This window comes from Opisthocomus hoazin, chromosome 8 (assembly GCF_030867145.1).
Source record: "Opisthocomus hoazin isolate bOpiHoa1 chromosome 8, bOpiHoa1.hap1, whole genome shotgun sequence".
Classification (NCBI taxonomy): domain Eukaryota; kingdom Metazoa; phylum Chordata; class Aves; order Opisthocomiformes; family Opisthocomidae; genus Opisthocomus; species Opisthocomus hoazin.
The window spans coordinates 34,240,988-34,313,076 of NC_134421.1; the positions used below are offsets into that span (position 1 = coordinate 34,240,988).

Consider the following 72,089-nt stretch of genomic DNA (forward strand, 5'->3'; position numbering starts at 1 on the left):
TACAATGCAGTTCTGTGAGACCCAGAGTATTTTTGTCAGTTCACTACCTAATGACATGTTTCATAAAATAACACATTTAGTATGGAAAGTAATGCAGCCTCGCAGGGGATCCAGACCAGGATTCTATGTCATTCAAGGACTTGTTAGGAAGTCTTATTTGGGTGAGGCAAATTACAAAATACAAACCTTGCTAAGGCTGATGGCATTTCTGGGGCTACACATGCTCCTAAACACATACTCAATTGTAACACCTTATTCTTGTCTAACACACAGCTGCAGACCTTATCAGATGAACTGTATGCATTTTACCACTAGCAAAAGTGTTAAACAAAACAGCTATAGAAGTGAAGAGATTTCTTCTGAAGTCTAGGAAATCACTCTCTCTGTTTAACCTCTAAATGCCAAATCCCTGGCCAAATTCACAGGTATAAGTAGTTAGAATACAATCTAGGATTCATTGATGAATGGTTTAGAAAAGAAGATATTCCTACATCTTTCCTCCTCTAAGAAGAAATAAAAAAAATTATTTTGAGAAGAACTGTCCATTTATCTTCAATAAATTAACTCATGAGACCCAGATGTAAACATTTTTTGAGTATGAAGGATGAAGGCATGGAATTAAACATTCCCAAGATCCGGCCATTTTTCTTTGCTCGTGTTGAGAAAAGAGAAAGGGGAAATTTTCTAAACTAAAAACATTTTCTGTTTTTCTCAGGGCAACACGAATTGGAATATTTCAGAAAAACAGACTGAAAAATGGATCTTTGACTAGCTGACTTGAGGAAATGGTATGGTTGTTTCTGCAAGAACCAGTAAGGTTCTATGTTTTGTATGTGATAGAGTTAATTTTCTTCCTAGTAACTGGTATAGTGCTGTGTTTTGGATTTAGTATGAGAATAATGTTTATAATACACTGATATTTTTAACTGTTGCAAAGTAATGTGTATCCTAAGTCACGGGCTCTTCAGCTTCCCATGAACTGAACAACTAAAGCCCAGAGGGAGCACAGCCAGCACAGCTGACCCAGACTGGCCAAAGCGATATTCCATGCCATATGACATCATGCTCAGTATATAAACCAGGGAGTTGGCCAGCGGCAGGATCACCGCTTGGGGAAGGGCTGGTCAGTGGGTAGTGAGCAATTGCACTGTACATCACTCATTTTGTATATTCAATTATTATTATTTTTTTTCTCTTCCTTTATAGTCCTATTAAACTGTCTTTGTCTCAAGTTACGGGTTTTACTGGGTTTTTTTGCAATTCTTCTCCCCATTCCACTAGCAGGGGGAGGGCGATGAGCAAGCAGCTGTGTGGTGCTTAGTTGCTGGCTGGGATTAAACCACAACGGATCTTCAAAGCAAATTGTAGCCCTAGTCTCACATGGCTGAATGCAAAATGATATTGTTTTCCAAAAACTGCAAAACTGCACTGATTTAAGGTTTATTTTGTTCTGTAATTTTCTAAAAGAAGGTCACGTCTGACTCCTACAGCACATTTAAGGAGTGGTGATGATGTTCATTAAATGGATTAGCTCATCATGTATCTGGTCCTGCTCCAAAGAAGATAGAAAGAAAACCTCTGTTGACTTCAAAGTGTATGAGATCAGGCTTGTAGTTTGTGCATGTATTGAGTTACTTATACTACAAAGAAAAGATGGAAGATTTCAACACAGATGTTACGATGGGAGTGATATATTGAACTGCTACTATAAAAGTCTTATCCTAGAAAGTCCAACGTATTGACACTTACTTGGGAAGCAGAGGTTCCAAAATAAAATTTAGACACTGCTTGTCATTTCAGTGACCTTCTTTGGGTTTTTTTGGTTTAAAACTGCCCAGGCTTTGTCTTAGGTTAATACTTATCAAATTTGTCACTAAAATTTCTGGTTTGACAAACCTTTCTCCTTTTGTAGTTGTCCTTTAGAATGTGACTCCTGCCAGTCTTTAATAACTGAAGAAAATTCAGATTCTCTCTCTTTTTCATATTTTATTCCCCCCCCCAAAGAAAAAGATAACGGAGATTTTAGGTAGATAATCCCAGATTTAGGCATTATCAACTCTGATGCTCGTTTTTATTCTGGTAACTCAAGAATGGAGAATACTTGTTTGTCAAGCACAGCATTTGTCAAACAATATAATTATTTTATAGGCATTAACTTCTCAACTTCAACGCAGTGATCATTGCTCCTGCATGTAACAGAAGTTTCATTAAGTTTAGAAGAGCTTCTTGGTTTGATAGGACCATGTGTGTCTCAGAAAATGCAAGACAGTTACTTGCACATGAAATGTATGGTTTAACTGGACATGTGAGGTTGAAGCCTCCAAAACAGGGAGCTGCTCAGCCTTGGCATTGTGCTCTCATTTTTAATCTGTCCATGAGTCAGTTGTTACATGACTAAGACCTCTGCCCAGTGACTGGGAACACAAAACATATCAATGACCAAGACTCTGATCCTGCAACTTGGTAAAACACTACAAGTTTTCCTTGTTTTGATAATAGCCTTGTATGAGTCATCTGCCCTAGCTTTTGTGCTGGAAAGCTTGTTAGTGAAGTCTCAGGTGCTGCCCGCAGACCCCCGCAGAGCCCATCTATAGCTTCGTCAGTAGGAAGGATGCTAGGAAGATGAGGGGAGGTGTCCTCTGAGGGTCTGGCCCTTGTATCAGCCCCAGCTGATGAGCACAGACTCAGACATCCAACCTCCAGTGGCCTATGGTTGGGTGTGACAAGTCACAGGTGTGGACTTCAGGGCATTATGTTGCTCAAGGGTCAAGCTACTGGCAAGAGAAAGAACGAGAAACAAGCAGCTTTGTCTGTGCCATTTACTTTGGCAACCTTTTGACAGTAAGAATGTAAATTTAGATATTGTTTTTAATTTCTTAACTGTTTTCCATTGGTACTTTTTACTCTACTTGCAGTTATGAACTTCAGTTTATGTTGGTAACCCAGTGACATTGGAAATGAATAAATAAAGAAGAATGTGTTTTAGGTGAGATGAACACGTGAGGGTTCTCTGAAAATAGGAAGAAGGGAGCAACTCATCTTTTCTAGACTTCTGAAAAGTAAAACAGAGAATTTCTTAGAGCTGCAGTATGAAGTTTTGGCTGGGAGGATTCGATTTATGCAGTAACCTCATTATCAGAACCAAGATAAGAGAGAGGTTGCAGGTTGATAAATTATCTCCTGTTCTTTGCTGTGTGGTTAGAGGAGTGTATGATAAAAAAATGTTTGTTTTTCGGAAGTGACAGATTAGTAAAAATAAACCTCAGTATGTTCAGAGGCTTGGGCAAACAGTTCAGACCTGGGATATTTGCAGGGCTTGCCTGTCATTTTTGGAGCCGGCTGGCTGAATAACACGGCAACAAATCTGATTTTTGTGGAACTGCTAAGCTGAATGAAGGGAAATCTGCTAGAGAAATGCTGCTTCCGAGGAAAGGAATTCTCATGTGGAAAAATTTGTTTTCAGATAATCTAATCTAAACCTGGAAATGTGAGGAGACATGTTACTGTCCCTGAAGAACTTCTTTGGTGTCTGGTATTGGGTCAATAGTCACTAAAGTTTGCAGTCAGACAGATAAAAGCTTCTTTCCAAATCAGTACAAGTACTGAAAGATTTTATTACAAGTGGGAAAAAAGTCATTAAAATCAAGGCTGCCTTGTGATTTTCCCAGTCCACAGAGAGGGGTATAGATTTAAACTCTTTCTGCTGAAGTAACAAATGCAAATAATCAGAAGAGCGATGACAAAGGATTTTTTTTCTTTTTTTTTTTTTTTTAGCAAATTGTATCTCTGGAGCTTTAATTAAGACTGGAAGCCTTTTTCCATTGGATTTTTTTTTTTTTTTCTGCTGGTAGAAAACGGGTTTTGTGAAGAGATTAATGTCTTTGATGCTTTTCTACATTAGCAGTGATTTTCTCCTGGAAACTCAAAAACTGTAAAACCCAGTACTGGTATTAAATAGTGGAAAAAAAAGAAAAAGAAAAAAAAAGATTCCGTTGGTAGTTCACTGAAAACTACAGGTGCATAGTTTAAAAAGTGATGGATAGCTATTTTCATATGGAGATTATCAACACCTTTCTAATTAGTTTCACTTCAGTTCTACAAGCATATTAGATGATTTAAACTTCTGTCACAGTTACAAAATTGATCAGATGTATGAAAGTTTGTGAAGTCAATGCTCAGGTCTCTAATTGTACTTTTGCACCTAAGAATTCCCTAAAAACTTGACTAAATTGATGAATATTAAGAGATGGAATATTTCTGATTTGTTCAAGAAGCTCTCAAAGAAAGTGTTTCTTAAAACGTCTCTTCCAAGATTTAAAACATTGTGCATGTTTTTATGTATTGTGCTACAGACTAAGTAAAGAGTAAAGCTGAAAAATAGGCTAAAGAGTGAAACTTGACAACCAAGCTACATCCAAAATTAGAAGTAACCAGTATTTTATTTTTTCCTAAGTTTCTAAAATAAATTGCAAATACTGTAGGAAATGTGAACTTCATTATTATCTCCTTGGTCTCTAGATCTAACCACTATCACCATTAATACCTCCTGAATTAGATTTAGTTGTATTAATTACAATAAGCAATGCTACCTTTTAGATGGTAACACAAAGTTTCCCCATTGTTTTAACTGGAAAAAACCCTCAAAATTTCTGTGATCTGAAGTGAAAAATTCAATGCATTTTTCGACATGTGGCATCTGTTCTTTCTCTCTAAGTGCTACTTTTACTTTGTGATATTTTGTTTTTCTATGATTTTTAGGAGTCTTGGTAATACAATCTCTTCTTTAGAAATACTGCCAGCAAGAAACCCGGATTTTACTCCACCTACAGGTACTTCTCCAGTGCTCATATATGTGGCACATGCCACAGGATTTCACAAGCTTTGAAAAATGAACCTGTCATGAGTATTTTATTATTTGGCTCCTATATCTTTTCTAGCAAAAAGGTGCCAGATGTGATCATACCTGATGATTAAATAAGTAAATTTTCCACAAAAAATGCCCCTACTGATGAGATTCCTTGAAAGCACCACTTCACAAAGAAGACAGATACACACTGGGAAGCGGAGAAGCCTGGAGATATGAAGGGGTTGTTGAACAAAAGCTGGGGAGATGACACCATGGCAGCAATCTCTGACTGAAGGTCACATACATTTCAGGGCTTGAGGACTACTTCCAGAGGAAATGCAACTGAGGGAAGCACCTTTTTTACCAATATGTTTAAGTTCACTGGACGGTGAACAGCACGCAGCTGCCTCTGTCTGCTCAATTAATGTCTTAAACAATGTTCTTTTCCTACACCAAGAAATATTTCCAGGATGGAGGCTGTAGTTTATACAGCTTCACTATCTTCTAGCCCAGCTCCCAGTTGATGTTACTCATAGAGCTGTATGGACACTATTGCCAAGATGCTCAAGGATGTCCTGGGTTAAGAGAAGAGAGAGGGAAAATCCTTTAAAAATTAAATTTAAAAAGGGAAGCAAGCAAGAAGGGTAAGAAAAATCAGAGGGAGAAAGAAACCTGAAATATGGTGCACAAAGTTAGAAGGAAAGAGAAGCTTTTCAGTATAAGAGTGATACTGTGCAAACTGACCCACTTCTACCAGCCTAGCAGCTGTGGGCATCTTCCTCCCCCAGAACTGGGCCCGGGTTTCCATCCGGTTTGCTTTTTCCTGTCATAATTTTAGTACAGCCTTCTTATAAAGCCATGATGAAATTGCAAGAAAAAGCACGTCACAGATTCTTGAACACTCCTCTGTGTGGCATGAGAAAATGAAGAGTTTGGAATAGCTGCCTGCCTACGTGGGCGAGCTGAGCTGTCTGTTATTGCCAAGCACATCTGAACACTCTGCAATAATATCGCTGTACAGGGATTTCCTAGTGTGAGTCTGGTGGTGGCAGACGAATGTTTTCTAGAGAGTTTGGGGACTGAATCACCGTCGTTAAGCGAGATCACTTGACTGGTTGATGGGAATGATGTGAACATACTCAAACACTTTTTCGTATCTCTTTCTTTCATAATCTCTTTTCTCAAATACAAGACAACAAGAATGTGAACAATAAAAGCTATATACACAAAGGTTTTATGTCAAATTGAGTGACTTGTCTAGCCATGAAGTGATTACTGGTTTTTAGTTACACAGCTGGAGACCTTTGAAAGGCATCCTGAGGTATTCAGGGAGTGCTGAGCATTCTTTTAAAGCAGCTAATCGTTGTCCAGAAAAATTACTACTGCTTTGAAAACTTATATTATTGTCTATTTTCTGTGCACAGAGGCAAATTTTAGTTTTAGTACCTTGTTGATTTCAAACTAGACCCTGAATATACTCTGTATTCTGTATCTGAAAAGACTGAATGTGCTGAGACCTTCCTATCAGATGGCTGAAGTAAAACTAGCTTGACAGACCAGTTGGCCATCTGTAACCATACTGAAACACAGAACTAGGCAAGTAGTGCAGGGAGATCCAGCACATGAACCAGTCTGTGCCGTTTCTTGAAGAAGAGAGTAGATTAATAGTACTCTCTATAGCAATTCACATTTGCGGCTTACCCAAAAGATGTTACTCATAAAGTGCAAAGAGATGCAAATGCCCAGAGGAAATGTAATTGGGTTTGGGTTTTGGTTTTTTTATTTTTTGGTTTGGTTTGTCTTCTTCATCTAGGTTTGAGTCTGATCTCTGCTTTACTTAATGCCTTAAAATTTTTATGAATTTCATCTAAGATGTAGAGTGAAAAATTCTGAGTGTGCTGGATATGTGGCCCTAATGGTGGAGGGCTGCAGAGATAATTAAGGGACTAGAGCATCTTCCATCTGAGGAGAAGCTGTGAGAGCTGAGACTGTTCAACCTGGAGAAAAGCAGGGTCAGGGAGATCCTTTAATGTGTATAAATACCTTAGAGGAGGGGGGAAATAAAGAAGAGTGAGCCAGGCTCCTCTCAGTGGTGCCCCGTGACAGGGCAAGAAGCAACAGCCACAAATTAAAACATATGAAATTCCATCTGAAAACAATAAAACAGTATTTTACTGTGGGGGTGACCAAACATGGGCACAGGTTGCCCAGAGCAGTAGTGGAGTCCAATCTTTGGAGATAATCAAAACCTGGCGGGTGTCCTGGTGACGGAGGATGCGGAGAAGGCAGAGCTACTGAATGCCTTCTTTGCTTCAGTCTTCAGTGCTAAGACTGGCCCTCAGGAATCCCAGGCCCCGGAGGTAAGAGAAGAAGCCTACAAAGAGGAATACTTTCCCTTGGTTGAGGAGGACTGTGTGAGGGATCGCTTAAGTGATCTGGATGTCCACAATTCCATGGGCCCCGATGGAATGCACCCACGAGTGCTGAGGGAGCTGGCGGATGTCATTGCTGAGCCACTCTCCATCATCTTTGAGAGGTCCTGGAGGACAGGAGAGGTGCCCGAGGACTGGAGAAAGGCCAATGTCACTCCAATCTTCAAAAAGGGCAAGAAGGAGGACCCAGGGAACTACAGGCCGGTCAGCCTCACCTCCATCCCGGGAAAGGTGATGGAGCAGCTTATTCTGGAGGCCATCATGAAGCAAGTGGAAGAAAAGAAGGTTATCAGGAGTAGTCAGCATGGATTCACCAAGGGGAAATCATGCCTGACCAATCTGATAGCTTTCTACGATGACATGACTGGCTGGGTAGATGAAGGGAGAGCCGTGGATGTTGTCTACCTGGACTTCAGCAAGGCTTTCGACACGGTCTCCCATGATATCCTCCTGGGGAAGCTGAGGAAGTGTGGGCTGGATGAGTGGTCAGTGAAGTGGATAGAGAACTGGCTGAATGGCAGAACTCAGAGGGTTGTCATCAGCGGCGCTGAGTCTAGTTGGAGGCTGGTGACAAGTGGTGTCCCTCAGGGGTCAGTACTGGGCTCAGTCTTGTTTAACGTCTTCATCAACGACCTGGATGAAGAGTTAGAATGTACCCTCAGCAAGTTTGCTGACGACACCAAACTGGGAGGTGTGGTAGATACACCAGAAGGCTGTGCTGCCATTCAGTGTGACCTGGATAGGCTGGAAAGCTGGGCAGAGAGGAACCTGATGAGGTTCAACAAGGGCAAATGCAGGGTCCTGCACCTGGGGAGGAACAACCTCATGCACCAGTACAGGCTTGGGGTGGACCTGCTGGAGAGCAGCTCTGCGGAGAGGGACCTGGATGTCCTGGTGGACGACAGGTTAACCATGAGCCAGCAGTGTGCCCTGGCTGCCAAGAAAGCCAATGGGATCCTGGGGTGCATCAAGAAGAGTGTGGCCAGCAGGACGAGGGAGGTTCTCCTTCCCCTCTACACTGCCCTGGTGAGGCCTCATCTGGAGTACTGTGTCCAGTTCTGGGCTCCCCAGTTCAAGAAAGATGAAGAGCTACTGGAGAGAGTCCAGCGGAGGGCTACAAGGATGGTGAGGGGACTGGAGCATCTCCCCTACGAGGAAAGGTTGAGGGAACTGGGCTTGTTCAGCCTGAAGAAGAGAAGGCTGAGAGGGGACCTTATAAATGCCTACAAATATCTGAAGGGTGGGTGTCAGGAGGATGGGGCCAAGCTCTTTTCAGTGGTGCCCAGTGACAGGACAAGGGGCAATGGGCACAAACTGAGGCACAGGAAGTTCCGTCTGAACATGAGGAAGAACTTCTTCCCTCTGAGGGTGACGGAGCACTGGAACAGGCTGCCCAGGGACGTTGTGGAGTCTCCTTCTCTGGAGATATTCAAGACCCGCCTGGACAAGGTCCTGTGCAGCCTGCTGTAGATGACCCTGCTTCGGCAGGGGGGTTGGACTAGATGACCCACAGAGGTCCCTTCCAAGCCCTACTATTCTGTGATATTGTGTGATATTCTGTGATATTCTGACTGGAGATAACCCTGGGCAACTGGCTCTAGGTGATCCTGCTTGAGCAGGGAGGTTGCACAAGATGACTTCCGAAGGTGCCTTCCAACCTCAACCTTTGTTTCTTCTCAACAAATGCAGCTGAGAAGCACTGCTAAAGGCACCACACAGTGTGGGTGTGTGATGGGAACAAATGTAGTGATTTCCTAGATAGGGATGAGAAAAGCACCAGACTGACATCCCATCTTAGGCATCAAATATTTTTAGCCTTTTTTACACTGTCCACATTTCAGTTATGGAGGCATTTTTCCTATCCCAAGCAGTATATGTACAATATTTAAGCAGAAGCTGTTAGTACCATCTGTTCATGCTATTCTGTTGATTCCCTGCCTTTTATGACTGTTGAGGCTGGTGGCAGTGAATTGTCGGGTGCCTATGTGCTGGGTTTACATGGGTGATTTAGGTACACTTAGGTACCCATGTGTGAAAACTTCGCTTGTAATTGGTCAGTAATTGTACAAAATCTCTAGAAACTCCAAAGGTTCCTATTATAATAATAGAAGATTACAACAAACAGTGTTCAAACACTAGTGGGTATTTTGTGCTTACTTTTGTGCCTGTATTAATTACGACCATTCACATCAGTTCTGGATGCTCAGAGCTGCTCCACTCCAAACTTCTCTCTCAAATGGAGGCACTAGAGTATCTCAGTTTTTTGTGTCTTATACTAATATTGTCACCCTCAGTTTTTGGAAAATCTCACCAGACTTTGTTGTTACTCATAAAGTCATATTTCTGAGCACAAATACTGCAGCTCTTCATGTAGACCTATTATTTTTCAGAAACCAAAGTGAGTTAAACAGGGTAAGGGAACAAAAGATATAGTAACAAACAGTCTTAAGAGACAGCATAACATTAGCAGCAACCAAGCAAATATGAGCAACGTTTATAGGAAGTACACGACTAATTTAGTTCTAGTTGTACTAACAGGAAATAAAATAAACAGAAAATGTGAAAGGTGAGAAGATTCAGAAGTAAGAAACTAGATGAGGGTTTTTATGGATGGAGATCAGAAAATGAATGTTACCTTAAATAGACTAACGGAACTTTGCAGCAGTGGTAGATGTATCTGTTCATTTTACACAAATCAAGAGAATTTAATTTTAATAATATCTACTGAATTCATACTGATCAAAACAATTCCACGTTTCACAATACAGCGGTGAAGAAAGGATCTTATCCAGGCTAGTGGTCTCACGCATTTATGCAGAGCACAGGTCACACACAGCCTTCTTTGAAATTTAGTCCCTAGCCAAGATAAATCAGGAAAGATTTTTTTTTCTAATAGGTTTTTTCTTAATCTTTTTTCTTAGTTATTTTCTTTCTCTTTCATTCTCATGATCATAAAATTTACACATTTTGTATTAATGTAACACATTAGCTTTGCATGTGTTAGCAGTATTGTATTGTTCTTTAAGTATTCATTGATATTGTACATGTAAAATTTTCCATACTGAGAGAGCCCATTTTCTTTGGAGCAGACTCCTTGAACTCCTGTGGTTCCCAGCCTAGGTATGGAAGTCAACTTTCTTGATGGTGTTTGTTGTTGTTGTCCTCAGACTGGCTCTGGATATATCAGTTCCACTACTCCTACAAAGCTTTGCAGATCTTTGCTGTATTCATTGCTAAAAGGGCTGGAGTCCCTGACTTTGTTTCATCCTCTGCTTCATCTGACTTTAAAATACTGAATAATACTGGTTCTTTGGTATTGTATATTATTTACACCATAATTATGACTGAGCGTCAAACTGGCACTAAAATCCAGTGTACAAAGCGCTACACGAGACCCCAGAAGAAAGGACAATCTTTGTTCTGAACAAGGAACATATGAGAAAGTTAAAGAATATTGGCTATTCTCTGACTAGTAATTAAGTCAGAACATCAAAAAAGGTGGAAATGTTACCAATTTTACAGGATTGGATATTAAATGATACCCACCATCCTTCTATGACAGGAAAGATAAGAAAGCCCTATTTCCTTTTTATCTTATTTTTTTTTTAAGATGGTCACCATGTATCTGCATCCATCTACATCTTATTACACAACTCAGTTGAGAAGTTAGCCAATTCAGTAAGATGTTTGCTGATTCACGTGCGGAGGTCTCTAGAGCCCAACACAACGGTGTCGCTGCTACAGCCATCTAAGTTGATAGGAGCTCACAGAACAGACAAAATGAAACTTGTGGGCTCAAGGGTTTTCCAGCAACGTCGGAAGTTTCAGAGCTGTTGAAAATTATTGATTTTCTTGTGAAAAGGCATTACAGACAGGCTACATGACCCATTTATTCCATTTAGAGGAAAATCGTTGACCAGGGTGTACCACACCTTGGGGAACCCAAGGCAGTTTTGAATTCTGACTCTAGTCTTGCTATCACCCGAGATCCTCTTCTAGGAACAAACTAGGAGTAAGTGGCTAATATGCTGTCCTCGTACCTAGTATGCTGAGGTTTGGTGCACCTCATCTGGCAAGCCTGAGAGCATTTAGAGAGTTTAAGTACAGACCACAGTTCAAATGATCACTAAAATGCACATAGGGCCACAGGTCTCCGTTGTCTCCACTTTCCAAAAGTTTAAGCTCTCCTCCCCCTATTGGTCCTTTTTGTTACTGGACCCCATCAGCACTTCAGTGCTGGTGAACCTACTGGGGTGTGTGGATGGTCCTGTGATAAAATGCATTTCCCAGAGCTGTTATAGGCTGGATCCTTGCAGCTGGGTGTGAGTCCAGCTTGGCCTGGAGGCTGCATGCATGTTTGTTTGTGTAAATGGCCAGTGGGATCAAGGCTGGGTGAGTTTATTATCCAGCTCATCTCACCATTCTTCTTCGCGAAGCCAGCTCATGCGCCTGGCACAGGCATGTTAGTGGTGCCATAGAGGGTCATACAGCTCTGCCGCTGGTTCTGGCAACTCAAGGTCCTTTGGAGTGGTATTACCTGTAGTTTACATAATTTTCTCTGATCTGTTTAAGCCCTTCTGTGTTGCTCTTGGAACGTTAAAGGAGTAAAGAACTCTGTCCTGGGTGAACATTTCAAGAGCTTGCTTTTACTTCCAGCCAAAATGGTACCGCTGTAGGCTGAAGTATTGCTATGCTGGACCAAAAACTGCTTTCTCCCTCTTCTTGCATACACCACAGACAGTCCCAGGGGTCTTGACATTTGACTTACATCCTTCCTTGGCTTAACAACCTCACATTGTTGGTGTCACTTCAGCATTTCCAAGTTGGTGTGAAGTTCCTTGCATACCTGGAGTAGTACCTGAGAAACCCTCAGCATTCGACTGCCTCAGAAACAGGACAGAGACATTGACTGCGCAATCTCTGTTTGAGCAACTTTGTAGAAAAGTGACCATCCAACATTATGGTTTTGCGTTTACCACATCTGTGGTGGGTGTGCTTGGACCTCGCACATTATTTACCAGTGCTCATGGCTCTTGGTGGACTCATGAGGCAGCTTGATAGCCAGGTATGTCCCGGTCCTTGAACAGAGCCCTTGCTGGAGCCCTCCCTTTCACACTAAACAGCCAGCTGTTTCTACCAGGGCAAATCCTGCCCTGGCAAGAGACTAATTACAGACATTAAAATATGCAGCAAACCCCTTTGTTACTTGCTGCTGTACCCCCAAAAGAAAACAATTCTGGAAGACTGGACAGTGAAGTTTTAAAGGCAGTGCTGTCCAACTTCCTTATAGATGACTGATTTTCTAATGCTTCTAAGGGTAAATTAGTGAAGATTTTTTTCTCTCCAGACTGTTACCTTTCAGAAAAGTGCTGCCATAAGGTTTTGTGGAAAAATCAAAAAAATTTTTCACACTTTTGGTGTGCTTCGTTACGAAACCAAACTAACCAGCTCAACTACTTTTCTTCACTTGACCATCACTTAAATGAAAGAAGAATTCTCACAAGAGAGGGAAGTTCTTTCTTGGAAACCTTGACCCTGCTGCCAGTAAATATGGAGATATCATTTAGAAAAACGTCACAGATGATTGTGGTCAAATTTGTTGAAAGTGGAGCAAGATGTATAAAACGCGCAGCAACAATACTGATCAGCCAGCACACGAGCAATAGGTTATCTACGTGAGCATCTCAGTGCAGAAGCTGCTTTGAGGGTTAACAAAATTAGGTTAACCTCCGTCATCTAACCAGTCTTGCTGTATCACATACGCTGCTGTGACTGTAGAGGCACGAAGATTTGGGAGTGAAGATGAAAGTAGATCCTATTTTCAGATCTGGGCGTTTTTTAGTTCTGCTTTGTCTTTTCACTGTGGAAGGCAAAAAGTCACCTACAGGAAAGCATACCTGCCGAAAAGGACTCCTATCCCAAGTGACAGAGAACCTGTATATCAAGGCAACTAGTTTAAAATCATCTGTTCCTGTAAGTTGATCCCACTAGGTGAAAAGTTTGTTTTATTTGTATATGCTTCTTTACCAGCTTGATTACTGAGCACCTGGAAACTTTAACAAGCTGAATAATCTCTACGGTCCTGAGAGACAGGGCACGCTGCTACTCCTTTTGTAAAGACAGGAAAAAAGAAGATGCATAGAGAAGTGGGATGAGTTCGCCATGTAGTTTGCCATGGAAGAAATTTATAGCTAGGCTGTGATTGTAACACGGATTTGCTGAGTCCTCATCCTACATCTGAAGAAGATGATGATGATGATTGTCAAGTTTTGCACAAACCAGACTTAAAACTCTGCCTCCCTTCATCTGCTTAGGTTAATTAACACTTTATATTTTACAGAAGGATCTCATCAAGAACACAAGACTGCTTGAAAAGACAACAAAAATGCTGTTTATGGTAAGATTTATACTACTGGTTTTCCATTTCCTTACTTTGATTTTCCTTTGGTCAGTAGAGATAGGAATGCATGATCAAAAGGAATGACAGCCGACACAAAAATCACTTGTGTTTAGTTGGGAAGGACATCGTATTTATGAGAGCCATACGTTTAATGAAGTCCTCCACTAAGAGGAAGAGTGTTATCTCTGTCCCATAGAAAGAGATGTTCCTCTGCAACACGAGGGCAGTTGAGTGTGGTACAGGGAGAAAGAGGTGGATTTGGAAAGCCTGGCTGGAGGCGCTTCTCTGTAGGCAGTTGCAATAGTGCTCCCCCAGGAGAGTTGGGGTGAGGGCGTTTGCTGTGTCAGGGAGGAGTGTGCTTGTGGCAGCACTTGCTCACATGAGGGACAGGGCCACAGCCAGCGTCCTGGCAGCTGAGGCACCTTCTGTTGAGGGTGTGTGATACTGTGGACAGCCCAGGGATGCTGCAGAGCAGCCAGGACAGCCAAGGAGCTGCTTTGGGCTTTGACCTCTGCAGGTGCACTGGAAGAGAGGGGTCAGAGTTCCCCATTGTGATTCAACATGGCAGTGAGCCACTAAACTTGGGATGTCTGTTTGTAAGTGACTACAAGTGTGTGAGATATTTTAGCTTCCTTACCACAAAGATTAGTCAGTGGGGCCAAAGGAGTCAATTTGTCCTGAAGTAGAGACCTACTGGCCTTTGAACTCCCCTGGATCTCATTGATTACCTTGGAAGTGAAGGATCCTTGCTTGCCTGTGGGACCTACACATGGACACCTGTATTTTGGTGGTTTAATCTGCAGCTTCATTCCCTTCTTGGTGGGAATTTCACACCTGATACTTGGTTCCATTGCCTAAAAATAGGCATATAGCCATTTGAAATACCTTTGGCTATCGAAGAGATCACACAGGCCAGGCTGATACAGCACAGGGGGTACAGGATGACTGGTGTCTTCTGGAGCAGCAGCTGAGGATGGGTAGGATACCCTACAGCATCTCAAAAAGTATGGGAGACTGACGTGGAGGAATGGATCAATGACACCCACAATGACTCCTAAAATTTGGCCAAGATGGTCTGACTTAACTCCGCAGTTTATCTCGCTTTTATTCTTTGTGTGTTAAATAGATTTGTTAGTGTTACTTCTGTTCATGGTTGGTCTTATGAATGTTCCTTTGGCTGGCAGCACAGCATCCTCCTGCCTTTCCTTCAGAAATGACAGGGGTACATTGAGCTGTTTAAAAGGAAGCAATCCAATGTGATACCAAAATCTGTGAAAATGTTTTTATTGATTACACAGTTTCTAAACACATATTTTTATGAGGCTGAAGTTATAGGCTGAAGTTGACATGTGAGGTTGTCATTTGGCAACTCTTTACCTGCTTTGTTTTCAGACAAACTGCAGTGTTCGAGATCAGCTCCTCTCCTTCTATGTGAAAAATGTTTTCAGTCATCCTGGAGTAGGAAGTGACAAGCTGTACATTATTAGTGCCTTCCAGGTCCTGCAAGCGAACATGAACGCCTGTGTGAGTACATTCCTGAGAGCCAAACTAACTCTGTCTGGCTGGAAGGCTAGGGGAGGGCTCCGTCTCAGTTTTTCAGCAGACAGAGAGGGTGATTCAGAGTCATGGTGTGCCCCACATCTCAGAGGACCCAGCTTCCCAAGGGCTTCCTTGCTGGGGCCAGGGAAGTTGAACACCGCTCATTTCCTCCCAGAGTGAGCTTGCAGGGAGCGGGCAAGGTGGTAGAGATGCCATGGAGATAAGCCACTTCCCTGCTGATGATGTCACTTTGTGCTGCTCTCTCAGCACCAAAGCTGCAAAGAGACAGGGTAATTACAAGGAGAAATGTGTCTTCTCAGGTTTCCACAGTGTAACACCAGTTATGCTTTCCTTCTTCAACAGCGTACTCACTGGAGGTGTGTAATCTTTACTCACATGTCATCTCTGCTCCTTCATACTGAGTTTTGAAAGAGCTGGTGGTGTCTCACGAGTAAGCAGGGACTGCAAATATGCAGCACATTGAAGCAGTTTCCATGTGTCAGCTATGCCCACAGCCAGAGCTGTCAGGGAGTGGTGCTGCCCACAGGCAAAATGTCCCTGGAGTGGATCTGGGTGTCCCAGGGAAGAGGCCCTTTTGCAAACAGCATGTAATCATCCCACCCTGTAAACAACAACAGGACAGCAGTTAAAGCTGACTTTTGCCCATGCTAATGTGCATACTACCATACTAGGATGCCAAGAGGACACTGTCACTTGTGGGTCATTTCTCATCTAATTTGTAAGGGCAGATGAATAACAACAGGGTGTGCCTTAAAACTTTAAGTCCTGTGGCTATTTTTTTTCCCTAAACCTGCAGTCCTCACAAGTCACTGTGTCCCAAAAAGTGAAATGTGACTTAGGGTGAAATATAGCCATGGATATCCAGGCAAATGTCTATAGTAATTTTAAAAAGTGAGGGAAGAATGAGAAGTCAATGAAATGTTGATGAATTAAACCTTGTCTAATCTGAATTGTACGGTAGCATGAAACGAGAGGAGATTGCTTCTACATGCACACAAATATTTGCAATGCAAAAATAAGCAGCTTCAGAGATCTCTGCAGAATTATAGCTCAGAACACAACTGGAATATTTGTATAATGTAAAAAATTCAAATCTCAGTGGGAGAAAACTCTATCAGCTTTCAGGTTCTGCATTTGAAACCATGCTAAACAGTTACAATTTACAGTCATTATTCACAGCATTCAACACACTGCTGTGGTTATCTGTGTGTGTCAAAATTCCAGATTTTGTGTGCTGTAATATATTTTACAGAGATTACATTTTCGTCTGGAAAAGCAATTACACCCTATACAAGTACTGGTATGTACTGTGGAGTTCAGACAGTCAACTGTGACTAAATTCAGAATATCAGTTATTCTGAAATGCATCCAGTGACTGGAGCTTACTATATAACTTAGTACTACATTTGCTTCTGTGTTCTATGGAGCCAAAATGCTGCAGATTTGTCAAAGCTCGTACATTGTTTTTCACAATTAGTGGCAGTGTTTTATGCAACACAAGTCTAAACATAACAATTCACATTTCTGGATCTTAAAAAATACTGGTAGGAGAAAAAAGACTTCCTCTGGTAGTGGAAAAACAATAGCTCTTTGAAAAATGATGGCTTGTCGTGATTTCTAGGAGACATCTCATTTCTGGAAACTAACATTTTAGAAAGTATTCATATTAATTCAAAGCCAACAATACAATACCCTATGAAAGAATAATGGAAACTGTGAACAGAATGAAAGTAATAGATCCTTTGCTAATACCAAGTTTGGGATTTCTCCATCACAGTATTCCTCGATAAATTAGAAAACTCATTCACCCATCTACATAAGCTCTTCAATTTCCATTATCTATGTTTATCAGAAGGGGTTTCCACCATGACAACATACTTATGTAATGAATTTGTTATCTTTCAAGGACAGAATTCTTTGTACAACTGAGGGAAATAGTGATACCTTTATAAACACACCCACTCTATATTCTTTCGTAAACTCAGGCTCTAATTCAGCCAGCTTGGGGTATGCACGCTATTTAAAAAATCGTAAAAATATTTATTGCCAAACCACTTCCAAAGACTTTGTACTATATTATTTTTATGATTATCACTCTGCTAGTTCTTGGTTTTGTCCAAAGAAAGACAAATTAATATTTTCCAATAATTTAGGAGCCAGAGTCCTGTTTTTCAAAAAGGCATAGGTATTAAAGTCTCTGTATCCCTTTTCTGCAGTGAAATCCGGCTCTTTCATTTAGAGTACAACTGCATGGTAAAGGGAACAAATATTTCTCCTTGGATACTTGGAGCATCCACCTGAAGTGCCACTTGTCTCAGCAAAAGCTTGTTTACTTGCTCATGTGTCCTATTGAATTGGCAACATTGCCGAGAACAGGATGAAATTGCTTCTGAGGATGGACTTCTGTTCCCACAGAAGTAGCAGATGATGGAAGCTTCTCTTTGCATTTGAGTGGAGTGCAGAAAGGCACTATATTCACTGCAGGATTTTTAATCATTGCTTTGTTGTTGCAGGCAGAGCTTGTAGACCTCTAACAGAGCTTACAGCATCGCTCACAATGAGTGAGCTTACTTGCTTGCTCATTTGTTTACTTGCTCTTTTTGCAGGAAGAACAGAGTTTGTAATGTGTATTACCACTCAAGACAGTATAGTCATTTAAGGTAATTTCTGCCACCGAATTATTTCTGTGGAAATCTGCATCATACAAGCTAACCTTAAAAAAAAAACCAAAAAAAAACCAACCCAAGTCAGAAAGAACTGCCCTAGTTAAAAGATTTTTAAAAGTTTACAAGTTGGAGTTGCTTTTATTTACATTTTCACCCTGCAAGGTGACTTTAAGAAGCACGAAAGGTGACTTGAAAGAGAAAATATTTGTTGCTCCTTTTTAAAATATCTGTGTGAGGTAGGAAGAAGGACTAACCATCTGTTTCAGCAGAGTCACTTCTTTTCAAAAGAGTTGAGGACCTTTGCCTTTTTCCTTTTCAAACATGTTGTCCTTATTTGTATATTGGAAAACATCATAGTTTTACATTTTTTCCCTGAAAGAATGATTCTCTCCCTTGGAAAGCCCAGATAGCTGGGGAGTCAGCAAGCTGTGTTGCTGAGGCAGCTCATCCAGGCAGCTCCAAAAAGCCCAGCTGAACCAGTTTTGGCCATCATTGAAGAGAAGGACTTGGGGGTACCGGTGGATGAGAAGCTCAACATGAGCCAGCAATGTATGCTTGCAGCCCAGAAAGCCAACCGTATCCTGGGCTGCATCAAGAGAAACGTGGCCAGCAGGTCGAGGGAGGGGATTCTCCCCCTCTACTCCGCTCTCGTGAGACCCCACCTGAAGCACTGCATCCAGCTCTGGAGCCCCCAACATAAGAAGGATGTGGATGTGTTGGAGCAGGTCCAGAGGAGGGCCACGAAGACGATCAGAGGGCTGGAGTACCTCTCCTACAAGGACAGGCTGAGAGAGTTGGGACTGTTCAGCCTGGAGAAGAGAAGGCTCCGGGGTGACCTTATAGCAGCCTTCCAGTACCTGAAGGGGGCCTATGGGAAGGATGGAGAGGGACTTTTCACAAGGGTGTGTAGTGATAGGACAAGGGGGAATGGCTGTAAACTAAAAGAGGGCAGATGTAGATTAGATATTGGGAAGAAATTCTTCACCGTGAGGGTGGTGAAACATTGGAACAGGTTGCCCAGAGAAGTTGTGGATGCCCCCTCCCTGGAAGTATTCAAGGCCAGGCTGGAGGAGGCTCTGAGCAACCTGGCCTAGTGGAAGGTATCCCTGCTCATAGCAGTGGGGTTGGAACCAGATGATCTTTAAGGTCCCTTCCAACCCTTACCATTCTACGGTTGATGATTAAACGACGCTGAGTTCACACATTCTACCAGTAGTCCTAGGGTGCCACACTGTGGGTTGGACTCTTCCTCACCACTATGGTTTTACATCAGCGTCTTTACTGGAACAAGCTCTTTTGGTTTCTTTTCATCCCTTCAGCTTCCATGTGCTCCATCCACAAGGTTAACGTCTGCTGTCAAAAAACTAAAGAAAACGTTTCTTAAGGTAAGAGCAGGAGGTGCTGGCTCCCAGCTGCACTGTTCAGGGGCTGTGGGTGGTTTCTTTTCTAACATCTTTATCTTCTCTACAGCTTGGAGAGAAGGGAATCTACAAGGCCATCCATGAACTGGATATTCTTCTTCCCTGGATTCAGGCCTACATACAAACCATCATATGAAGAACAAGGAAGCGACAAACAGCATGCCGCTTCTGTGCTAACAAAAGATCCTTACCCAAAAGGCATGAAAATCAACCGAGTGCTGGATGTACAATGGGCCTGGAAGTAACTCCATCCTATTGAAGGAAAGCCTCTGTAATACAGTGGCATAAAGAAGGATTTTTTTCAAGAGCTTTCATGGTTGGCCTGGCACAGCTGCTACACCTGTCCTGCAGTACGAGAGCAGTCCCTAGGGCAGTCACAGCATCTTCTGGTCCTGCCTGACTTCCAGCTGTCATGTAGGCAGCCCCTGGACACATTGCACGAGCGTGACTTGAATTCTGCTACTATGCGGATCAGACAAAATGTCCCATATGCCACAGGCATGATCTAGCCATGCCTTGTGCCACCCTGTGTGATTACAATTCAAAACAACGAGGACCACTTTTGAAGATCCCTCCCCTAAGCTATACTTTTTTTTTTTTTTGTTATAGCTGTAGAACAGTACACACAAGCAGTTCTACATACAAATAAGAAAATTAATTATATACCGCTTATCATTATTAATTTAAGGTAATAATTGATCCCTAATAAACGTACTCTAATTAATGTCAAAATTTTGGTCTATGACTCATGCATGACCTTCAGAGGTCATATGCTCTACATGCGCTCACACAGTGCAGAAAACACAATAAATGGATTGTCTTTGACTAGGACTGTAAAATGATTGGAGAGAGGTTTATGGGAAGTGGTTACTCAAATGATGGTAGTGGTTTCCAAACTATCTTTGATACAGTGCAGAATCAAGATGTAGTTTATTTTTCTCACATTTTTAAAGATTTATGAGAAGAAACTATCTAGGTGATTAAAATATTCCCAATTTGTATGTTTGCACTTCCACAGGGGTGACATTCTGCAAAATTTCAGATCCCAGTGCTAGTGTGACAGGAGCATTGAATACATTGGTGTGCTGACACTGAAGAACATGAGCCAGTTCCTCCTCTGCCTTGTGGCCTTCTGCAGCTCAGGGGTGGTCTGTGACAGGTGATCTTTTGATTCCAGGGTCCAACTACATGTACTCTCTGAACAGGCTATGGTCAGTGCACCTTCATTTTTGTTCTTTCAGGGACCACTCAGAAACTCCCTGGGGTCCCTGTAGAGGTGGTAGCTAGAGCAGTATAAGGAGGCCTGACTATTTCCACTCCTAAGTTTGTGAAAGGGCCACCACTGCTGCTACTGTGCTGTTGATCTTCATCCAGGTGAGAGCTTAGTGGCTGGTGAGGGTTGAGGAGAGATCTCATCTCTTCTTTAAGCTTGCAAATCACTGACAAGCATCCTGGAGGGGAGAAAGCATGAAGCTATGAGTGAATCCTGTTTGTGACCTGCTTCTGCTAGGATCAGAGCTACATGCTAGCCCATACTCCAGCAGTTCCTTACAACCCCACCTCACCTCTCGCTGCCTGCAAACTGTGTGTGACTTGTCCTTTCTGATGCCTCAGAGACCTGGAGCGTGTCTGCCTTTCTCTTCCAGCCTCTTCTGTAGTTTTGCAACGCACTGCATCAGAACTGGCCACTTGTATCAAAAGCCAAAGAAAAGCAATACCAAATTGCAATGTGCAAGTTACGCATTAGTACCCTCTAATTTATTAAGCAAAATGACGGAGGCCATCATTTTTGGAACCTACCAAAGCATTCAGCAAATCTCAGCAACAGGAGCTTCTGATGACAATATACTATTTTTAAGCACTGGTTGTTTATATAACAAATGATCTCAGACAGATGCAAAGGCTTATCTTCAGTGAGAACACAAGGCAATTTCTTTATACTTACGTTTAATATGAAGATTGGTGGAATAAAGACATGGGCCTTCAGCACAAGCAATGACCTGTTATACCATTGACGTTCTAGTTGTGTATTCCAGCAATTAACATCAAGGAATTATATTAGTTAAATGTTGAAATATAGGACAACAACAGTCTCTGCTGTGGACAATTCTCAGGTAAATTCCATTTATAGTTGCTCTTATTGTTGCTCTTCTGAAGTTGGGAAATCAGTTATGCATACAAAAGGATATATGATACAGGACCTGCCCCCTCCCTGGAAGTGTTCAAGGCCAGGTTGGATGGAGGTCTGAGCAACCTGGTCTAGTGGAGGGTGTCCGTGCTCATGGCAGGGGGGTTGGAACCAGATGATCTTTAAGGTCCCTTCCAACCCTTACCATTCTATGATTCTATGATTCTATGAATAAACCAATGCTACCTCTCACGTAACTAGTCAGATGGTGACTGAAAGCTTCCCTAACAGGTTTTATATTTTTTTGAGCTGCCTCATTTTCGCATCATTGATCTCCAGCTTCCTCAGCTATTGACATGAAAGAACAGAGCTTGGGAATAGACTGCCCAGGTGACCATGGTAGGAGAAAAAGAGAAGAATGAGATAAATTCAGTTGCAAACTGTCTTATAAAAACAAGTCAGTAAATAATTCTCAAAAAAACTCAACAAAAGATAAAATTATAAAAGGACCCAATCAGAGAGGAATATATAATCTGCTATAATTGTTCCTAATACTTTGCCACTGTAAATTGAAACCTGTTCCCTGTGAAGCATAATAGATATGCCTGAAAAAAATGTTCTTATGCTTAGACTTTCTTACTCTTGGAGACAGCAAACCTGATATGCCATCCTACCTGCTGATTTTAAATTTGATAGGGACCTGCCAATTCAGAACGTATATAGAGTAATGTATAAAAGGTGCAGGTGAAGCGAGGAAGGCTGCCTTACGCCCCTTATTCCAGAGGAATACCAGCTGCAGTTAATGCCTTGCATGTTTAGCAGTGAGACATGGATTTAATAGTCTGTTTTATTAGTAGTCATATTATTTCATTATTTGTTATTTTATTACTAGTTGCAGTATGTGACACATCAGGTTTTGTTGCAGTACCTTACCAGGCAATTGTATTTCATTCGAGGAAACTACAGTATAAAACAAACGAAGTCTGGACATAGCATTCCTGGCTCAGAGGAGTTGCCTTGGAGTTATTTAGATCTTACTGAATTTCCTTTTTTTTGCTGTTTTGGAACACTCTCCTTATGCAGTAAGATGACACCTAGGAGGCTAATGAGACCGAAATGCAGTCCTAACTCGCACTTTTAGATTTCATGAAACCTGTTGTTGCCAAAAAAGCGCATGGAGAAGACTCAGGGAAAGCCAACCCAGTGTTTTAATCAACAGGAGGCTGCAGAGACAGACCAGGGCAGACACAGGACCCCACTACCTGAAAGGGCAGGACCCATCCTGGCCACACATGGCTGGAGCAGGAGCCGGAAGGTTTCCCGGTGTGCAGTGCTCATTCCAGGGTGAGCTGGGCAACAGGGGCACATGAGGAAAGGGAGGTGTAACTGGCTGAGGGTACGTTCGCTTGCTCACTTCCTCACCCCTAAGAGCATAGCTCTGTCGTATCAAATATTCACCCTGCAGATGAACAGGCATCCAAATCCCAACATCCCATGGAGTCAATATTCAACATCAGCTTGCAGGGTCAGGGAAAACGTCAAACTAACACGAGAGGGTTGCAGCACAAGAGAAACTTTTTTCAATTAAAACCGAAATGGTTAGTTAGAGGGACAGTGGCAAAGGTGGTACATTTTACATCATGGTCTTCTTCAAGTAAGTAATTTAATTTTCATTTAATGTGGTGTCCTTTCTTGTGGATCTGTTCACACAGCTTATCCATTTGCTTGTGAGATTTAGGTTTACATTCTATTTTAATGTTTTTTTTGTCTGAACTGTAGTGTATGGAATAGAAAACTGACTGGGCGCATGGCCTCATCAGCCTTCATCCAACATCACCGTCCAGTCCTCGCCGTTGGCAGGGAGCAGCAGCAGGAGGGGGCTGTTGCTTTTCAGTCATAGAAGGGAGCCAGTGACACCTGCAGACAGAAAAACTTCCACGTTTGATTTGGAGGATCCACGGGCAATGTTTTCAGGTGATTGAGGTTGCTGAAGATTTTTCATGTGGAATTTTTGCTGAACTACCAGCTCCAGTCAGTGGGATTTTCAGGTTTTTTTCCTCCCCTCATGGATGTTCAGAGTTGGAAAAGAAAAACTCCAGAAGTGGTCGACAGTGACTGTGTGTGGATTATTTGTGTTTTCTGCTGTGCTAAGGTGCGAAGGTGGATATGAACTCTGTGGCTAAAAATAATTTCACAAAATGAGCACAGCTGCCTGTTTTTCAAAAGGATGCAAAAGTACGCAGGTGACACACAGAGGTAGATGAACTTTGAAATGGACCTAAGTGGATCAGATACCTAATTTTTAGAGATTCCAGATGGATTTAAACAATTTGTCTCATTATGTAGCAACCCACAAGTAACACCTTCTTCCCCGGTGACCGGTGCGGTGGCCCATGGCGGAGGGGTGAGGAAGGGCAAGCCTAACCACCACGCTGCATTCCCGGGGGTCAGCCTTTGGGCATGGTGCATGCCTTCATGCAGTAATGCAAATCATATTTCCAGAGCAATTAAACAGTCCCGAATGAAAGGTTAAATATGGCACCTGCAAAATAAAGGTTGTTCTTTAACAGAGAAGTCTTGCGATAAATGACAGATGCCATATACAGGCCACTTAGCAACAAATATGTTGTACCTTCACAAAAACATAGCAAAATAATTAGTAGTAAGTATATTTAACTGATGGTTTGAAGTAAAATGTAGACAAAAGCTTAATGCCTTTTAAAACTGAACGAGTAACGGAAAGCTTTTTAATTTCTCAGATGAAACTCTAGGTGTCACTCTTAGAAAACAAGACTCGCATTGCTCTCAGTTTACTTCTGACTTCAGTTGATGGAGAAAGCGTTAGAGCATATTTCGTGAGTAATTTGCTTGGAAAGAAAACTGAGATAGATATGTAGTTGGATTAGAAGGTTTTTTTTTTTAAAAAAAAAATCAGTTGCCACAAACGTAGAATTGAAATTAGAAACTTGGGGGCAGAAAGATAGGCATATAACCAGAGACTAGGGTTATAAGTCAGATATGAACTCCATCCCTAGTTTTACTACAGAATTCCTGTGTGACCATAGGCCAGTTACTTCATTAAGGTTCTGTTCTCCTTTGGCAAATGGAAAAACTATTTATTGATTATTTGCCTAAGTTAATTTACTTGCATATAGAAATCCTCAGAAGGAAATTAATTCCTGTGTAGTGTTAATTGTCACAATTGCTAAGCTTCTCTTGTCTTATCTCATGTGTTTTGGTCTTTTTGGCGTAGTGACTCTTATTACACAGAAGAAGGTATTTTGTGACTGTTACTGCAAAGGGAAGAATGAAAAATATGTGGCTGTGTATTAAAATTGTCACTAGCTCATAACATCTTGAAAAACACTGATCTAGTGGAAAATGGCAGCTGCACATGCAGTTTTGGTGTTATGTAAATAATACAGCAACAGTCAGCAAAGACAACAATTTCCATCACAGACAAGACCATGTATAAATTTCCTCTGTTTTCACTGAAGTGCTGTTTTCTATGAAGTGCAAAACATTCAGAGTAGAGACTATCCCTTAATAAGTAACTTCTGCTATAACCAGAACCATCTACAGCAAATTCCTGATCTCAGCTGGAGCTCTGAGGTGAGGTTATAATGTTGTCCTTAGCAAACGCTGGGGTAGTTTTCCTCAAATCACATTAGAAGGAAAACAATTTTTTCTGAACCATGGGAATAAGAGTGGGATTTAGACAGTGATGTGATTTGTGTTGGATTTGGCCATTTGGTCTCTGTTTCTTCACACCCACAACATATACCAATTTCTAGAGACTGCAGTAGCAGCTTCCTCTCCACAGAGGCGCATGGCCAAAGGTGAAATGCATGGACTTTTGGTCTAGTGATTGATAAGATGCTACCCAAAATAGCCACCTGTAGCCACCAAGCCCAGGTATCACTTGAGTCATCTTCCCCTGCAATAACTGCGAGGCGTTTGATGACAGCGAGCTGTGAAGAGAAAGGATGCCCGAGCAGCCAGTGCTGTTACGGGAACAGAAAGCTACATCAATGCTTGCACAACCATGCTGTGGTCACCCTGTAGCTTCCCCCGTCGCTAGCCAAGCTTCTTTGTATTGTAAATAATGACTGCTGCAGGGATACCTGCTCCTGAAAACCAACAGGAGCTGCTGAGCTGTGGGAGACTCACTCTCCAGGAGCACATGTGGAGAATGGTCTTACCTTATATTCAATTTTCACTTCAAAATCAGTATTTACCTTGGTATTCCTATTCTGTTGTCTCCAGTGGAAGAGCGATTAGGAAATGTAAAGGCAGGCTGTAGGTCTGACAAGCATTGCCAGAGGGAAAAGGGAGGTAATGGAAATACAATACCATCAAGCGAAGCTGGAGACTATCACGGAATAAACATGTTGGTGACAAATGTCAGGAGTAGATTTGAATGCTAAATTGCAAAACAATACAAATAATGCTATTTCACTCCCATGGATGGGTTACAGCTCTGAAAGGCAACAATAATCATAAAACAACAGGGCTACAGGGTAAATGAGGCTGGCAGGGGCCTCTGGAGGCCTCTGGTCTGACCTCCTGCTCAAAGCAGGGTCCACCAGGAGGTTGGACCAGGCTACCCAAGGCTTTATCCAGTTGGGTCTTGAAAATCTCTGATAGGAGCCACAGAAGGCTGACTTTGAAGGGCCAGTGCACCATTTCTGGACAGGGTAAAGCATTACGGAACTGAATGCAGCCACAGTGTGAGCACTGGGACCATGCAGCTGCAGAGATGCTGTCCCATCACCAAACCATGCACATCACACCTGGCAGCTGTCTTGTTTGTCCTGGCAAACCCACATCTGTGGCCAGATGTAACTAAATCGAATATAGTCCCATGGTGACTGTCAGCCATCAGTGCCTTCATGAAGAGGGCAGCTGAAGGACAAGGACCTTTGTTTCCATAGTAAAAAGGAAAAATACGAACAACTGTTTGGTCACAAAATGTTTAAGAGAGGTGAATGATGAACTGCAGGTGATCGTCAAGTCCTGAAGGAGAAAAGGATTGAATGAATTTTAAAATAGAAGACAGACATTTCTCTTTTGGTAAGTTGTTTCTGAAGAAGATTGCAGGCCCCTCACCACTGATGATGGTTTTCATCTGAAATGAACAGAGATGGGCAGAAACGGGATGCATACTCAGGGACCCCGCAGGCCAAGGCTACTGTTCTTGCGAGGGCAGGTTAGAAACAAAGGAAAGTGGTGGAAACCAGCCTGCTCCTGCTCTTCTCCTTGAGGGATGGGCACCAACAGGGAGATTTTTCCTATATAGCCCCTAAAAGAGTTGTGCGTATCTCCTTGCTCCTCTGCCATTGACTCTGGCTGGCCCCAGAGTGCCTCCCCTCCTAGCCCCAGGTCATAGTGCCCTTTCTGGAGAGGTGTCACCTCCTGGTGAGGGAAACGATCTTTCTGGCTCAGCGACCTGCCAAAGCAGTGGAAGAACATTCCACACTAAAATATTTAAGTAATAACAGCTACCTGATTACCATTCCCTGATTTTTGAATTCTCAGAGAGGATCTGAATTTAACATGGTTTAGTGAGAGAGGGTGCGTAAAGGGCGAAGGAACTGGCAGAATCTGACGTGGGAATGTGCAAGAAGAAGAGTGACAACAGGTGAGTAGGGGAGCCTGGGGTGTTCAGCTCTCAGCCTTAGCTTCAATGTGTTGCTGTGTTTTACACATTAAAAAAAAATCTTTTTTAAAGATAGGAGGAAGCAGAGCTTCCAGCAGCCAGAGTTGCAGAGGAAATAATGAAATTCAATCAGAGGTTGTGAAGGAGGTTGTATATAAATACTAATTTCATTACTGGTGTAAAAGGAGTGTCCAGAATAGTCTATCATTGTGATAGTGGCAGCGGCAGGTCATGCAATTTTCAAATAGTGAGAGGGCAACATAATATTTCTTCTGAAAAGGATAAAATTAATTTTCTTTAAATAAAGCTGAGGGACATTCTCAGGAGATTCTTGCCATTTCCACAGTTGGCTCTGATTCTGGAGATGCCTGTATTCACTTTGTGCTTTTTTAATTATCTCAGAAATTAGTTCATTAATGGCAATTCATCCTGTCTGAACCGCACAGAAAAGTTGCTTATAAGTTTGGAGGAAGATCATGCAGTTTGACTGCTTCTTTGAAGCACATGCTCAGATGCAGTACCCCACAGTGCTGAAGCGGTGGCATCAAAAGCTGTGCTGTTTTCTATCCAGGCAGGAGTTGAAATCTGCAGAAGTCACTCTCCCATTGAAGAAGGTCTGCAGGCGTTTGTTGAAGGAGCTCCACTGAAGCTGTCAATAATGTTATCACAGACATTACAGTGGAAGTTGAAATTTTTCTTTTAGACCAAAGATGCTAGACAGAAAACTCTCTTGGGCCACACTTGTTGCTTCTGCAGCAGCAGTAAACACGGTCCGTTCCAACATTCTCCACAAAACCACTGGCCATGATGACCTGAGAAACAGAAAAAAGGAACTTCTCTAGGACGCTGCCTGGCCTTGGGGTCAGCAGCTGTGCTTCCTGCCTGCTTCAGCCTCAGATGCCATCACCAGCAAAACTTCGGCAGCCAGTCGCGAATGCAGGTGGTTTGCCATGTCTCCTGATCTGCCAGAATGCCAACTGAACAAGCTGAATGCTGCAAACATTTTATTTGTAGCTTAGTCAGTTAACTGGTGAGCCCAGTGGGCCAGTGTCATCTGGGTACACAAAATTTAATTTTCCTTTGAGGTGTGTGCAGGTTTGGTTTTGCTTTTCAAACAGTCTTTTAGTCAATTACCATATTTTTCTTCTCTTTAAGGCCTCAAAAAACTCTTTACATGTATGACATAAGAAGAGTTTTGGGTTCTTAGTGTGCATCACTTGTTAACGTTAACCGATAGGTGCTTTTCATTCCACTTTCCTCCAGCGCTGTGCGTTTAAGTCGTTTTGGCACTCATGGTGCAACCATGCTTCTGACTGAGCTAATGAGAAGGAAATAGCTTCTCTCAAGAAATGGAGGTTTTTTGGTTGCTTGTTTCTCCTAAAACTGCAACAAGCAGTAGTTAACAACAAAACACATTGCAGTGATTTTATCATTGCAGGTGAAGCTTGGTAGCCCATGTCCATCATTAATACAGCATCATCAATTATTTCCTATTTTCTCCCTCACTGCCTGAAAGAAGAAGTGATTTATGCCAGCCCAGCTCATTGTCCCTAACCACAAACGAAGAACCCGCTGACGTCTCCTAGACAAATTTTGTCATGTCAGTGTAAATGTTTTCTCTGTTCCTGTATAACGATTAGGGAATAACCAGTAGCGCTTTCCAGGTGATGAAGAAAGCTTGTAGAGATAAACCACAGGCGCGGTAAATTAGTCACTTGATAAAACTACTTACAATCGGGCCTCCTAGATGTGAGGAAAAAAATTTTTCGTGAATGAGAAACCACACGCTGTCAGTGGAAAAGGCAGCCTGTTTTATTACCCGCAGCAGGGGAAACAGCGTTTCACGTACGATGCTGCCCTGTGAGGGCTTGCGGATGTGAATCCCAAGCTGGTGGACAACTACGGAGGCGGCAACTGGGGAAGGGTAGCCCACACCAGCCATCAATTCAGAGTTTCTCGGGTGGGTATCAGGCATCGCCCCCACTCCTGGGAGGCTCCCCTGCTCTCTCCTTCCTCCCCTGCATGGAGGGCAGCCGCAGGGTGGATGGTGGTGGGGTGGCCACACTGCTTCTCGGTTTCAGGCTATTTCTGGCATTTTGGGGCAACTTTGATGTCATTGTGGGAATGGGAGCGGGTTTCTTGCTCTATGAAATGTTGAGGGGTTTTTAGAAAAATTTCCCACTCCGCTTGAGCAAAGCCAAGGACATTCAAAGTTTAGAGAAAATTGCAGCTTTACAAATGGCTACAAAGAAGCAGTGCATCATTGGGCGCAGGGTTGCGATTTGAGTCAGCGGATCAGCCTCTCTGAGATCAGCAACTTGGGCTTGCATGCCCTGTGCTTCCCAAAAGGCCTGCTGATGCCAATGCACGATTGAGGCGAATATCTTGCTGATGCGAACATGCTCCACTGATGGATATGTTCAGCACAGTCTGATTTCAGACCATGGAATGCAAGATCCTGGTGCTTATTCCTCTGTACAGAAAAAAACCAAGTGAATCTTTGGGAGCAGTTTTATAGATGGAAGGGAAGAGGCCACACTGATGTGCAGGGTGGCTACAATGTAGTAAAGCATATTTCCCAGACCTAAACTCTAGGATAAGTGTCTCAGTGACTGTAAAAAGACTTAAGAATTGTTATAAACTACCCGTGTTGTACTACGGCAAAGAGAGTGAATATAGGTGCTGAGCTCATCAGTGAATGAAGACTACTGAGAGGAAGCAGAAAGATGTTGTAATTTTTGCATGTGGTTTCACTATTGATTTTCCGAGTCTGCTCTAACTTTTCATTTCTTTGACACATTGGAATACTGCCAAGGATTTAAAGGAGTGTTATAAGAAAATGTGCCCTCTGGTAAAAACAAGACATTAAAGATATCAGTTCAATCCCATAGATGAGACAGAAGATAAAAGATCAACCAGACTGCAGTTCATCTACAGAAGTGACTTCACAAGAAACACCAGGTTTCTCCAGTCTGAAGGAAGAAAGCACAGCAAGGCTTTACTCTTCAGTGCTATAATCAGGCAATCCAGTTTGCCTGGAACTAGCAATAAGACAGCCACTCACCAGACAGACTGATATAAATGATCACTTCTCAGACAGTAAATGGAAACTATGTTTTTTTGTAAGTTTTATCCACCAGATACTGAGCTCAGAGGTGGAATGAGATGCTTTGAGGAAGTTTTGTACCTATGAACCCTTCCCTGTTCTTTTGGGAAAGCTGTTCCAGAATATCCTACTCTGAATGCCAGAAGTCTTCCATCTTCTGGTCTAAATTTACTCATGGCCAGTTTATAGCCACTTTGTCTAGTATCAATTTATTCTGTTAGCTCACATGACTTACTGAGTTTGCTATTAGTTCAGATAACAACTACTTCTTTCAGCCTTTGTTTTTCTGAAGCTGAACAGGCCAAACTCTTCTAGACTTCTATAAAACAGGACCTCTCTACTTGTTGTCTGGACCGTTTCTAGTTTGAACTCATATGTACAGCACAGGGTTAACCCACAGTGGTACATTGGCATTATTCCCTTCCTACATCTTCTGGAAATACCTTGCAGAGTTAACCTTCACTGCATCCATTTACTTTGCAGCATTGCCTTGATGGTTCCTGTGATGAACAGTGGCACCATGGGGTCATTCTCCTCCTCCAAAGCATGCCCTCCCATCTTCTTCTGACTAGAAGCCACACACCTGGGTTGTCACTTGTACAGTCACATTTCTCCCTGGTTTATTAATTCCATCCTCAAGTAAATCAAGTTATTCTTGCTTCAGTCTGCCTTTGATTGAACCCAGGCTGCATTTTATTCTTTCCCCTCCTTGGTTTTTAGTGGTTGATTATTTCATAATTTGTTCTAAAGCCTTGCACACCACTCTTGTCAGATAACATGTCTTTCTGCCTTGCTTATTATTTCTCTGAAAGTCTGAATCTGAAAGTGCTACCACTAATTTGATAGATTGGTTAAAATTTCTCCCTACTGCAACTGCATTTTAATGTGCAACTGCATTTTAATGTGGTCGTTTGTTTGGTTTGTTCCCCTGATGGGAGAACCTTTAACTCTACCTTCTCGCTTCTGATTTTGCCTTAGAGGAGATAGTTTCCATTCCTGTCACTATCAGTCATCTTGACTTTGCTCCCATCTTCTGTGTCATCAACTCTCAGAATGATCTTTCTCACCTACTGCATTCACCAATGCTTCTTAATCACAGAATCATAGAATCATAGAATCATTAAGGTTAGAAAAGACCTCTAAGATCATCAAGTCCAACTGTCAATCCAACACCACCATGCCTGCTAAACCATATCCTGAAGTGCCACATCTATTCATTTTTTTAACACCTTCAGGGATGGTGACTCCACCACTTCCCTGGGCAGCCTGTTCCAATGCCTGACCACTCTTTCAGTAAAGAAATTTTTCCTGCTATCCAGTCTAAACCTCCCCTGAGGCAATTTGATCGACACTCCCACCCAATTTGGTGTCATCTGCAAACTTACAGAGGGAGCACTCCGTCCCCTCATCCAGGTCATTGACAAAGATGTTAAACAAGACTGTCCCCAAAACTGAGCTCCGGGGAACTTAATGTCCCCATCCATATTAAAACTGAGATGAATTGTTTATTTAATTTTTGGGCTACAATGTATGCAGCCATCCAGCCCAGTCTTAATCTGTACCAACCTCATTTCTTTCCTTATGCTCCTCTTGTTTACATGATGATGGCATGATTTGCTGTTTTACTACTTCTGTTTTTACGTGGACTGATTTGGTGTGAATTTCAGATTTTCATTCGCACCTCTTTTTGACATCCAAAATGCAGTTATCGCTGCTGGTTGGTCCTTCTTTCTGTCCCTCAGGGCCCTGCTATGTTCTTGCTGTTCTTGAGGAGGTGGCTGGATTGGCTGCTGTCATCAGAATAGGGTCACAGAAAAGCCCAGGTTGAAAGGGAGCTCTGGAGAAACCTGGTCCAACATTTTGCTGTATGTGGGGCCTTTTGTTAAGTTATCTAGGGCTCTGCCAAGAACAGTGTTGAATATGTGAAGGTAGGTTCCACCACTTCTTTGGGCAGCCTGCTCTGATGTTTAATTTTTCTCATGCTGAAGGTCCCCCTGAAGCAACTTGAGCCTGTTGCACCTTGTTCTTTCACCATGCATCTGTGTGAAAAGAGTAGCTCCATCTTCTCTGTAACTGCCTTTTGTGTAGTGAAAGTCAGTGGTTAGATATTCCTAAACCTTATTACCCTTTGGCTGGACAAACTCAATTCCTTCAGTCTTTCTTCATAAGTTGAGGTCTCCAACCCTCTAATCACGTTGGAGGCCATCAGATGAATCTTCTCCCATTTTTCAGTGTCTCTCTTGAGCTGAGGGTACCAAAGCTGCGTGCACTATACTGGGTTGGCCTGACAAGTGCCAGCAGAGTGGGAGAGAGAAAATCCTGGGACCTGCTGGCTGCAGGTTTGCTGCTGCAGCCCAGGATACCAAGTGCCTTCACTGTTGCAAATATGAAATCCACTTATGTTCAGCTGTCCCCAATCACTTCCAGGTACCTTTAGCAGACCTACACTCCTGCCTGTCATATTTTTCTTCTTTATTTTTGAGGCAAATTCTAAAGAACTTTGCACTTTTGACTTGCAGAAACTCCAGTTGTGCATCATGTTTACCTTTACCTTCAGACCCAGTGATTAGTTCCTCTAAATTCTTGATATGTTTCTTTTTGAAATGAAAATATGATAGTTTAACTGAAAAGTTACAACTCGTGTACTAACATCCAGTCTTATTTAGAGAACTAGCGTCTACCATAATGATACATTTCCCAGTAGTATTTACATTCTCAGTCATAATGTATTTTATTATATTTCATCTTTATCCAACCAGGGGATCGGATAGCAGACATCTTAGGTGGCTCCAGAGGAATGTGCTTTACTACGACATTTTACCCAGCCCATTTTGTTTTCTCCAATATATTCCTTCAGACATTTTGACTATTGATTCCTTCTATGACATACAAAATTTCTTCATCACTCCTGCTTTTACTTCTGCTTTTCCTAAACTTTCTTTTCTGTGCTCTAGGCATGTCTGCTACTTCACTATTTCATTTTCATTATTTCTGCAGCACTTCTGGAGTTAGTCTGACCTGCAGACTCCCTAAGCCTGTAAATATCAACAAAGCACAACCTTGTGATTCAAGGCAACTAGAAAAACAATATGAATCCATTCCTTTTTCAGCTAATCAGTGCTTCATTATCACTGACTCCTTGACATACAATTCCTGCAAAGACTTCCTTGGAAGCAGAGAAGGAACTGGCCTATCTCACTACAGCCTCTTTTGCGTGTAATTCAAGATGCAATGCCAGAAATTATAGGGTTTTTTTAATAGGTCCCTATGTGTGCCCAAGTATGAGAAGATTCATGACTACTTTTAAATATTTAGTTGCTTCTTCTACAAATATTTATTTCTGTACACCTGTCTGTCTACTTGTGCCTGATTATTCTGGTTCAGGGTCTAGTACAAGCAACATTTTAATTTTCTGCTTCTCATTACTTAGATCATTCAACTTCTGTGCTTAAACATTTCAAATAATACATCAGAAATTGTTGTAAGATATCTTATGTCTTCATTAGCAAAAGCACCAATGCTATTAGAACAGATCTGTAAATTAAAAAAACTGGCAAAAAATTGGCCAGCTTCCACACTGCGTTTCTTTTGAGCTTATTTTCAGCTAGCTCTACTCTGGTCTGGTGGCTGGAGCTACTCTTGAAAAATGGAGGCCATCAAGTCAGTTTCTGAACACCTCTTCCAGTTTCACTTTACCTGAAAGGAACTAATTTTTGCAGGCTCCAAGAGTGCTCCCAAATGCAACTGAAGATACGGTGAGTGGGGTTGATCAGAAGACTGGTTTTAAATTCCCATGAGGAGAACAAACGGGACACTAATGTAGAAGATCTCACTGATATGACATTTTACCTTACACAGGAGGGAAAAAAATTGTTAGCTAATCTAAAATTTCTTTGGGTATTTCTTTTGCAACTATTGCACCAGAATTGCTAGTTCTCCAAAAGAAAAGTCTCTTTTGGAAAGGGGACAGCATTTCAAGTTTGCTGGTGGAAACCAGAGTTGGTGTGCCCGAAAACTGAGCCCTTTGCAATTGAAATTCAGCTTGTACATCTGCTTTTGCAAAGCTTTGAAAGGACTGTTGTACTTTGCCTGTGTATGTGGAGATAGAGACAGTACGCCACAGCTAAAGCGTGGTGTATCATAGCTCTTTTGCTACTGATATCCACACTAGCTAGATTAATGTAAAAAAACTCTAGCTATGGTAGCACAAGTTACAGTTTGTCCTTCAATTTTGCTGCACACATATGCACTGAACAGGCTGATGTGCCAAACCAGAGGTATTGAAAAAGGATGAAGTAAGAGTCCAGAGCCCTGTACACATTAATATGGAACAATAAAATCAGTTTAAGTGGGAGGGTAAGGCTCCTTTCAGAACTCTTTTTCATAAGTTTTGGAGGTTTTTGCTAAATGCCATATAAACTTTCCTAGATATCAACTAAGTCTTGAGTAATTGATGGAATGAATATGCTTTCACAATAATGAAATAGTTGTGTTAGGAAAGCTATTCCCCTCCTTACTGTAATTAACTCATATAGACACTTCGAAATATCAACACATGGTCCTTGATTAGTAGAACTATCTTGCTGTTGCTTAGCTGTCAATTTTAATGACAATGACAGGGTCTAAATTAGCTGTGAGTCTCTCAAATTTGAATCAAATTGCTGACTCTGTTCAAAAGTTACTGACAAGGAAGGAACTGACAGCTACAGAAACTGCATAAGTTTCGTTTCCTTAGGAAAAAAAGATTAGCTACCCAACCTGCCACGATACTTACCTTTTGATTATTTTAAAGTATGCTACTGGAGATTGTATTTTGTTCTTCTCCAACATTTGTTTGTTTTATCATCTTTTTAGTAGCTTGCTTTATTTTAATTTGGGAGCAGACTCATTAGCCTCTTCAAAAAACAACAGAAACTTAGTTGTCTCTTGTCTTTGTCATTTAAATATTTATTACTAGTTAATGGAATCTTTACATCGCCTAAAGCAGAACAAAGGGTGTCCATTCAGAGCACTTCATACTTGTTAGACCAGGCTTTTGCAAAAAGAATATATGTGACTTTAAAATAATGTGCATCTACACTCGACCCACAGTAGCACGTCTATACGCAGCCTTATTTCCTGTGGAGATGAAGAGGAAATGTACTTAGGGTGTGAAGAACTTCTTAGTTTTTTAACTAGTAAAAAGCAAAGGTCTTGCATATTTCTCCTTTCACTTTAAATTCTGAATCTAACTGGAAAGTCTTTGCAGGCAAATTGCTCTCAAGAAGTCCAGTTCCAAGTAAAATGTCATTTGTGGATGAATTGCTTGTACGCCTGACTTTCTGGTATGCTCAAAAGTGTTCTGGAGGCAGGACAGAAACAGGTAGGACCAAATCTGCATACTGATTTGCTTTTTTCTGTGAGTTATGATGGCTGGCTTCCTTAGTCACACAATTATGAATGGCACTAAAGAGAATGGAGGGCAAGGGGAATCCCCACCAAACTGTCTCCTGCGTGGTTTTAGAAGAAAGGGTTGCATCACGCAGCAGATTTCTGCTAGGAAATCTCCTGTGGATGTTTCTAAGTGGTTATGACAAAAAATGCCCACTCTTTAGGCTGGTTTGAAATGTTGCATGGATATTTTTTTACTGATGCTTGAAACAGATCATTGAGTTAGCCTCCAACATATGCCCACACCTACACACTTGTGTTTGCATGTGCGTACATGATATTTAACTATTATAATAGTTTAAGGGGTAACTTGTGAAAATGACCAGATTTTTGCCCCAAATGCTCACATTTCAACTTACAATATTCAATAAGAAATTAAGGCATTACAGGATTGCTTTCACTTGTGTTTTCCTCCAAATTTAAATAGCAGTATTAATTTCCAACAATAAATGTGTCTGTACGATAAAGGTACTTAAACTGTGAAAACAAATGAAACTGTATACTGAAAACTTGAATGGAACTTGAATTCCTTGTTAAAAACTAGACTAAAAAACTCCAATACAAAGAAAAGCCCACAATGCAGAAAATCGACATAAGGAGAAGGAATGAATCACAAAACCCAACACACGGAGAAAATACGGTTAACATAATGGGAGGAAGATGAGTGGGGATGGCTCACCAGCAGGTTCAAAGTGTGAAAAGTACCATTTGGATATAGCATTGAGCGTATATGGGAAGTATGAGGTCGACTGTGGGGCTATGATTTCCAATGTTATCAATCTGTAAGCAATTTTCATCAGAGTCTGTGCTATTTTGGGAGGTTGCAAGCCAGCCTCTGACACAGTCAATGGAGATCCCTGACTGGATTCACCCAGCACACATACAAACTGACAGCTGATCCAATACTAGCATCCTTTGGTCTCCACTCTTCAAAAATAACATGATCCTTTTGAAACGGCCCTGTGAGGTGTTATTGCAGATACCTGCATGCAGAAGTTCAGATGGCTTTTTGCTTCTTTTGCATGTGAATCTGATCCTACGAAAATGAAACTGCACAGCAGACTGTGAAAATAGCAGAGGTCTCTGCATGGAGAGTTAATGTATAAAGGAAAATATACTCACTGGGGATTGTGGAAAGACCCTGTGAGCAAAACATGTGATGTTTTTTCTGTGTATTAATGTACGGCAAAGGTAGACATATGCATATATATTCACAGGAAACAGCAGAAAGTCAGAACCACAGAACACAGTCAGGTCAAATTACAGTGGGATTGTTTTCTTAATGAATTAGTTCTCTTAAAGTGAATTAAAAAGTTACCTTAAAACAAATGGAAATATTTGTGGAAAAGGTTATGGAAATATTAATGTGCTTGTCTTCAGAAGAGCAGGGGTATTAGGGAAGAATTATAAAACCATAGAAGATCACTTTGGGGAGAACTACTTTGATAAGATATATCCTTATTTTTTATACGGCTTTACACACACCAAAGCACAAAGCGCCTAGTCTGAAGTCAGTATGTTGTACTGATAGCAATGAATTGATAACACTGCCTGGCTAACATTAAAAATCAACAATACGAGTGTTGTAGGTGCTGCTAGTGCCTACAAAGCCTACACAGAAGTATTTCAAAGGCCATTAAGAAGAACCTTGAAACAAGTATGTTTAAATTGTAATTTTTCTATTATCTGCCTTATTACGCTTTTAGAAGTTCTTGTTTTCAATCTTATCCCTGCAATCATGATGATTAAAAAGTGATTAGAAAAAAATTCCAACCCCAAAACTCTAAAATAAACCCTGAGATTCATGAATCACAGAACACAAGAAGCTGGGGCTTTAAAAAGGAAAGAAATACTGTAAGGTTTGTGATATAATGCTCAGAACCGGCAATACCTCCAAAGGATATTATGGTGCTGAAAACAGAAAACTTTCAAGAGTAAGCATTTTATTCTTCTTGGAAGAATGAAGAAGAGCTGGTGAAAATGAAAGGTTTTATGTGGAAAAACCCATAGACATTCTGTGGTTATAGCGCAGGAGGTATTTTACACACCATCAGCCATACTTCGGGCTGCTGCCATGCCAACATCTGTGCTGCTTTTCTATTGATATGGACTTTAAATAAAATTGAACAGGATTTGGAATTTTCTTCTACTTTGTGGATAATAGATTTTAATCAGGGGTTGGATACTTAAAAAGATTCCAAACTGTAGAAGCGCCGAGCAAAACCGCACACCATATCCATTGCTGTCTTCTACAACGCCATCGTTGTTTTTCATGTTTTACTAAAAGAAAAACAACATTTTAGAATTGCACCTGCCTGTCTCATGGTTAGCTCCCACTGGTAGCTCACAGTTTCTTAATCATTCATACATGCAGACTGTATTATTTGGAGAGCTGGAAAACCAGTCTGTACCAACCTGAAATACGGCACAAGAAACAAGGAGTACATTTTAATCTCCATTATGTATTGCTGTCCATACAGAATCAGCAATGAGAAAATGTAAGTTATAGGTCCCTTTTCCCAGTCTCAGAATTCCTCATATATATGAGTTCAACAGTCTTTCAAGGAAAGGGAAGGGAGACAGCGTTATGCTCATTTTTATAAACAGGGACATTGCTGTTAATGGGGATAGTTGTTCTGAGAAAAAAAAAATTTATCATCTCCATAGGCTCCAGAAAATTATTTTAACATGGGTCCTGAATATTCATATTATACTATTACTGGAGTCTCTAAACAATACAGAACTGATAGTCATACAGTTAGGAGTGACCAAAAAGTCCACAATAGCTTGTGAGAAAGGCCAGCCCAGAACAGCTGTTCACAGCTACCCTCTTCTTCCTGGGCAAGCTTGAACTTTTACTTATAGGATGGCTGAGTACTCTTACTATGAGAGGGCAGTTATTTCCTCTTACAAATTCAGAAAATAATCATTAGTGTTTTGTAGGGAAAGGTTTTCCCAACCTATAAACTTTTTTCCATCCCGCATGGGATTACCAAACCTCCGAAGGGAAGTATGAAGCTGATGACTTGTGTCAATCAAGGTATCATGATTTTAGTAATTTTGAACTTACACTCTAATCACTTAGAAGTTGTACCCATCAGATCATTATCTGTCTGGACAACTGTCTCTCTAGATGTCTAACACCACCGGGTGGTAGTTTCCTCTTCCATTCCTTTCTTTGGAAGACTGATCAGCTAATGTGAGTGAGAAATTTTGTGAGTGGAAAGAGGGATCAACAATATATGTTTTCCCTTTGCTGACTGCATGCAGACAGGTGTATGTAATGGAGGCTAAAGGATCTTCCTTCTGTCATTTTTTGGACAGTACAAACTGGTTTTCCATTTCTCTCAAACAACAGCATTTCCAAAAAGTGCTTGAAATGGGCAGGATAGAATATTTCATCTAGAAAAATGTCAAAACATTTCAGTTTGAGAACTTCAGAACTTCCCCCTGCCCCAAATTTTTTTCTGTATGAAACAAAGCAGCTGGTTTGTGCCAATATTATCCATAATGATCATTGAAAACATACTCTATATCTCAGAGATACGGTGGTCACAAGGAGTAGACAGTCACATCCTTTACGATGTGTAGCACTGATGAAACATATCCATATCTGTATGAGTGGTGACGTTTTTAATGTGGTAGGGATAAACGTTAGTCTTGCAGTATGTTCTTAAGGGTCAGTTGCAAAGACATGAAGTCTTATTATCAAGACATCTACTTTGCAGATAGTGGTAACAAGAATAACAGTATTTAGTAATTACATAGCACTGGTACAAGGCATACGGAAACTGTAATCACTTAAACACCTTACCCTCTAAGCATTGTGAAGGAGGAACTGAAGTTAAGTATTACTGCTGCTTGATAGGAAAGGGAAGCAAAGAGGTGAAGTGTGATTAAGGTCAGAACGACAACTCAGAGAGGGTTTTCCAACTCCTTGGGCACTGGTAATAGAGAAAGCCACCGAGTTTTAGAGAAACGAAAGTCTGGCAGAGATCTGCTGGGCTGGTAAGGGCAGTTCCTTGCTAACCACTCAGTCAGCATGCTGAACAGTACGCATTAAACAAAAACTAACAGGAAAAACCTTTAATCAGTGGTCATAGTAAAATCTGACATGACTTTGCAAGGACATCATCGGGTAACTGGTGTAAGGTGTTGTATGAACAGAAGGGTGTGAAACCTCTGCTTTGCATTAAGAGTCAGATGACTTCCAGGCAGCAAAATGAAAAAATGCCTTGGTTTCATTTCTTATTGCGTTTGGAACAGATGACAGTCCAGCTGTGACCATGGAGGCACACAGAAGGACTACTGCAGTTCAGTGCTGCATAAGACTTTCAATACTATTCTGACATCTCTTCCAGCTTGATTAGGACTTCGGTCAGGCAATGAGCTTGTGTTAGTGCTGAGTGTTCAATCCCATCCAGCATGTACTCAACAGATACATACTAAGGAACATGGATAAAAAATTGGATGCTTCTAGGCCCTTGCCTCTGCCTAGTAAAGTGGAGATATTTGCAGGATACCCCCTATTTTGTTAGTAACCATATCAATGTTCAGCAAAGACAGTGCAGAGGAGCCATCTGAACTTGAGCCTTCCTTACAACCAGACTTTCACGGTTCTTGGGCATTCAGACATACACTGGACAATGGTGATCTATTTCATCATTTTTGGGTGGAATGGGAAGCAGAACAGGGCTGGGAGGGGTGCAGGACTCCTGGGACTCAAGCACCCTCACATGCTGACCATTTAATGTAGGCTGTTGCCTAGTTTCAAAGTGATTTGGGGAAGGGTTATGGTGTGTGTCAATAGAAGAGAATATTACGAGATAAGTACGTCAATGTTAACATGGTAAAATTTCTTCAAATGTAAAAGATTTGGAAAAGGGACCCTATATTTCTGTAGTAGAATATGTTTGCTATCCTGCCACCAGCTGATAATTTACCACAGAACATTCAGCCCTTTGTGTGAGACTTTGAATGTGGTGATGAGTGGAAGGCCTGAATCTAGCCTTCACAGGCAGGAGAGGTTACCTGGAAGTCAGACCTGCACTTAGAAGATAGCATGATAGAGCCAGACATAACAGCTTTCTTCTTTGGCATAACCAGCAGGTTGAGGGAGGGGATTCTGCCCCTCTGCTCCACTCTGGTGAGACCCCACCTGGTGTCCTGCATCCAGCTCTGGAGCCCTCAGCACACGAAAGACATGGACCTGTTGGATCAGGTCCAGAGGAGGGCCACAACAGTGATCAGGGAGAGGGACCAGCTCTCCTATGAGGAAAAGCTGAGACAGTTGGGGTTGTTCAGCCTATAGAAGAGAATGCTCCTGGGAGACCTTATTGCAGCCTTCCAGTACCTGAAGGGTGCCTACAAGAAAGTTGGAGAGGGACTTTTTACAATGGTGTGTAGTGATAGGACAAGGGATAATGGCTTTAAACTAAAAAAGGGTAGATTTAGATTTAGATTAGATATAAGAAAGAAATTCTTTACCATGAGGGTGGTGAGGCACTGGAACAGGTTGCCCAGAGAAGCTGTGGCTGCCCCCTCCCTGGCAGTGTTCAAGGCCAGGCTGGATGAGGCTTTGAGCAACCTGGTCCAGTGGAAGATGACCCTGCCCATGGCAGTGGGGTTGGAACTAGATGATCTTGAAGATCCCTTCCAACCCAAATCATTCTATGATTCTGTGATTCTAAAACAATCTGGATATTTTCTTCGAAATTCTGCATAATCATGGTACAGCTCAATGTGTGAAGCAGCAGAAAAATGGTCTCCGTATAGAAGACTTCTCTAAAATGCACAGAAGATGAGAAGGAGAGTAAAATGCCATGCCAGTGCATACAGGTAGATGTTGACACAAAGGAGAAAGGGAAATCTGCAGAGGGATGCAGTGGGGGTGGCAACCTGGTTAACACACTGGGAAAACTAAGATTGAAACGCTAAAGGGGCCGGCTTCTTGCAAGGAAGACTCAAAGAGCCATGCAGGAACATGCTGGAGAGATCAAATCTTACTTGTTGGGGGACAGTTTGATTCTCATACGTTTCTAATGATGTATAGACATCCTCCACTGCAGCCTATGTGAACTGAACCCACATGCCCTCTTCCTGATCCTCTCTCTTTTCTTTTTCCCTGTAGGCTCCTTCTTTCTTTCCCTCCTAGGCTCCTGCCTACCCTGAATTCATACACTACAGCCTAAAATTACTCTGATTTATTCATAGGACTCTTCACAGTAAGCTGTTTTGCCATGATATCCATCAAAGTATAGTTCCGTCCCTATACAAAAACCTTTTCCCCAACTATTCTCAGTACAGTTGTTTCAGGGGTCCGTATGTACTTGGAAATCATTCTGTCAGTATTCTTCAGCTGGTCTTTTTTTTATCCTTATCTTTCTGTTTTCATGTTCTACACGTGAGTGCAAATGAATGGAGGGGTGGGGAACTTTAATTATTGCTAAGCTGAAATGAGTACCTTGAGTACTAAATACTCTGCTCTTGCTGATAGTAGACAACCATAGAGGAATTTAATATGATGCATCATTGCATCCATGCTGGAACCTCATTTTCCCTCAGCCTATTTCGAATCTGGAGGTGAGGAATGAGGAAGTGGCAGAAATGCACTTCAGCCTATGGAAAGAATGCAAATAGTCTTTTTTGAAGGGACATCAGTAGGGAGAACATTTAGATCTCTAAGTGACTCTGAATAACACCATGGCAATCTCAGTGGTTACTTTAGAAGAATACCAGAAATGAGCTGACTGTTATACTGACCCCTTAACCACACGGTATGATTTTTTTCAGACAGCTTGTAAGAATGTGTTTGAGCCACAACACATACTCCTCAATCAGTATCATAGTTTCCCCCTTTTCCCCAGCCATGTGTAAAAGAAACTGTAGAATCTGCCACGTAAACATTACCCATTGACGAACCACTGAAAATTTTTCCAGGACCTTGCTTTAAGATGCTTTCGAGGGATTCCCTCGATTAGCCAAAACCAAAGGGTTCTTATCTAACACTATCTTGTCTAAATATACACAGCCTGTGATGACGAAATAAAAATTTTCAAGACCAGGTATAAATACCACTGACAAGCCGATGAAGTTCATTCGTCTGCTTTCTTCTAATAGAAGATTTAACTATTAGAAGCTGAAGCTCACTGGTCTTAGAATTGACATCTCCCAGAACATAGCTGAGCATTTTATCCGAGCCATCGCCAAGAAAATGACTTGCCAGACCTACAGCTTGTTTGTTCTGTCTGTTATCATGATTTATTTCGGACGTTTTGGAAATAGCTTAATTCTTGCTCAACTTCAAAATGATATAGACCAACTGAAAGCTGACTTTGTAAGTATAGTCTTCTACTGCATTTCTCTTCTCCTGCTTGTGCTTTAGATATAGTTCAGACTTGAGCACTGCTTGACATGCTCGATGTGTATCAATAGAGGTTAACCATGGAATAAATATTTCTATTATACCTTTTTTTTTAAACAGAACATGGACAGTTTCTTTGGTTTTGCTAACCTGTCTCACTAACATGATTCAGTTTTTCAATAGTCATAGTTAATGTAGTACTTTGGATTTATTTCAGAGGCACTCTTCCTTTCACAAGAGCTTCTCCCAGCTCCATTGAGCCTTCGATTACATGGAATATTTATAACAAGAAATCTTGTTGCAATTTATGGTGAATGAATCTTGATTCAATTCTATTCAGACGCAATTTGTGGACACTTGTTTAGTTTTAGGTTATTAATTTTATTGGGGGATTTAGTACTAACAATATAACAAAAATGGAGAAAGAACTTTTGCTTTAACAAATGCATCTGGTACTTATTATTAGCAGTATGTTGCCCAAGGGTGGTTCCTACTGCTTATTCTTTTGCATTCTGCAGCCATTCTGCTTCCATATCTGTGACCATGATCCTGCATGCGAATGTTAAGTGATAGTACTTTTTTTCAGACAGAATTTTTATAATAATTCTGATAACTGTAATGTTAATTCACCTGTCTTCATCTAGGAGGCATTATGGTAGTCCACAGCTGACTTCAGCTGGGATTAGTCATAGAAATAACAGATCTACAGTAAAGTAATTTCTAATTAACAGCTTTTATTCTTAGTATACTTTTGGGGTTTTTTTCCTTAAATGCATGAAAGCAACTGCAATAGCCTGCTCCTATTTCCAGCTCTGGTTTTGGCAGAATTTTGAAATTTAGTAGTCAAAGAATCACCCTGAAGTATCACACAAAGAAGCCTAGTGTGATATTTCAGTGTTTGCAGATTACTAGGAAATTGGCTGTAAAATTGGAATTATGTCTTAAATTTGTCATTAATCTAGATCAGAGAGAATCTTACTAGAATATATATAAGTCTCTTGGAGAGATCCTGAGCCATGGTGAGCTTGCACTGACATTACAAACTCTGGTCCACAGCAGCTGCTCCTCCCCTTTCAGAAGAACAGCAAAACAAGGTTTGCAATGTGCTCAGCACGGGCAGCCAACCAGCCCATGAGGTTTCTGTCAGCCTGAAAGTTTTCCCTTTGCACTCACTGTATTTAAATTTTTGAGCAGACAAAAAAGGAAACAGTGACTGTTGTATACAAAAAGAAAAAAAAAAAAGACACACACACACAGAAGAGGAAATGATTCAGTTTACCTCTCCTTGGTAGGAGAATTGTATTGCTCTTTGTTTCCTAGAATCTGCCACAGTGTGTAGCTAACAATTGATGGTTAAAATCCATCCCTGCAAGCCTCTCGGTAGCCCTCTATCCCTGTTTCTCCCCACTCCTGACTGTGGGCTACTGGGCTGTTCTCCAGTTCTACAAACTGTAGTTTTGTGTTAAAGTTAATTTGCTCTTGTTCCGTATGAGATTTTACTAAGACTGGATAAATTCAAGGCCACAGACTACACACTGGTGGACTTTGATTTACCAAAAAACATGTCAAGATCAGATATGACAATTTTCTAGCCAGATGCTATGCTTGTGAAGTTTAATTTTCAGCTGTCAATACCAAAACTTGCAAGGAGCATTCGGTAAAATAGATGCTGCTAAATGTCTCTATTCAGATGAGTTATAGCAGGAGAAGACATTGAAAAGCAAACTAATGTTGTTTCTGGTGCTAGGCAGTCATCCAATGCGATTTGCTACTTAGAGAAGCGAAAGCATTGTAATAGCTATAGTCCAGTGGTGCAAAAATTACATCTCTCTAGTGTTTACTGTTCATTGGAATAGACAACACAAATTTGCCTTGTGATGGCTATTATATATCTAACACATATGTTTGTTCTTTGTTGCAGAACTCAAGTCTTTCAGACGTAGCTGATGGTGGGCCTATTTTTACAGAGAAGCTGATAAACTGGACAGAGGTGAGTCAGAACCAGATATGACAAAGCATCTCAGGCACTTTGCAGAGCACTTCTGGTACAAAGCTGCTTCCAGGGCTAGTGTAACCAGCCAGGGTAGAAATAATAAGAGCAGAGGTTGCTTCAACAGCTTGGAAATGAGAAAATGATCCTCATAAAAATGCTTCCCATAAGGATCAAAGTGCTTTATACTGCACTATGAACCAATCCTGAGGAACAGCCAAGCCCAGGAGATGAGTTATGGTATCTTCTTTATCATCCTGTTTGAAGCATCAGTGAGAACCCCTGCGTGCTGCATTTTAGCTTGATTCATTTTCCTGCTGACGGACACTCACAGAGCTTTCTTTTTTACTGTATTTTTCAACAGAGAAATGAAAAAAGGATCATCCTGAGCCAGATTGTTTCCATGTACTTGGAAATTCTTGAAAACACCGACAAGTCAAAGCCACACGTCAGACACATATCTGAGGAGCTCTACACTCTGAAAAACAGCCTTCCTGATGGCTTAAAGAAGGTGAAAGACCTCATGGACCTGGCAAAACTTCAGGTAAGGCTCTTCCTCTGCCTCCAAGGCTCATGACACTATATTTTCCAGTTTAGATTTGAGTGTGACTCACTCCAATAATACCTCAGTAACTCATCTGGTAACCCCTGTATAGCTCAGTTCACATTGGAAAACCTAATGTTTCCAGCTGCAGGGGCTGCTGCAAGTCTGCGGTATGGGGTGTCAGAGCGGGGGCTGCCCTCCTCGAGTCTTGCCAGAGTCTGTCACAGAAGTGATGGCAGCGCTGCCGCATCATCTGCCCACCAGAGCTGCCTCTGACATGGCTGTTTGTGGTTTAGATATCGGGTAGGAAAGTTTTGTCCAGTTACGGCATGCCTCCGTGGGCTTGGGAGGCACTTGGCTTATCCAGAGAGAGCCAATGACATGAACCACCGATCTCTGCAGAAGTCCGCAGTCAACAGCCCGGTGGAGTCAGTTGCTTGTGGGTAACATATATTATTGCAAGAACTACTGAGTAGCTTTGTTTGTCAGAATATGGCTGGTCTGTGGCATGTTGCAAAGTAGCACAGAAAGTGTGAAAAAAAAATCTGTGACAAAGTGGCTCTGTTGTAGGAATTAGGTGGTAGAGTAATTGGAAACTGCAGATGTCCATCTGGTTTACCGTGGTAGCAGTGTAGCCTGTAGGATGTGATCATTAAATAGTTATAGCTCTTGGCATGACCTTCATTCCATTTGTTTCTTTCTTATAACAGATGAGTGACTTGAAAATCCAACGCAAAGCTGTGAATGAGCTGTTCAGTGTCTTACAAAAACTAGTGGAGACTCCAACTTCTCTCAAAAGGAAAAGGAGCCAGTCTCAGAGGAGGTGCAAATGCTAATGACATCATATGACCTCTCGTACTGGGTTATTGTGCAAATTTATTTACGATGCATATTTTTTATTTCAATCTCTTTATTTAGTTTTTATACATTTATTTATTAATATTTATGTATTTTAAATAATTATTTATAAAGGAACAACCACCAAAGTATTTATACCTCCTTGTACTATAGAAGAAATTATTTTGTCATAAAATCCTGTCTATCTGTTATATGTTTGTTGACCTGAAAATACAGAATGAGGCAATGTTTACCCAGTTTCCATATGGAAATCCTGAAATGATGTGATACAGTACCCAGCTTTCCGTCTGGTGCTGTCTTGAGAGAGGGATGTTATAAGATTAGTCTTATCATTCATCTATTTGGCATGGAGATGCAAGTACCAATCTGGGGAAGTATCTGTACTCAGGAAAACATATTCATATCTGCTTACTTCTAAGCATATCTAAATCCAAATCAAACAAATAGATGTGCTTAAATATAAGCAAATCCTGAAGCACTTTTCTGAACTAGGAGATTGGTGATTAATTGCTCATAATTATTTTTATGCACTGAAGTGACCAGGAGACCAGGCTACTTGGCAACTCCAGGAAATGTGACCAACTCTATTGCACTGACTTAACTTCAACTCACTGATTTTGAGAAGTTCTGTATTTTTTGTACTGAATCGTTTAAATGTGTCTGATGTAATTTTATTTATTTGGAGGTAGTAGTATGGAAGTTTCTGTCTCAAGGACTGTATTTTTTGTACTGGAATACTATTTAAAATTTTGAATTTCTTGGTGGAAACTTTTTGAAATTTGGATATTAAACTAAAAAAAATAAAAGTTATTAATTTAATTCAAAAAATTAAATTTAAAAAAAAGTGCTTGTGTATTTATTCACCAGAATTTCCGCAAAAAGTGGAATGCTAGTCTTGCTTTTGCTGTCACAAAAGATGGCCCTACCTGTATATATAAAAACATATTTTATTTCCTCATGCCTGTCCAAGATTTGGGAATGGATAATGTTTTTGAAGAAATCTGGCAGAAGGGTATAAAATTCTCAAGGTCTTCAAGTTCTGCTGGTATCTGAATGAGGAACTATCATTTTGCTCATAAGGTATTGATAATTTGAAATTTGTTGCTACTCTAATTAAAAAAAAATGAATTTCTCTGCAAGTCAAAGTTATGGAGCCTAGATCGAGGTCAGCCCACCTGCTGGGCTCTTTGTGAGTGGTACAAGCTGGAGGCCTGCGTCTGCTTGGGCTTTGGCCAATCTCAGAGGCTTGGATTTGGGCTTGGGCTTGGGTAGGAGAGTTGATGGGGCTTCCAAATTCTCAGGTCCTCAGGGGTTTACCAAGGAAATTATCTGGAGTTAGACTGGTTAGGCTGGTTTGGAATGGAGCAGATTTTCCTTGGGATTCCTGCCAGCTTGGGACCTCCAACTCCCCCCTGAACTTTAGCTGAATCAGCAATTCCAGAAATAGCACCCCACCGAGCCCAAAGTTTAGTTGTAATAAGCCAAATGAGTCTAATTTTAATTGTTGCGACCCCTGCTACTCCTATGGGCCCAGCAATCTCCCCGGTGTAAGATACCTTCATGCATATCCTCATTTTACAGTCATAACAAAATGACCCTGTAATCCTGGATACTTTAATTATTTTTGAAGGAAACAGCTGTTCTTGTTTGTATTCATCACAGATATGTGTGTGCATGTGAGATGCAAGTGAAATAATGCTGTGGGATTTCTCCCATTCCAGAGCTAAGCATGAGAAGCCTCACTACACATTAACATAGGCAATGTGTCCTTCTGTGCATGTGCTCTTTCATGAGATATTGCTTATTGCTTAACAGAGACTATCTGTCTTTTAAGGAAGCAAAAACAGCTGTAGCAACTTCTATTAAAAAAAAAAAAAGGAGAAAAAAAGAAAGAAAAGGGAAAGAAGAAAGAGAAAACACTCAAAGGAATCAAGTAATGTGTTTCTCATATTGGCCTCCCCCTGAGTTTTCCCTGTCCAGTGTAAGCCTGTGAGACCCATTTCTACAGGATGCTTAAGATAAACTGCTCAACTAATCATTCACCACTTTGCTCTGTTAATGTGATAATGGTGTTAGAGAATAATGTCATAAAAATCAGCCTCCAGAAGACCACAATTTTTCCCCTCAGCTGTTTTCCATACAAATGAGAGGAATCACTTTCAATATAAAATACTGCCATCTCTTGTCTCATACCCATGAGAGTCCTGGATCTCCTCTTCTGTGCCATTCCTCACTATGTCCAAGTGAGGACAGCATTTCCAACTAAGCTAAGTTTAAGTGTGAAATAAATTTTAATGGCTACCCTAAATATTTCCAAAGAGAAACACAGCAGAAGCATTGGACATTTTTACTGAAGGTCAGTGCAATTTTTTCCAGCTACGCAACCTCAGAAAGAGAGTTAATAAAGGTGCATGCACGGGAGTGAAAAGATATTATCTACTGTCTAGTAGTTAAAATTAGAAAGGGGAAAAATCAAAAGAAAAGACAGCATTGTCTCAGAAACTTGCTGCGGTTTATGCATCACTTCTGCAGCATATTGATTCTGTCCTTTCTGTTCCTGTGTATTATCAGCATTGATTTTAATCTGCCATTTTATTGCCTTGTCGCTCAGTATTTTGATGTACCTTAACAGTTCTTTGCAGTCAGACTTCCTCTCTGGTATCCTGAATAACTTAGTACATCAGCAAATTTAATTATGAATATGAATAACTAAGTAAATATGAATAACTTGGTACATCAGTAAGCTTAATTATTTCACAGCTCACCCCGTTTCCCAAATTGCTGATGGCTACATCAAATGGCATAGGCCCAAGGCAAGCCCTCTTGTGACTGAACCCACTTAACTGCAAAAACCATTCACTGATTCCTACCCCCTGCATCTTATCTGTTAACCAGTTGCATATTTATGTGAGGACTTTTTATAATGTAATAGCTTAGCTTCTTTGGTAGCTTTACGGTGAGACTCAGCTGAGATTCTTTTGAAGATCCAGGGATATGATAATGTTTTGACTCCCCCTTGCCTGTATAGTCACTGGCTCACTAGTAAAATCTAGTGTAACTAAGAGGTGTGATCTATGCTGTCACAAACGTAATATTTACTATTCTCCTGTGCACCACATTTATCCATTGACCCACTCTGTCTTGGTATGTCATAGCAGGGATGTCAGCTTTGCTGGTTTGCAGTTTTCTGGGATTCCCCTGAGGCCTTGTGGAAAATTAATAGCTGATAAGCCCATTTTGTGCATCTCTGGTGTAGGGGCAGACTCAGGAGCAGGTTCCCAACACCCCATAGTCTGTAGTTCATCTGTTTAACCCTTGAGCCCTGAAGGACTGCGTGAAGGCTGTCAGCTCAAACTGGCCCTTGCAGTCATCTTGCTCCACTAGTCTAGGAGTGACCATGGATTTTCTCTGGTCAGTGGGAAGCAGGAATAATAAAAAAGTCTAAAAAGGTCTGGAGGTGGAAAAAAACCCAAACCTGGCAGACGGGTGTGCAATTTTCAGCCCAAAATAGCAAAAACTCTCACCTCTTTGCTGTTTTGTGTGGGACAGAGAAGTGATAACAGCGACTTCTCAATGCATGGGATGTATGTAGGCTGCTGAAGTGGGTGAGGAGCAGCATAACAGTCTAGCAACAGCAATAAATATGACTTCTGAGTGCATTAGGTAGCAGCTCATCCTGATGCAAGTTAGCAAAATAAGGCCACCCATCTTCCAGCTTCTTCTTTTACTCTTTTCCTTCCAATGTTTCCCCTCACAGTGAGCAAAGTCTTTCTGGGAAGCAATAAGGAAGGTCTATGACAAAATTTACCTGCAGATGTAAGCAGAGTAATTCCTTGCTCTGTGGTAAAACCAGCTGTGGCTGTATGGTGGTCACATCATGTCAGAAGCACAGCAAAATGAAAGAGGGCTCCGTTCCACGTCACACAAAGTGGGTAGAAACCTCCTGCACCACTCCATGGTCACTGCTACCTCACAGGCAAATGTGTCATTTGCGATATTTCCCCCTAAATCACAGGTCTAAGATGACCTTAAACTTACAAAACAGAAGGCCAGCCAGTCGGGTAAACCTGGTCTCTAAATCAACCCAACGCTTTGAGTTATAGCCACTGTAACATCTCTTGGTTGCATGTATTTAGTGTTTTGCAGGATCAGGCCCTGCACAGAACTGGCTCTCCTTTTAAGTCTGATGAGCACGTGGAGATACACAGCATGCACATGTGATGTAATATTCAGTTTTTGGTCAATGATACATACAGGGCTATATTTTTCAGAGATGGCTGAGGATTCTCTGTGTTCATAGCTGGATACACTATTCTTTCCAGTGTGCTGCCTTTAGGATCATGCTTGTAAGGAGACGGTAGTTTTCTGGAAAATGCTGTTAGCAGGAGGAAATGACTCTCAGTACTTCTTCACAGATTGGATCTATGTTATTAAACAAGATGCAATAAAATATATATATTTGCATAGCCATATCTACAGAAAAGTATTCTTGAAAAGTGTATCGTCATATACAATGAACCCAAAGCCAATGACACTTTGAAGGAAACTCATTCCACGACTCATAATTTTATGTTATCCTCTGGCTGTTAATGTCACCAGTGATAAGGAAATTCCCCCATACTCACCCTTCTTGTAGGCTCCTGAAGGTCAAACAATAGATGTTGCTTACCAGTGTCTCTTCATCTAGGCCATACACAGCTCTGTCCTCAGTCCAGTTTCATCTCTCCCCGCATTATCACCCTGTGTCCTCCTCAACAGATTTCTGGTTGCATCCTCAAAGACTGTAGGTGTCAATGATTTGCGTTCGTAAAAGAACAAATTTAAGCTTCCCATTTTAGCTTCATCTTTCGAAGACCATTGAACAGAAACACTATGCAAATAATACTTTTCTATAAGATAAAAATTTATTTTCAGGGTATATAAAATATTTCCTCTCCACTCCTCCTGTATTTTCATGACAACACTATTTCAAGGAACCGTGATGCTAAATTGAGTGGTGCAATTAAATTTTAAAATATTTACTTGAATTGAAAATTTGACTGCTAGGCTAAACAAATGGTAAAGAACTCAGTCTTACCCAATGTATTGCAATGACTATGTGAAGTTCTTTGCTATCTGTAGTCAAATCCAGGTGGACACTGTTCACTTAAAGTGTATAATTCCTCATGCAGCTGGTGCCACTTGAGGGTTCTGTTGCAGGTTGATTGATTTAAAAATTAAAAAAAGTCAATGGAAAGATTCCTTTTGATTTAAAAGTGATTTGAATTGGGTAATTAGATTCTGGATATCAATGTAAGGCCTTTTTTTTTTTTTAATTTTACCTTGAATACTGGGCCCGAACAAATGACTATAATAAAAGAAAGAATATAAAAGAGGTTGAGACTTCAGTATAGATCCTGCACTTGCATGATTTTGTATCAAAAAGAACCACCAATGTTCACATTATTTGCTGAGAGTATTCTTATTTTCCCTAAATAGTCTCAAAATTCCTCACATCTGCACCTCGTATACAGTCTTGAGAAGTATGAAGTATGTGCGTTTCTTCACATCATCAGAAACTGAATACACAACATGGGCTCTATTTCATTTGGATGGCCCAACCTTGCAGTCTTCTGGTTACTGAATCATGCTTCTCTTTTGGCCTCTCCAGACACTCAGGGAACACCATTTACTTAATGCTGGAAAGATTTTATTACTCAGTGTAAAGCCAAATTGTTTTTGTTTTTATTACAAAAAAATGTGCTAAAGTCCTTTCCCTCTTTTAGCCCAGTAAAAAAACATTTGGAATAAAATGGCTGTGAATTTACAGAAGGGACATAAATTCTTGATAAATGACAAAATCCTCAAGGTACATAAAATGCCAAAAAATAATTAATTTTAAAAATGTGCAGTACTTTTCAGAGATTTGTAGAAAATATATAAAATCCTGTCATTTGCCCTATGTCATTCATGTGCTTGTTCTCTTAGTTTGTAGATTAACAGAGGAGTTTAAGAAAAGTTATGTATGAAATAACAAAAGATGATGTATGAACTAATTAATTGTTGAGCTTTCTTATCTGAAACAAACAAACAGTGATGAAAGTTCATATGTGCCACCCAGCTGGTGAAGTTCGTGTTGCCTACCTAGCAACTGTTTTTTTTCTCCATAGACTTTGTAAAAATTATTTGCTTCTTGAACACTGCAAAAAATACCTTGGTGTACTTCTGAGATGATATTTGTCACAAGCACCTAGTGACATGGATACAAATGGAAAAAATTATTCATTTTAAAACCTTGAACTGGTCTTAGTAAGCTAACTCTTCATTTTCAGAGAGTTCTTACGAATTCTAAAATTACATATAGACCAACCGCACAAATGCTACATAAACACACTGTAGGGAAAGAACAGCAATTAAAAGAAGAAATTGTCATCCATTTGTGCCTGTTTTTCCAAAATAAGCTATACACAGATGGATAAAAGAGGTGCCTTTTAACCTTCACAGAGAAAAACAGAGTATCACATGAAAAGTAAAAGTCACTTTGGCGAAGTAGTTTCTGTCCAGTGATAGAAGTAGCTTCCCAACAAGCACTTCTCATGCCATAAAAAAATTTTAAAAATGTTACAAACACAAATGTAATTTCATTAGCACTTTTTACAGAAAAGATGTTTGACTACCCACAGAACCCACCTGCTGAAGCCCTGTCTCAAACCAGAGGTGTTCTTTGAGGACGTGGGAAGAGTCTGATCTCCAGACTCTGACTAGAGCCAAGGAATAGCTCTAGTCTGCAAGTCTGTCCTCCTTCCACACTCATTTAATAGCACCAGGCACTCATCCATACAGCACTCATTTAACATATCTTTTATTTGGTTAGACCATGTACAACATCAGCTCACCTGTTTTCAATTTTGCTAGGCCATTTTCTACTCCAAAGGGGCTTTTCTGATAGACTTTCTGAAACTGTGTGAGAAAATAGCTGACAATACAGAAGAAGAGTTTTGAAGAAGAAACTTTTAGTGCGAGATAGACTTCTTTTTGACTTACTTGTCAGCATGATCTGTCATTTCCAGGACAAGGTTCTTGTGTGCATTTCTCTGTGGGGCATTTCTGAATGCGCAATGCAGTGAAGTGGCAGGAATCTTGGGAACTACTGAGTCAAGATCTCCATCTGAGGCAGCACTTGCCTCTAGGTGGGACAAAATACGAAATACATCTGCCCTGCCCCTCTTCCCACATGGAAAGCTCTGCTCCCGCTGGCACCTGTGCTCCCCAGTACCTTCACTGGTCTCATATTCAGACTGAATGAGCTACAGCAAGCATCTGCTTAGTTGCTAAGATGGGAAAATGAGCAAGGTTTTGGACTGGTTTTAACCTTCCTCCTCGACTCTTGTTTCTGTTTCAAATTTCCACTGATTTCCTTCTACTTCACTGTAACTAGACATTTTTCTATCTGGTCATCTGGCCTTCTCTTTTTCCCACTCCCAGGAAAGTTCTCTGATTTTTTTACTGCTTGGCCCTTTCCAGAGCCCAGCCTTTCCGACTTGATGAACAGGGCCAAAACTCATGTCTCCTCACAGATCTCTTTTCAGAACTTACTGGTTCCCATGAGATGTGACACAGATAACACTGGCTGAGCACAAAGGAAATCTCTATCAAACAGATGAATGTATGGGTGTTTGTATTAATACATGCATGTCTGTTTTCAGTACAGCCCAAACCACCCTTTCTCCACCCTCAGCCCCCATACCTTAAGAAGACTGCATATCATTCAGCCATGCACTTTAGCAGTTTCTAAAAATAATTATTTGACTTTATTAAGACCATCCTCATCTTCTCTGTCTTCTTTATTCTTCTTTATCACACTCACTTGCATATTGGGTTTATGAAACTTAGTAGCACCTTGTGAGCTCATATCAAACATTGTTAGTTAATTCAGTCAAGCTGATACTGTTATGCTCTGTCCCTTTAATCTATCATGGCATCCATTAATTGAAGAGATTCTTACTCACCCACATAAGAAATAATGAGTCTAACAATTACGAGTGGGAGTTTTACTTCTTGTCTGGCTATTTCTTACCTGTAGACAATTGGCTTTATCTTCATAGGAAAGTCTGTGGGTTTTGGTCTTTTTTAACTGTTATTATTTTCTTCCTGGTAGTTATTCTCATTTTGTCTCTGTCTAAGTTAGAAGAGTACAATACCTGCTTAGCCACAGGAATATGCAAAGGCATGTACAATAAATTGAGGATCAAAGTAGCTTTTGCTGTTCTGACATAGCAGCATGAGCACTGCTACAGTTTTTCACTTTCAGGGAGGTCTGAGAGGGGATAGATGGCCTGGAGCTTAAAAATGTGTAACTGAGGGTTAGCCCAAGAAGAAAGATGAATTTTCATTTCACTGTAGTCCGGCTTTGCCACCCCGAAGTACAGGCACACAGTATTTTATCTTGCTGAAGATGCACACACTCTTGCAACTTGCCCGAAAAACTACTTCTCTGCAGCAGAATTATTTCATTTATATTTAGCATCTGGACTACAAAATTTAGTTTAACCTTTAAATAAAACTGTTGAAAAGGAAACTCTAACTTTCGTGTGATTGAGAAGGCTGTGGCGAGGAGAAAGTCTGTAATGAAATTCAGCAGAAAATGTCCAGTGCAGTACCACCATCTGATAGCCTGGTTTTGTATCACCACATCTGTCTCAGAGTGCCAGAGGCAAGCCAAATTTTCTTTCCACCAGACACACAACTTTAATAATTGCTGAGCTGTGTGGACAGAAATTCGTCTCTAGGCTGAGCAACAAAGGACCTGCCAGGAACACTGCATGCATCTCAGCTCTGGTCCCTGCATGCCTTCAACTTGCACAGGTAGCTAAAAAGAAAGAAAATCAGACCATAGACCTCAGGAAAAAGAAGGTAACTGCTACCACCGCTCACAGCAAGGTATGTCTCAAAGGAGACACGGATTCCCTGCATATCTCTCATATATAGAGTTACATACCTGCTCTTGCCAGACCGCTTGCAAGCAGAGATGGTCTAGCCAACTGTAACAATTTTGAGGTAAACAAAGTTTTATTAAGAAGACGAATGCATCCCTCCGTGATCTTACTCAGCTGTGGTCAAAGTTAAGCAGTGAGCATAGTTTGCAGCAAAGGAGCAAAGAGTTCAAATGCAACGCATGAAAGTAGCAATTAAATGATCTTATTTAGGTACTCTTTGGTGTAGCTGTAGAAAAAAAAGCATGAAATTAGTCACAGAGCTATTGAACAAGTTGTCTGGTTGACTCATAAAAGCAAAGTGACAATAAAGTAATAAAAATATGGGCAACAAAAACCAGTTTGTGGTTAGTTTTCCAAGATAGTAAAGAAAACAGTGAAAATGAGGGGCTACTGTGAAGTCAAGGGTGATTATTACTACAAGGGCGTAGAAGACAGACTGTATCATAGAGAGAGACTGAAAATGCTTTACAAGAAAAAAATTAGTAGTGCATATTCTTTAAAAATCAGATTTTTAAAAAAAATGCATTTTTAATGCATTCGCCAATGGAAATTAAAAATTATTCAGATACTTCTGTGTTGCAGACGCAGAAAGGCAGGGCAAAAGAACATGATGGAAATGGGTTCCCTCAGCTGAAGAATAAGAAGGAAAATGTGTCTGGAGATAAACATGTTTAGGCACAAAACAATTGTGGGGGTTCACCTCACAGCCGGTGAGCATCTGAGGTCGCATCCTGATGCAGGCTGATTGCCGCGATCTCCTTTAATGCTGCAGGTGAATCATCATGTCCACAGCCAAGGGGTAAATCAACACAGCTTCAGGGTCTGCTGCTAAGGATGGGGTGTGTGTGCAAGCATGTGGAGCATTTCAGCATCCACACTCAGTACCTGCTACCTCAGGAGAGGATGAATTCATTGAATGTCTCCATCCAGCTCCTCAATTGAATGTCTCCATCCAGCTCCTCAAGCCTTCCTCTCCTGCCACCACCTGTTTTCCAAGGAAGATAACATTTTTCTGGAAGTGGAAACTTATACACATTGATTTACCCGTGTTTAATATTTTACACTAACAAAGCAATTTATGTCTGTAATTTAATTAATTCTGTATTTTCTGGGCTGGTTTACTCATTTGCTGTTAAGCTGGAGCAGTAATTACTTCCATCACTTCAGCTGGAAATGACTAATTTTCATGTTCTTGAGCAGTTATCACTGCAGCCTTGGGGTTACCATCGTATGGTAAACCTATTTGCTAAGCAAACAGGATTTCCAAGAGATGACAAACTGGACCACAGAAGCTGTGGGAATAGCTTCTTTACTCTTGCAGAAATTTAGGATTTTTTAATTTACATTGTATAAAAGCTAAATTTTGTGCCAAATCTTACCTGGCAAGACTCCTTTACTTTTGTTTAAGATGGAACTTGGACTTTCCAGCTGGAGCCCTGGTCACAATGTTTCATTGTTATCATTCTTGGGAAGGATGAAAAGAAAAAGGGAGCTTTTCTCTTACATTCTTTCCTTCGAAGTTGCTTATGCAGTAGGGTTAGACATTCACTATCACACCTGTATTTCTCTTGAGATAGACAGCAAGGTAGGTGTCTCAAAGTAAAGGTAACAAGACTGGTGAGATCATTTACAAGAGAAATTCATAAGTACAACAGGAACCTTGGGAGGTTTACGTTTCACTTCTCCACTCCTCTTTTAATGAAAAAGTTGTAGAAAATACCATGGATTTACTGAATTGGCTGTTTCTGTTGGTTAGAAAATTTCAGTTTCTTGTAGTACTTTTTGAATTCCTGAGGCAAACGGGCTTACCTCATGCCCTCCACTTTTAGACAAAGGACTTTCCAGCTAGAAGCTGTTAAATCTTTCGGTATTCTGCCTCGGCTTTGCGCTGTTGGGAAACATGATCAGAGTGTGCCGTAAGAGGCTAACCAATTTACCCATAGCAGAGGCTACAGTTCTGTGAGGGGTTTTTCTGCTAGAAAAAATACCTAGTGAAACCACAGGCTGCTCCTGATTCTTGCACATACAGTAGGCTGTGGGGTCAAAGGCACTTAAAAAAGGCCAGTGCTGACTTCATATTACAAGCACTACTGCCTCAGAGAAGTGCAGTCTTTATCCAGGGAGTTGCTACCAAAAATTTCAAGAAAACATATGAAAAGTGGTAAGTCCAGTAGGACTCTGGTAAGTCTCCCCAGCTTGTGCACAAACGTATGTCTCAGCAGCTTTTAACTGAAACATGGCAGCACTGAGTTTAGAAGACCAATTTGAAGCAGAAATATGGTCCTATAAGACTTTCCCTGAAGTAAAACTCGTATTTGCTGATAATTTATACCAAGCCAACAGATGTGTAGGTGAGTGAGGAAACTCTTGTCCTCTTTCTCGTACTGCTGGAAACCGGACACCATCAGGTTCATTCAGGGCAAGAGAAGGCTCCTGGGAGACCTTATTGCAACCTCCCAGTGCCTGAAGGGGGCCTACAAGAAAGTTGGAGAGGGACTTTTTACAATGGTGTGTAGTGATAGGACAAGGGATAATGGCTTTAAACTAAAAAAGGGTAGCTTTAGGTTAGATATAAGAAAGAAATTCTTTACCATGAGGGTGGTGAGGCACTGGAACAGGTTTGTGGATGCCCCATCCCTGGAAATGTTCAAGGTCGGGTTGGATGAGGCTTTGAGCAACCTGGTCCAGTGGAAGATGACCCTGCCCATGGCAGTGGGGTTGGAACTAGATGATCTTGAAGATTCCTTCCAACCCAAATCATTCTATAACTCTGTGATTCTAAAACAATCTGGATATTTTCTTAGAAATTCTGCATAACCATGGTATAGTTACATGTGTGAAGCAGCAGAAAAACCGTCTCCATACAGAAGACTTCTCTAAAATGCACAGCACATGAGAGGGAGGGTAAAATGCCATGCCAATGCATACAGGCAGATTTTGACACAAAGGAGAAAGGGAAATCTGCAGAGGGACGCAGTGGGGATAGCAACCTAGTTAACGCACTGAGAAAACTGAGATTGAGATGTCTTGAACCAGCACAAACAAGACAACTGCATTGCTCAAGGCCAGAAAAAGCATGCTGGAGTAGAACAACAATGAAAATGAAGATACAGTAAAAACTTCACTGTTAATTGTTAGCTGTGTAGGTGGAAGTAGTGTTGTGTTTTCTGGTGGTGCATTCACAGATTCTGTAGAACTTGCACGACTCAGTGGACAAATGATATGTGAAGATTCAAACAGAGGTGATGTGAAGGACATATCTGAGTTTCAGGCCCGAGGAAATGTTGTCAACCTTTATGTAGAAGGAAAAGACTTAGGGAGAAGAGTACTATTTCATTTGATCATACTGAACTGAAGTTGGTGTTGGTCATTAATAGAAACAGGGGACTTCAGCTTTGGTAGAAAAAGACAAGTTCAACAGGTGGACTGAATTTTCCTCAGCACAGAGATAAAGCTGAATGTCTGCCTGTGAATGAGATTATTAAAATAAAAGAGTGAAGGATATAAACTAGTGAAAGAGCAACAACAAGAATCCACAACACAGCTTGAGAAACTGCCACTGCAATTTGGAGCAGATGAAGAGGAAGATCCACAGTCCAAACAAACAGATGAAGCTACTGGTAGGGAAAGGAAGTATCACAAAAGTCAAGATATTGAGACAAAAAATAGCAGTTAACTGTTCGATGAGTTTAGGATACTGACTGTGAGTCTGGCCAGGGAGAAGTCAGGGAAGACTGGGAACAGCTACTCCGGTGGAGTACAGGAAGCAGAAGATACGTCTATCATTTGGAAAGGTGGACATTTTCAAAGCAAACCAGTGGTTCTATATGTGGATAAGATCACGTCTTCAGATGTCTTTTCGTGAAAATCTGAAGCCAGGCTAATCAGCCCTCCAGGAATGTAACTGATAAGGCATGAAACAACATAAAAGTATGACTAAAGAAATATCAGATAAAGAGAATTTAAGAATGAATGATAACCATTAACTGAGGTGAGTGAAAATGAAAGCTAAATGGGGAAGGATAAAGCCATTGAAATGCAGAAAGGGGGAAACCAGATTTCATGTTTGTTAATTTCGCCTAAGGGTCAGTCTGATACTGCACATTTAGCCTGTTGCACAAGGACCCTGCTAGATCTTGGATGAAATTCTTCTAAACTGTAGCTCTACACACAAACTATAGAGGTGTACTTTCCAATTCAATGCCAAATATCAAATTGTATTTAGTGGGAGTTTATGTGGTATGAAACCATTCATTTGTTCCTTTGAGACTTGATAAAGTGCAGTGCAAATCACTCGTGCACGCCAGCCTTCAAGAAGTCCTTTTTTTACCTTTGTGTACAAAATGCTAGAGAAGGGACCACTGAACTCTTCCTATATGCTGTTCTGTGGTCTCCACCAACTTTAAAGGCCAATGGACAGCTATCAGCTCTCACCTGTGCTTACAGACCACCCTGACATTCTGCTTTAATAGTGACGCATCTTCTCCTTCACCCGCTGGGGGCAGCTTCCCCTGCTGTGTTGTTATGTACAGCATGACCTTCCGAAAATACTCTCACCTAGTTTATCTTCCCCAGTGAGTTTGTCAAAGATACCTCCTCCTTCATCCCAAATCAAAATAAAAGTCTGCTCTTCAAGCTAGTTGTACATTGAGAAGTTGCACCTTATGATTAGAAAAGCAAAGAGTCTGCAGCTCAGGCAGAACTTGGAGGCAGCACTATCCTCACCCAAGCCAGATTACAGCTTTAAATGGCTGTAGTCCATTACTATTACTGGAACAAAGCACAGTCAGGAATTTTGAAACTGCATCAAAAAATCTCCCACTTGCAGAGTGTAGGATGAGTCTGGGCTACTCATATCTGCCCGCATGTGCATGCAGACCCACACGATGACTTTGTTTTTGGGATTTTAGTCTTACAACTAAGCTACAGAAGGCTCCTACCAACATAATCTCATTAATGCATATGGTTTCTGTAACACGGCAATGAAAAAATCAACTTTCTCGGGAAGCTTTCTCCCTCCCCTATTGCCCTGTATCCTCTGCATGAGGAGGGCAGATGCTGTGGGAACTGCACTGCCAGATCTGGGTGCCTAAATGAAAAGTACCATGGCGTTGATTAGTACCATGCCTTTGGATATATCCCTTTATGAATCTGTTCTCTGTAACACGCAGCTACAGTAACACGCATCCACAAATTCGTGTTAAGGATCAAGCTAGCAAAGCTCTTTCTCCTCGTTTCGAGTCCAGTCAGGATGCAGAAAATGGCCATCAAAAGACATACACTCCATGTCATGTGGAGCAGAAAGGTCTGCAGTGCCACACACCGGGGAGGAGAGCTGTCGAGCTGTCCCACAGCCCCCTCATCCTGGCACAGCTGCACACCATAAGCTGCCCTTGACGGTCACAAGCCCTGCGATGACAGATCTAACTCAGGCCACAGGATACTGAGATGTCATACACAGCAGCTGGGAACTTCTAGGAGACCATTACAGTCTTGTGTGGTCACAGGCTCTACATTAACCCCAAGGAGGGTGCAGGAGCCCCGCCGTCTCCTGGGCCTGGGTCGGCCCCTGTTACCCAGCTGGGGCGGGTGGGCAGAGGGCATGCACAGCTGGCATGGTGCAAGCAGAGTGGCCATACCCCGCCCGGCTCTGCATTTCTAGTCCCACTGCCTCACGCTGGTGATCTAGCTGTGTGTGGGATGTGTAAACAGATGGTTTTCAAAAGGTCAGGTTGGAAAGATATCTAAAACACGAGCAAATACACCCAAGAAAAAGATGTTTTGAATGTTTTTCTTGCTCCCCACTTTCTGTCAGCCTGTTCAAAAGGTCACCAGTGCCTTTACCACATGACTTTCTGCTATGCTAGGCCACAAAGCACCACCCTTTAAAGAAAATGCGCAGTGTTCCCAGGTACCTTCGCACTGCAGAAACTATTTCCCCCAAGCAAAAGCAAACTGCTCGGCAGACATGTGGGGCTGTACAGCACTGCACAGCTTGTTTCTTCACCCACCTATGCAGTGCCAAAGGGCAGCTCACGCATGTGACGATCAAATCAGCACACACCGCACACTTTGGCCAAGCATGGCACAAAGCACCACGGAAGGTTGAATGGTGGGTCCTCGAACTGCTTTACATAGGTCAGCCTGGGCACAAACTGAATCAAGGAGGCACAGCTGGGATTCAGCCCTCCAGGCAGGTGAGGTGCTCAGCCAGCCCCGTGGCTGCAGGGTTCAGTAGTCTCTGCCTCCTTCCCGGACCAGCAAAGCGAGTGCTTATCTTCCTCTGCCTGATTATGAAAGTTCAGCTTGAGGAAAGACTGTCCACTGAGAAAAAAGTTTTTGCACATTTCGTGGCTTCTCCTGTCAGAGGAGAGCAAAGGGTTGAACAAACTGAATCCTCCTTTCTTCTGGATGGTGAACATGGGGACATAGGAAAGCATTTTACATAGGAACGACCAACTAACACGGACACAGTTAGTACTGATCACCTTCTTTTTTCCCTTGGAAAGGAGAAAAAAAGTAATTTTCCTTACAAGCATTATTCACTATGTGTATCTCAGTAGGGAATCTCCAGTCACAACTGAAGCCCTACAGAATAAAGTTTCAGCTACATATACTACGTAATACTTATTCATACCTTATATTACCTATGCCTAATTGGACTAGCCACTTTCATTTAAGTCACGTAAAGCAAACCGCTTTGGCCCTGGGGACTATGCCTCTAGGAGCTACACACATTAATGTGAGATAACAAGTAGGAAACCATGATGTTCTTGTTCTTATGCACAGCTCAGACAGATATACGGAGAAAAACAGATCGTTTGCAAGCTCCTTCAGAGCTGACTGATCACTAGAAACATCCCCACCCATAAGGCCCCACAGAGTATCAAGGTTTATTGTGAAAGAGGAAAATGTCCGTAAATATCTTTAAAATTATAATTTACCATATGGTTTTTTCATGCTTGGCACAAGCTGTGGTAGGACAATAGTCAGTCCACGAAAAAAAACCTAACAAAAATAAATCAAATCAAATAATATTTCTTATTTCTTTGAACGGGCTTGCTTAGTTTCATTTTGTATTGCTAGCCCACAGAAGGCTTACAGGAAATTTCAGCTGGTAAAATGTAAATTTACCGTAATTGTGTATTAGCGCCAGATGCAGCTGACCACAAGATATGCGCTTTAGAAAAAAAAAAAGTTTTTGTACTAGCAGGGCAATAAATGACAGGAAACAAACCTGCCTGATGCTACCACAGATTTTTAAGCCTGCGACTCTCAGAAAAAATGTATACTATACCTCCAAAGAAAGCCATGCATTCTAACGAAATTCCCACAACGAAAAAGGGTATGGTAGAAAATGTTAGACTGCAGGTACAAATGATATTTTCATTTTGTTACCTTATAGTATATTGCTCTGAAGGCTGGTGGGTCATATTACTGTCACACAACGCAAAAAGCTGAGCTAGGGACACTCCTCCCCCTCTGGCAGAGCGAAGAGGTGCTCTTCCCCATGACCCTCAACGAAAAGCAACAAGCAGAGCTCTCTAGAGCTGGGCCCAAAACCAAAACGTGTTTTCTAGCTTTGGGGTCTCCACAAAAACCGGGTGCGGCTGTTACACAGAGTTCCTCTTTGCTCTTTGGGAAAGGCATAAGCTTTGAGCATCCCAGGTGGTCACTGAAGCTGAAGTCCACTTTGCTCGGCTGTGGAAACGCTCCTCCGCCAGTGCCATGGCTGTGCTGCTCTCCTCCTCACCCACAAGCAGCAGTGGACAATCAGCACTATCAAGTTATCATGACTCTCTTCTTTTGCAGATCCCTCTTTCAGCCTTAATTAAACTGCCCTTGGACACTCTGTTGTATTTTTGTGCTATGTCTTTCCCCTCTGGTCATCTTCTACATCTAACGTGGTCTGTCTTCATATGTGCCAAGTGTTCAGTATCCTCCCATATGCTCCTCAGGTTAATTTCTTTTATTATTTTTTGTCTCTGGCCTGTCTTCAGACATTCACTGTTCCCAGACCCTGGGGTAGAGTGGGTGTTTTATCAGAGGCTGGTCAGTAGTCAGTCCATGACTACTGTCCACCTCCTCCTGCCTGATCATTTCTCCCTCTTCTAGCTCGCCCATTCCTTATCCCCTTCTCGCCCCTCCCTCACTTGTGTCACAGCATGCTCAGGCTGTGTCCCCACAGGTGTAGGAAGACCACAGTCAGCAAAGCCCATTAGCAAACATGGCCAGGTGACTCCTGGGACTTTCTACATGCTACAGTGAAGCAACTCTGTGAGACTAATTTAATCAGAAATCAGCTCATGTAACTCAATGTGTCCCATTGTGAAACACAAACACTGTAATATCCCACTTGCATATATCTATACGAAGATAATTCCTATGCAGTTCTCAGTGCTCCGGGTCATGTTGTCCATATGTGCCTACTTTCCTATTTGGCCATGTCAGCCCTCATGTATTTTTCCCAATGTTATGCTAAATGAAAGTCTTTGGAGCAGAGAGCTTCTCTTACCGTTTTGGCATGATGACTTTGGATATCTGAATATGAATTGCCAATACAAATAGAGCACGTAAAGGGAGGGAGGAAGACCAGATACGTACACGAAGTTTTTCACATCTCACAAACTTCACAGGGTTCTGGAAGACCTGATCCTGAGTTAGAAAAACTGTGTTCACTTGTGAAGCTGAGCCTCAAAGCTATAACCGACCTGAGGAGTGAAAAACACAGGTTAAGCACCTGGAGTGCATGGTCTTCTAATGGAAAACCCTGAAAGTGAGTGAGGTGCAAAACCAAATTGCTCATTACTTCTCCTTAAAAATTGCTAGTTTTCTTACTTCTCCAGTGATGGCCTTCAGGAGCTCTGTAAAAAATATTTTTGGGATTTCATGATAAGAATATTTATGAAGGCAAAGATTATTAAATCAGTTTGCAATGTAAAAAAACCCCAAACCCCACAAAAACCCAATTAACAATGTTAGAGAAAAAACTTAGCATAAGTTATCCCAAATAAAATTGGTACTAGATGTTCCAAGACAGACCATGGCAGCTGCCTTCGAAAACCAGCCTGTCCCTGCCCTTCCACACCCACCTTTGAACAGGCAGGAATTTGGGTGCCGAAGTGCAACAGGAGAAGACCGGGGAATTCAGGCACTGTTGCGCGGTATATGAGTTCCCCCAAATGACTTCCAAGCTCATGGTAGAGGAAAGGGGCATGACAGGTTTCTTCTCAGATTCTTGGTCAGTCAGAACATCTGAACTGACTGGATGGCACCAGCAAGCATTGGACTGAGGGATTTCGGGATGAAGGACCATGAACTCTTCAGCCAAAGGCAACCACAAGGTGCCAGCAGCTGCCTCATGAAACAGTTGCAGGCTAAGAGAATCAAATCCCTCAAAACTCCCCCAGTAGCCTGTTTTGGTTACTCATACTGTACATACAATCCCTCATATTGCCTTCTGTGGAAAACTGGATTTCTTGACAACTATATATCTGCCTTTCCAGGTGGAATCCTGTTCAATGGATTACCATCTTTTTTGAAACATTTTTCCACTGGCTCTGTGGAAAGCATAGCTTTAAGGAACCAAAGAACAACAGCAGGCCTGACCTTGGCAAAACACAAAGAAGAATGATAGAATGGTTATAAGGACCTGATATGTGATTAGCTGAGCCAACATATGATGCATATGACAGACTGAGATGTATAGGGCTTGCAGAAGGTCAGAATACACTAGACAAGGGGGTGCCATGCAAAGGCAGGTGCCGGTTCTTCTAGCTGGGTATGACTGCTCAATTCAAAGACAATCCCCAGGAAAACATGAAAAAACCAAAAAGTATATATGTGAGACTAACCACAGCTACCACCTGATCACAGAAACAAGCTTCTTCAGCCAAAGGGGATGAGAAATGTTAAGGTTGACTTTTTCTAAAATGGTCAAGTTTTTGGACATCTTCCTCAACCATTTTCAATTTTCTCCTCCTTTCCAAGTGAGCTCAGCATTCCTATCTCCTAAATATCTGAAGATATCTAAATGTAAATATTTAAACCTCTCAAAAAATGTCAAAAAAGCACCTTTTGAGACAGCTCATATACACAGAAATAATAGGGATGCAATTACTGTGCGTTTTCAATTGGTCAAATAGTGGTACCAGCAATTAAGGCTTTTTCTCATTGCTTACTAGTATGAGGTTGTGCATTGTACTATACAAATAATATTTATACTTCATTGGAGCAAAGAAATTCTGTTGCAAATGAAGGATGATTTCTCAACCAGAGGAGGAAACTTCCTGTGTTCTTTGGCTGCTTTAGATGGTCAGGTTAACTGCAGCAGGAAAATCATATCCAGTATCTTTAAGTGGAGTTTCAAGTTACAATACAGGAGCTTGTTTGTCAAAAAGACAAAAAAACAAGACCCCGTCTCCAGCAGCCTTTGTGGCAGCAAGAGTATGTACTAACTAACCACAAAAAGGCACATATGGCAGCTGTTTAGGTAAGCTGAACATTATTAAAGAGTTTTTTATGCCTGTTCAATCTACTAGAGGCTGATCCAATATCTCCTGAATTAAATGGACAGCAATTGCTTTACTTCTGTAAACTTTCAACCAGGCCCAGAATGAAGATGCAACAAGGACATTAAAATAGGAAAATGGAAAAGAAATGGATTTCTTATTTTTGAATTTAAAAGGTGTATTATTTGTTTCACAGACATAGGGTGTAACAAACTCCATGCCTAGACTTATGAACTGCATCTCTTCAGTCAAGTAAAGCAACACCTTTTTGGGCAACATGTAGTTTTTCTGTTAGGATATTGCTTTTCTAAGAGAAATATCCTCTACAGTCAATCAAATGTAAATAAAATCTAACAGCACAAACCATAGATTTATGGAGACAAAGGCTGCCAGACGAACCATTATAGAAGCTAGCAGAGTTGTGGGGAGACTTCAAGTATATTTCTCAGATTAGTCCCAGTGTTTTGTAATCATTTTTCAATAACTGTCCATAATAACTTAATTACAGAGCAACATATAAAATACCCAAATTCCACTTTCATCAGGGCATTCAACTCATTTAGTCTACTTTCAAACCTGTTTCAGAACTCCCCAGCTGATTTTGCAGCATGCAAACCCACAACAGACTAGTAGGAAATTGTCTAAAAGTGATCATGGATGAACACTTGCATAAGTCAGACAATTTCAACAGGAAAGGTAAGCATTCGAAGCATATCTTTCTTCAGGGGAAGGTATGAAGATGCTCACAGAGGGTAGAATAGGTTCATACTACATCCCTGAAAGAGGAAGTGTTTGACCATCTTACTCAATAAACCTAAAAATGTGGTTGATTTTACTGCCACTTCATTTCTTTCAAGGTGAACCACATTAAAATTCCAAGACTTTTGGCTGTTGTCAGGTGCTAAATCTACAGCACCTTACACATGGGATTTTCTTTGAACAGACTGCTCTAGGAAATAGAAACTTGTCATTCAGACAATGCAGTTTGCTTTGCCAAGTTTCACCACATTTTACAGGAGACAGCAGGGACTATTACTTCCACTTTTAGAAAGAGAAATAGAAATAGAAAAGGATAAAATAACTGTCAAAAGGCATAGAGGAAAACACAGAACAGGTGATCAGGCTTGCTGATGTTACCACTATCAATACTGACAAATGACAAGTATTGATCATATTTTTCTTAGCCTTCTTCAGCTTCCTCCCTCAGTTAGATGTCTATACTAATGAAAGCCAGGATCTCCACCAAAACAGCAGAGGAAATTTTAGTGCACTTTAATTCCCCAGGATACAAGTATGTAAGACTAATAAGTAAAATGTCTTCGTATTGTTTTTTAAGAAGCTTCATTTCAAATTCAGGGCAGAAACTTCCTTACAGAAATAATAGTCAGCCCTAGAAGGTCAAGGTGGGCATGTACTGCCAGCATCAGTCTTCTGCATAAAGGGTTAAAAGACATCTATACAGATAGGTAGTCAAATCTCTTGGGAATGACCCTTTCATTTCCTCCAAAGCTAGCATTAATTTTGTTTTTAAAAACACCCTCCTTTGAGGAATAAAGATTAGAAGCCATTTCTGATGTAATTGCAGCTAGTGCCTATTTTGGTGGAAACCATACCTAACTTCTTTGTAAATGTTTATATACTGTGTCACTCGATTTTGGAAGTAATGATGTTCTTGTCTCACCTGTTCAGTTGAAGGCTGCTCTAATTTTTGGCAGTCATCTTTTAATGCAATTACATTTAAAGACAATTCCCATCCATTTGTTCTTCAGCCAGGACTTTCCTTACCTTAAATAATACTTTTCTCTCCCTGGTGCTGACATACAATGAGCCATGTACATAGATTGCTATTCTCTGAACATGTTTGAAGTTCCATACAACTTTCTCAGAAATGCTTGAGCTGAACTGTATATAGTGTTCAAGACAAGAGGCACTATTATTTTCATTTTTCTGGCAACAAGTTGACACCTCGGACACTGGGAGTTATTGAGGTGTGGGGGAACTGGGATGTCACTGCAGAATAACAACATCTGACCCTAAATGTCAGTGTGGGAATACAGGTACGGTGCAAAGAAATCTTCCCTTGATTCTATTTATTACCTTTAAGATGCAAAATCCATAAAAAATAGCTATAGTAAGCCACCTATGACACATTTAAGCCAAGCCTGGTGATAAATCAAATATCTGTTAATTAGTTTTGTACTTTTAAAACTTTGCCATTCAGGTCTTTTTCTAACAGCCTAAAACTTGATTAAAGGAATCACTGAATGCAAATAAAATTATTTCCACTCTACTTTAAAGAAACAATGGAAAATTTGTTGAATTAATGAGATGCAACAGTTATAGGTTAGTTGAAAAAAAAAACCCACAACCCAAAAAATCCACCCAACTTTCTAGCTCCCTCTGTAGGAGAGAAAGGGAAAGCTGGAAATGTACTCCACCTGCTCCATATTTTAAGCTCTCTGGCTCCTCCAGAAGGAAGACTAGTGAAGAGACGTCTTCCTGCTGCCACGTGCAATTTATTTGTTTTTGCAGAATTTCATAAAGCTTTGGACAGGATTTTTCTCATATGATTTTATAGAGGGTGTCTCATGAAAGAAGGACACAGATTAAAAGACAAGATTAAGCTGAACAGCTAAAGACAAGCACACAGGCAAATTCATCTAGAAATGCGTGAAGAAGCTTTGAAGGAACTGCTTCCAAGCAACTGGTGTTCTGCCAGTGCAGAGCTTGGGTGTGCAGAGAGGGCCGAGCACAGCACCCAGCGCAGTGGTCCTCTCCTGCCACCCTGGGCACCCTCCAAAAAGCCTGGGGCACGGAGCCAGAGCAGAACATCCTGGTATCTCCCATAATCAGGATTCATCAAAAAGACTTCTTCTGCCTTTCCTGTCTGGGGCCTTTTTTCCAGGAGAGAGTGACATTGCAGATGAGATCTCAGGAGTGGGAAGAGGTGCTCTCAACTATGCCGAAAGGCTTGGCTGGCCTTCAGGAGAGCATGTTCACTGGCCACCAATAGCAGACTTTCTGAACAAGTATTTCCTTGGTGGAAAAAAGCTCATCTTTGCCAGTGTGACAGCTATGTCATGGCACAAGACTCTCACTACTTAATTAAAGATGTTGTTTCTTTCTGCTGCCAGAGTGGTATAGCCATAGAGCAAACATCTGAACGACAGAAAGCAACTAATAATTTTCTACCTCAAATAGCTGTAAAATGTCAGCGAAATCCGGCTGGGGGGGGGGGGGGGGGGGGGTGAAAGCTGAGCAATTAGTGAGAGACAAGAGGCAGCTGAGCAGCCTTGGTCCAGGATTATAGCCTGGTGCTGCAGTTATGTGGGTGCAAGGGAAAGCGTCTGCTGATGGATGGCAGGCAGGGATGGGGAGGTGGCAAGGATTATTTAAGCAGGATTATTTAACACCCCCCTCTGAAACAGCAGCTGCTGGTAGGTTGTGTTCCCCCACACTGGGGAAAGGACCTGAAGATTTAATATGGTGATTGTGAGGTCTTGATTTCAGGAAATTATTTTTGGAAGCTCTCCATGCTGTGAGTGTGTAACTAGAAATCTGCACCACAGGCTTCTAATGGACAACACATTTATTTTCTTTAAATAAAACAACTTTTGTGCAAAAATGTGAGGAGTAAAATACAGTTTCCTTCTGCAGCTTTCCCATGTTGCTGCTTTGTGCATTGTCAATGCTTTCGCTTCTGTTAACAGCAGTGAAACAAGCAAGAAGTGTAACCTTACCAGCAGCTGAGACATGGAGGTAGGGACTTGATTTCCATAGCACTTCTGCTGGGTTGGGACTGCTTATTTGTTCTTTACTGTAAAATAGAACCCAATGTGAAAAGGGTACCCTCTGGTTTTCCCTGTCTGTCCCTTCTTTGTAGAAGTACTCGGGCGCAGAAAGAATAAACTCTTAACGTGAAATGGGGTGCTTGCTTCCTGTGGTTACGCATTTCTCTTTGTTGAGAAGCCCAGAGAAGTCATTTATACTTCTGTGGCTGCACCAGGTCATGTATGACTGAGGTGTTTCCTTGAAAACTGCCTTGTTTCAGCTTAGTCATCACCTGTTTCACTGAAAATGAGTTCCTGCCTCATCATCATAATAAAATTACTCACCATAAATTCAAAGGCTTTGGACTAAAGCTACCCACAGGTTAGCAGCTGCAGAACTCATCTTTGCAGAAAAACTGTAGTTTACAGCAAATTGAAAATACCCTGATAGTTGCTGCTGTAATCAACACCATTATTGTTGTTATTTTTAAATGACTGTACCTGAATTCTCCTGCTTTGCTTTGAATAGGAGCAGGATGTGCCCTGTGGGTGTCATAGCTTTCTAACCTTTTGTACAACCTTGCATCTGTAGCCACAGGGAAGTATCTCACGTGCAGGAGGCACATTCATCCCCCAAAGATTCATTTCTCACTCTGATGGCGTTATTGCACCAAGAACCAAAAACTACGTACAGTCAGCTGAAACTAATGGCTATTTTTCCTACTGACTTCAGTGGGCCTTCCGAGTGGATGTGTGAGGTGGGTGAGATTTGGATCTTCTCACGCAATGGTGCAACAGCAAAAAGGCTCTCTGGACTGCATGACTGCATGGGGAAATACTTCTGGGCTGACCCTGTTGTACAGACCCATGTTTTAGTGTAGCTCTGCAGCCTTGTACATACAGTATTGCCACTCCTAGGAACAGGCCATGGGGTTTACACTGAGTTTACAAAGCCTCAGGACTTGCTTTGTCTGAACTTGTCTTGACCTGCTTGAAGCTTCATTTTCACTTGTTTTGTCTGTAATAGCAATTTTTTCTAATCAGGTTGTCACATACTCAACAGGTATTTTTCCTTGGTTTTCAATGGCAATTGCTCCTCCCACAGCTCTCAACATCCTGAATCTCAAGGTAGGAACATGGGCAATGAAGAGCCCACCTATCTGTCGTGGATGGAGCAATGCACTTCACCACAGGAGAGAAGCAACAATATGTTTATTGATATAAAACAACAATTTAGCAACTTTTGATAGTAAATGCAACAGTGGTTTAACAAGATTTGATGGCAAAGTACAATGGATTATTTACCACATAGAGGACAGGGTCAGACAAAGCTGTCAGGGAGACACTTCCATTGAGTCATGGGGTTCAGAACGGACCCCTTTGCTTTCCAAAATCCCTCTCAGAGATGAGTCTGGGTGCAGCTGGATCCAGACTTAGAGCCAGACTTGGTCAGCAGTTTATGTCCAAAGGACTATACATGCGCAATCAATCCTTTATATCACTTAGCTAAGATTCCAAAGTTTAGCAAGCTACTAGTCACTTACTGAGAATCTATCGCATGAAAGAATCTCTCAACCTCAAGAAGAAACCTTGAGAGGTGTCCGTAACTCAAGGGGATGTCCTGGCGTGCAGCCTTCTGCCACACAGGAGAGCTCAATAGGCCCTGGGTTGTCCACTGATCGTAGAGTAAGATGATTGATTTGTAGTCATACTTGCATACCATCTACAGCTTCTAAATTTAGCCCGAGTCGGACACCAACCAGAACTGTGGTGAGGTTGGCACATCACCATAAGTTAGCCCTTGGCCACTGCACTGTTATTTGTCTCCTCTGAATCCAACTTGACCAGATGCATCCATCACAATCGCCACTGGAGATTATTGCTTGAGCAGGTTACAGGAAAAGGTTAGGTCAGAGGTGGAGCACACCATCACACCATTATAAGAGAAGATCAGGTTTTAGACCATCTGAGGAACCTGAAAGTACACAAATCCATGGGACCTGACGAGATGCATCCCAGGGTCCTGAGCAAACTGACAGATATAGTTGCTAAGCCACTCTCTACCATATTTGAACAGTCATGGCAGTCAGATGAAGTCCCCAGTAACTGGAATGAGGGAAACAATACACCCATGTTTTAAAAAGGGTAAACAGGAGGACCCTGGGAAATACCAAACTGTCAGACCCACCTCAGTGCCCAGTAAGATCACGGAGCAGATCCCCCTGGAAGAAGGCATATGGCTGACAGGGAGGTGGTTAGAGACAGTCAACATGGCTTCACCAAGGGCAAATCATGCCTGACAAATCTGGTGGCCTTCTACAATGGAGTGCCTGCATCAGTGGACAAGGAAAGAGCTACTGATGCCATCTACCTGGATTTCTGTAAAGCCTTTGAGATGGTCCCACACAACATTCTTGCCATGGAACTGGA

At 41.4% G+C, this 72,089-nt stretch overlaps 2 protein-coding genes across 2 annotated transcripts; both read left to right on the top strand.

Annotated features, from left to right (window-relative positions):
- The first annotated feature begins 13,080 nt into the window (after window positions 1-13,080).
- Window positions 13,081-19,461, top strand: IL26 (interleukin 26). Its single transcript, XM_075428802.1, has 5 exons — window positions 13,081-13,251; window positions 13,619-13,675; window positions 15,071-15,202; window positions 19,224-19,289; window positions 19,375-19,461. The coding sequence occupies exons 1-5, from the start codon at window positions 13,081-13,083 to the stop codon at window positions 19,459-19,461; spliced, it is 513 nt and encodes a 170-aa protein (XP_075284917.1).
- Window positions 19,462-42,861: 23,400 nt separating this feature from the next.
- Window positions 42,862-46,420, top strand: IFNG (interferon gamma). Its single transcript, XM_009931583.2, has 4 exons — window positions 42,862-42,984; window positions 44,933-45,001; window positions 45,366-45,545; window positions 46,256-46,420. The coding sequence occupies exons 1-4, from the start codon at window positions 42,862-42,864 to the stop codon at window positions 46,379-46,381; spliced, it is 498 nt and encodes a 165-aa protein (XP_009929885.1). The 3' UTR covers window positions 46,382-46,420.
- Window positions 46,421-72,089: the final 25,669 nt, after the last annotated feature.

What these genes read in the sequence shown, in the direction of transcription:
- IL26 (XM_075428802.1), top strand. Translation starts at nt 13,081, where the DNA reads ATGAAAGTAGATCCTATTTTCAGATCTGGGCGTTTTTTAGTTCTGCTT. An exon ending in GTTTAAAATCATCTGTTCCT is followed by an intron (nt 13,252 to 13,618) that starts GTAAGTTGATCC and finishes TATATTTTACAG; the next exon opens with AAGGATCTCATCAAGAACAC. An exon ending in CAACAAAAATGCTGTTTATG is followed by an intron (nt 13,676 to 15,070) that starts GTAAGATTTATA and finishes CTTTGTTTTCAG; the next exon opens with ACAAACTGCAGTGTTCGAGA.
- IFNG (XM_009931583.2), top strand. Translation starts at nt 42,862, where the DNA reads ATGACTTGCCAGACCTACAGCTTGTTTGTTCTGTCTGTTATCATGATT. An exon ending in ACCAACTGAAAGCTGACTTT is followed by an intron (nt 42,985 to 44,932) that starts GTAAGTATAGTC and finishes TCTTTGTTGCAG; the next exon opens with AACTCAAGTCTTTCAGACGT. An exon ending in AGCTGATAAACTGGACAGAG is followed by an intron (nt 45,002 to 45,365) that starts GTGAGTCAGAAC and finishes ATTTTTCAACAG; the next exon opens with AGAAATGAAAAAAGGATCAT.